The 72,089-nt window shown below is 42.0% G+C and overlaps 3 protein-coding genes across 7 annotated transcripts; 2 read left to right on the top strand and 1 right to left on the bottom strand.

The window, feature by feature from the left end:
- The first annotated feature begins 20,174 nt into the window (after window positions 1-20,174).
- On the top strand, window positions 20,175-26,266 carry mitfa (melanocyte inducing transcription factor a). Of its 5 annotated transcripts, none has more exons than XM_066663654.1 (9): window positions 20,175-20,207; window positions 20,651-20,875; window positions 21,061-21,156; window positions 21,557-21,609; window positions 21,917-22,008; window positions 22,397-22,453; window positions 23,077-23,152; window positions 24,086-24,233; window positions 25,871-26,266. In XM_066663654.1, the coding sequence occupies exons 1-9, from the start codon at window positions 20,175-20,177 to the stop codon at window positions 26,264-26,266; spliced, it is 1,176 nt and encodes a 391-aa protein (XP_066519751.1). The 5 variants fall into 5 exon arrangements, with proteins under 5 accessions (XP_066519751.1, XP_066519750.1, XP_066519749.1 ...); XM_066663653.1 differs by having other exon boundaries at window positions 21,557-21,674; window positions 21,928-22,008; window positions 22,400-22,453; XM_066663652.1 differs by having other exon boundaries at window positions 21,557-21,674; window positions 21,928-22,008.
- Window positions 26,267-33,005: 6,739 nt separating this feature from the next.
- On the bottom strand, window positions 33,006-39,501 carry eevs (2-epi-5-epi-valiolone synthase). The gene is made up of 5 exons (XM_066662802.1): window positions 39,359-39,501; window positions 36,167-36,800; window positions 35,615-35,851; window positions 34,177-34,429; window positions 33,006-33,167 (listed from the first exon to the last, which is right to left on the bottom strand). The coding sequence occupies exons 1-5, from the start codon at window positions 39,499-39,501 to the stop codon at window positions 33,034-33,036; spliced, it is 1,401 nt and encodes a 466-aa protein (XP_066518899.1). The 3' UTR covers window positions 33,006-33,033.
- Window positions 39,502-42,023: 2,522 nt separating this feature from the next.
- On the top strand, window positions 42,024-65,160 carry zgc:113054 (uncharacterized protein LOC541322 homolog). The gene is made up of 11 exons (XM_066666313.1): window positions 42,024-42,163; window positions 49,680-49,869; window positions 50,258-50,349; window positions 50,431-50,663; window positions 51,158-51,394; window positions 51,626-51,697; window positions 51,875-52,091; window positions 53,759-53,967; window positions 55,686-55,758; window positions 61,271-61,388; window positions 64,723-65,160. Exons 1-11 carry the CDS (start codon window positions 42,142-42,144, stop codon window positions 64,916-64,918), a joined length of 1,659 nt encoding a protein of 552 aa, XP_066522410.1. The 5' UTR covers window positions 42,024-42,141; the 3' UTR covers window positions 64,919-65,160.
- The last annotated feature ends 6,929 nt before the right edge of the window (window positions 65,161-72,089 follow it).

Here is a 72,089-nt window from a genome sequence, read left to right as displayed (position 1 = left end):
ACAATTTGGAGATAAAAAATAAGTTAAAATCTTTCACATTTTTTTACAATTCTGTTCATTTGCCATTTATTCACATTAATAATATTATATAAATACAGCAGGCCTTATCTGCAGCTATGAGGAGGTGGGTAAAGCAGTCTAAATACATCCTCAAAAAAAGTGTATTATATTACAGGGGTAATATAATGACTTAAACATGTAATACACCCTAATAAATTAGTATCAAAATGTGTAGTATATCATCTAGCATCTCTTAGCACATTAACTGCAGTGTGTATGGCTCTGTTCTTGCCTTTCTGGATTTGTTTGATCGTCAGTGGTGCCCTCCAAGTGGCCCAGCAACAACACAATGAATATAAACAGAAAAACAGCAAAGTTAAAAATCTAACATCAGTACATGATCTCATCGAATTTTCACATTCAGAATTTAATTCAAAATTTAAAGCGCTCCCTGAAGATTAGAAGCTGTTGCTGCAACAAAATTGCTATTAAAGCCCTTCATTTCAGAAGAAATGTTTGCTGCACAGTGTATATGTGATTGAGAAGCCGTGGGCAGTTTCTATTCAGTTCTGTAACTGTGCAAGTCAAAAGAAACAAACTATGAAACTTCTACCCATTCAGAATTATTTTTATGTCAACGTCTTAACCGCTAATAAGAACGTATAACATGGCGATTCAAGCTTGGCCGTCTGTGTGTAGATTAGCCTCTAAGTCTCTACAAAGCATGCAAAAATTAGCCCTGAGGTACCAGGCAGAGACTGGCGAAGCAGAAAAGTGAAAACATTAAGCTCTGATAGGCTGGACCAAAGGCTGGGGGAGCCTTTAATTAGCAGAGTTACCTCTGACCTCGCAGCAGTGAAGCAGCTCATGATGATAAAGGCAAACACAGCTCTACCACACACACGCACACACACATATCCAGAGCTAATTCAAGAAAGAATGCTTATAATTCCCCTCATAGTTCTCATATATGAACATATTTAAGAGGGTGAAAAGTCACTTCTTTGGAACGGCGTCAGGCAGATTGTATCTGAGGGATTTAACGTCATGATTAACAGCGTGAAAAGAAATTGTTACAGTTCACTTTGAAAGTTTGGTCTCTGCTCTGTGTTCTTTTCACTCATCATTTGGACAGTTTTGGCAGATGAATAAAAAATAGCAAGGCAAAATTCTGATGTTGACAAAATTGTTCAAAAATATTTCACACGTGGTCTGTGTGATGAAGAGTATGGCTAGTTTTATTCAACTCAAATAAACACTTGGATTAAAGCTGCAGTCACAATTTTCAAATGCAATATTCCATTCATTTCAACAAGATTTGCAAGGGGAATTTCATGTGCACAACCACTGGGCGAATGAATTTCACTTGTGATGTTTCACCTTCGTTGTTTTATGACATTTATTAACAAAAACGTTATCAGAGTTAATATTACTATAAAAATTGTGTTTTTACTACATTGAGTTGCAGATTCACCAGTCAAAATGTCAATTTTCATAGTAAACAATGCAGGGACACAATGAAACCATTAGCTTCTAGCAAAATAATTTTGGTCAAAAAAGCATATTCACTGCTCTTGTAGCTGTAGCAAAGTAGCTTTAGATGAGAAACTAATTTGACCTAATATTAGTGTATGCTAACCTTCAATAGCCAAAATAATTACATATTTTATAGATACTGAAGCCAATAATTTGTGATTCCTCTGGCTATTTCTGGTGAGAAATAATATGTTAAATTTATTCTAACTCACAATTGCACAGAAACATAGCCACATTGCTGCTACATGCTTCTGCCATTTTTCTCTGATGAGTGCTGCTTGCCATGCTGACATGCAGGATTATGGGAAATATAAGGCAGTCTGTACAATCTACAGTCCCTGTGAAAACCTTTGAAAACGAAGGATTCTAAGCAGGCAACATTGTATACAAACGGTCAATTGACTTGATTTGGCATCAGGGGCATAACCAGAAGATGACCTTTATGTGGGCTTTGTCAATTTGTCGACTGGGCAGGAGGGGGTGTGTGGGGAGGTTATGGCTGACTGGGTGGGCCTCGATCCAGCTCGAGTGAACCCAGGCCCACCCTGATCCAGACGTTGACACAGACATATTCGCCTGGGATTTGCTTCTCCTCTTAAGATAATTTCAATATGAGTGTCAGATTTAGTTTCCTACCCCACTCCAGAAGTAACATAGTGACGTTTCTGCAGTGCTGAGCCTGAGTAGCAATGACAAAGGCTCTATTCTCCCTATCACAGATCAGTGAAGCATCACAGTTTATGTGATGAATCTGTCATTTTAAGGTACAAATATTACAGTGTCCTTTTAATAACTCATTTAAACAACTCAATAAAGAATGGGAATGGAAAATTTAATATGTGGAAGGCTAATAAGTGATCATGCCATGCATGAAATATCCAATTGCCGCCCATTTCTTAAAGTGTTCATTGTCTAATTTAGTAGTTTTAGCACATTTTAAGCTGTTCTCATTCATTATTATGTCGTTTACATGCTCTTATTTTATGATGAAAGGACATCATTGTCAGGGCTTCATACTTAATGCAACATGCACGTTTTTTAAGCTGAAAAAAGACCAGTTTAACAATTTGGCCTGCTGTTTTTATGTCAGTTTTTACGTGGCTATGGAATAATTTACTTGTTCTCTTTTCATCATGTTAAATTAGGCTCCTCAATATCAGGAAATGTTCAAAAACACTGTCCGTTTCCTAACAGGACCCATCACTTTATCACATTCCATCCTAGCCTTTTCCTTACTCACTGATGCACGTGACCCAGCGAGCAGCCGTGCAGACTTGTTTAACCCATTAAAAAAAAGCTCCTGCTCTAACAACATAGCCATAGAAAAGCTTTCCTGCAAACCAGATGACTTTTAAATACCATCAGATTGGAGCTCCACGTGTGGACGGCCTGCCGTTGTCTGTTGGGCTCGTTGGTGGTCGGGATGACCTTTCAAACCTCAGTGCTCCAGGCTCTGCTGCCTGTCTCCAAACAGTTCCAGCTTTGTGTGTTAACTCCAAGAGATGCAGGCTCAAGGCTCTACTGCTCTGTCAAACCCCAGGCTTCAGCAATAGGCCTTTGTTCCATTAAAAGAGAGAGAGAGAAGATATCAGAGGATGCTATTGCAGTGGGTTTCTGAGAATCAGGGAAAATATTTCAGTTTGCAGGCAGATTTCAATGGTTAGCCAAATGTTTGGTTTCTTTCAGGAAGGCTATTGAAATAAGGCTCAACAGTTTGTGGATACTCCTTACAAATAGTGGGTTCAGGAACTTTTACGTTCACTTTTTGGGGACACAGGTTCATTTGCACATGCAACTTTATATGCAAGCATGAAATTAAATATCCTGGAGCAGCTGCACATGGGTTTAGTCACAATGTTGAGTGCCAAGAATTGAGCATAAAGTCCCCAGCACTGGGCTTTAGAGAAGTGCGAGTAGATGGCCTTGATGTAAAGAAATGTTGTGGACGTTCATAAACTTTTGACCTGGGCTGCATGGTGGCGCAGCACATAGTGATGCTGTCACACAGCTCCTGGGGTTGGGTGTTCGAGTCCTGCTCCGGGTGGTTGACTGTTTTGGAGTTTTTGGTGTTTTCTCTCTGTCCGTGTGGGTTTCCTCCGGGTGCTCCGGTTCCCCCCACACTTCAAAAACACATGTTGGTAGGTGGATTGGCGACTCAAAAGTGTCCGTAGGTGTGAGTGTGTGAGTGAATGCTGCCCCTAGAAATGTACTTATTACAAATATTCTGACATTGGAATTTATTCATACATTGCCTGTAACTCTTATTCAGTTGAGGGTGGCGGTGGGTCCAGACCCTACTGGGACAATCACTGGGTGCAAGGAACACACCCTCGAGGGCAACACACACATTCACACCTACGGATACTTTTTGAGTCACCAATCCACCTACCAATGTGTGTTTTTGGACCGTGGGAGGAAACCAGAGCACCTGGAGGAAACCCACGCAGACACAGGGAGAACACAACCACACTCCTCACAGACATTCAGCCGGAGCGGGACTCGAACCCACAACCTCCAGGTCCCTGGAGCTGTGTGACTCCGATATTGAGGCAAATTTTGAGGAAATGTTTGTATATTGTATGATACGGTAATGTAAATATTGTGACAGGCTTAGGGTTTGGGGTGTTCTCCCTTTGTCTACACGGGTCTCCTCCAGGTGTGCAGGTTTTCCTCCCACAATCCAAACACTGAGTTAAGTAGGTTGATTGGCTGTGGGAAACTGCAAAGCCCTGTGATGGTGTTTCTAGTCCAGGGTGTTTTTTTTTTGTTTTTTTTTTTGTTTTCAACCCAGTGATTCTGGCTCCATTTGAACTTGAGCAGGATGTATTGGTTACAGAAAATGAATTAAAGGCCACGGCTGCCCATAGTTTCTGTTTCTGCCCACTCTCTGGGCAGTGAACCGCTTTGAGATTGGTTGAGATTCATGATGGAAATGTTGCTTGGTGATACTGACACAGTTAAATACAGCAGATTTAGAATATCATAGTGACACACTCTAGCAGCATTTTAATTCTTATTCTTCTCCCATTTTTTGGCCTGAAGATGTTCTTCATCTAAACTGGATAAACTTAGATATATGATTAAGTCTTTGTCTGCCCTGCCAGGGTGACTAATTGCCTGATATTCATCCCCTCCTCCAACACCATGTCCAAAGTACACATCACTTATAATGAGTGAATTCAGCTTGTACTTTAATGTTTTCCCATTATGGACACACGTTTTGTGTTATTAACACATGGCTTGTACTATCTCCTTAGAAAAGCATGCACTGAATATAGAATCTTTAAAGCAATTAAGCATAAGCCTAGGTTGACTATGCTCAATGCCAGTAGTCAGTCAGTAGGTTATGAAATCCCCCAGGTGTCCTCTGTATCAACATTAATTCTATATCTTTGGGATTAGTTGGAGTGGTGTTTGTGATTCATATGTGTTTATCCAGTCATCATCATGTGGCTGAATGCCATCAAATCATCATTTCAATGTTCCAACATCTACACTGAACTCTCCCAGGAGAGATAGTAGTTGATACTGTAACAAAGAGGTATAAGCTCCCTATTGATGCCCTTCATTTCAGAGAAACGTTTGACTGAGTGTATATTGCAGTTATGAAATTCTGGTGCAGTGTGGCTTTGGTGACATCTGATACTGTGACAAATGCTTAAGGCCCTCCCCATGTACCAAGTGTATTCTGGTTAGAGACAGCTGTCACAGCAGCAGTGTCTTAGATTAGCCTTGCATTAAGCTGTAGATAGATCAGATACTCCCCAGCTGCACACACAAGCTCTATTGTTTATCACTTAAGCAACTGCGTTTTGTTAAGTCAGACAATGTTAGCCTTTCTGACAGAGCACTGCTGCGTTCTTGTTAACGTCTCTAGCCACGGGCCCAAAAGCACATTGCACGAACCCAAGCCTGAAAAGAGCTTCTCTTCTGTTTCGGACCCCTCCCCACTGCCGGACCCTCTGTGTCATCACTATGTGCCCCCCCTCCCCCCTCTCCTTTTCCCTAGTACTCAGAGTCTGTGTCTTTTCTCCTGAGATGGAGGCGAAGTTTACAGCCTGGGGCTCACCATCAAAACCAGTCACTTAACTCTTGCAAACAGCCACCAGTCCACACAAACTCATGCAGTCCCTCATACCAGCACACGCTCCACTTTAAAACACAGCCAAAACAAAGTGCCTGTTGTTCCAGAGGTGTGTCAGAGATGCCCTTTCAGAGAGTTTAAGCTTCTACTGTTTATCCATTAGCATTTATTTTAGGGGTGTATATAGTCAAAGTAAATGAAGTACAAATGTTTTAGCTCAGAAAAAGTCTTCTTAAGTACTGAGTGATTTCCAGACGTGCAGTGCAATGTCAGAACATCCTGCAAAAATCTGTCAGCAGGAAATTTAATGTGCACTATTTGCTTAAAATTGTCTAAAATACAATGATAAATTTTAAAAGTCAGCAATGTCACCTAAACACAATGCAGCAAACAACAATAACGTATGATTGTAATTAAAAATTCAAACATTCTCCTGCACTTTTGTTATTTTATGGTAATTCTTGTGTCAATTGCTACTTTATTAAAAATAAGTAAAATATAATATAAAATATAAGTAGAAATATAAGTATTAACACGCTGTGTTCACAACCTGTAACATTGAAATCACCATGTTTAAATCTCTTAAACCAAAACACATAGGATTGGATACAATTTTATGTCCAAGAACAGAACAAATCCATCATATACTTTTGCAGAGATTTTTCCATCACAGTTATAATCAAGTGCTGTGCAGGTACCTGAGTATTAGGTTAACAAATTAGTTTTAAAGTTTTTTGTGTAACGTATCATTCATTCATTGTCTGTAAGCGCTTATTCAGTTCAGGGTCATGGTGGGTCCAGAGGGGGCACCAGCCCTTCACTGGGCGACACACACTCACACATTCACACATACCACTTTTGAGTTGTCAACGTGTTTTTTGGAGCGTGGCAGGAAACCGGAGCACCAGGAGGAAACCCACGTAGACACAGGGAGAACACACCACACTCCTCACAGACAGTCACCCGGAGGAAACCCACGCAGACACAGAGAGAACACACCACACTCCTCACAGACAGTCACCCGGAGGAAACCCACGCAGACACAGGGAGAACACACCACACTCCTCACAGACAGTCACCCGGAGGAAACCCACACAGAAACAGGGAGAACACACCACACTCCTCACAGACAGTCACCCAGAGGAAACCCACGCAGACACAGGGAGAACACACCACACTCCTCACAGACAGTCACCCAGAGGAAACCCACGCAGACACAGGGACAACACACCACACTCCTCACAGACAGTCACCCGGAGGAAACACACGCAGACACAGGGAGAACACACCACACTCCTCACAGACAGTCACCCAGAGGAAACCCCACGCAGACACAGGGAGAACACACCACACTCCTCACAGACAGTCACCCAGAGGAAACCCACGCGGACACAGGGAGAACACACCACACTCCTCACAGACAGTCACCTGGAGCAGGACTCGAACCCACAACCTCCAGGTCCCTGCTGTGTGACTGCGACATCTACCTGCTGCAGCCCCATGCTTGCATGTAACGTATCATTGTAATTAAAAACTAAAACGTTCTCCTGCACTTTAGTTATTTTATGCTAATTATTGTGTCAATTGCTACTTTATTAAAAACAAGAAAAATAACAAAAATATAAGTATTAACACGCTATGTTCACAATCTGTAACATTGCAATCACCATGTTTAAATCTCTTAAACTAAAACTCACATAATAGGCTTGGATACAATTTTATATCCAAGAACAGAACAAATCCATCACTTACTTTTGCAGAGCTTTTTCCTGATGGAGCTCATAACGAATGCAGTAACCAAACTTTTCTCACTCGCCATTTTCAAACTACTCCATTTTAAATTTATTTTTAACAATGCACAACAATCACCAATGACAAAAGGGTAGGAGAATGTTTGAATTATGAATTAGTTATACATTCCACAAAAAACCTTTTTTAAAAATGTTATTTGCACACAAGGCCTCGATAGGCTTGAAGTGGTAGAAATGAATGAATACTGTTTTCTAAAAGCTTCACTACTGAAATGTACACTGGTTAATTGCAAGCCTCAGGTCCTATAGATTGAGCATGACCCCTGTACCAGAATCTGTGCACAATGTCCCCTTTGGAATTAGCAATGACTTTATTCTTAAACACAGAGGGGTAGCCTCAAGGCTATCAAGGCCTTGTGAATATATCTGAGAAGAAATTTATCATCAGTGTCCAGTAAGAAGCATGCATTTTTTTAATGTTAATATTACTACATTATTTGAACACAACAGCTCCTTCACATTTTTGAAATTTACATGATGAATGGACCAATTGAAATTCTCCAAAATTATCTGTAATTAAATCTTTTTGCATTGACTTTTCCTTGTTTTTTTTTTCCTTTTCCTGTAAAGTTACTATTTTTGACATACATTCTTTTTTTCATTGGTCAGGGAAAATATTTATCTCAGTCAGGTTTAGTACATGAGAAAAAGAGAGAAAATTGACCACTCATTGCCCAGAAAGAGACATGTGCTAAGTTCCAGGACAAGAAGCAGAACTTACAAATCCAAAAATCCCAATTCAAAGTTCACCGCAAATGAAGAAAGAAGAACCCACCAAAGCCTTTATTGTGGCTGAATTCAGACAGAGCATTTCAGGTGAAGTTTTTTCTTCAGTGGAGCTGCTCTCTGAATGCACATTTACACAGATTTACGAAAGGTCCCTCAGGCATTTGTTATACAAAATGCTTATTTTATCAAAATAAATCTGTCCCCTAATCCTATCCTACAAAATTGCAAAATCCATATCACACACACTGTACACACACCCCTCGGCTGGTGCAGACATTTTTCTCATATATAACTTCCATCCATCCATCCATTATCTGTAACCGCTTATCCAATTTAGGGTCGCGGGGGGTCCAGAGCCTACCTGGAATCATTGGGCGCAAGGCGGGAATACACCCTGGAGGGGGCGCCAGTCCTTCACAGGGCAACACAGACACACACACATTCACTCACACACTCACACCTACGGACACTTTCGAGTCGCCAGTCCACCTGCAACGTGTGTTTTTGGACTGTGGGAGGAAACCGGAGCACCCGGTATATAGGAATCATATATAACTTTTACACCTTTATTGTTCATGAAAAGGCAATAGATGAGGCTAAAGTGTCTGGTAGTTGTGAATCTTACAAAGATATTTATCTGTTGTGTCAGGGGCAGTTCCTGGGTTTGTGTGCCTTTATTGCTGTGCACTAAATTGTGACATCCAGTGTGTTCTGGTGACAGTCCAATATTTTGAAACCAGTCAGAAGCTGGAGGAGATGGACTCAAAACTACAAACCATAAAAACAGTGTCCTGATCAAATTACGCTGTAAGTCCATAGCTTTTTTGTTTTATTGTTTTATGTTTTAAAGGAATACTATGTATTATTTCTACCTTAAAATTACAGCTTCTGAATGATTGCAATATCCCACGGAGCTGTAATAGGAAAAATAGAGCCTCTGTGTCTGCTACACCGGGTTCTCTGCTGGTTTACTGCACTAAGCAACTTCTGCATCATGATGCAGCACATAGCACACAGGGGGATGGTTGCCTAGCTACAAGAAGAATATAGCTTAATATTCCCAGTACAGACATTATATGACACTGGACTGAATTTACACAGTAGAGCGAGCTTGAACAGACCTGAGGACACAAGATGGAGCAGTATTTTGACACTTTTTCACTGCATAGAACCTATACGACTCGGCACGGCTCTTTTGCATTTCCACTGGCCAAATCTGGTAGCCTGGAACCGTGTAGGTTTTCAGTCCCAGCTCACTTCGGGTTCCAACCGTGCAGAGTAGGTACTAAATGGTGACATGTAAATCGTGCAGAGTGCTGATTGGCCAGAGCCCTGTCCAAGAAATGCAGAGCTCATTCAAATCCAGCACAAACTCGCTGCTTTCACATTTATTTTTATAATACTCACAGCAGTAGCTTGGAACTTTACCTCAAAGTGTTTTGAAGAGGTGTAAACGCTCCTTGAGTTGGTTACCGACGAAAATTTCCAGTGAAAGCCGAAGGTGCAACAAGTAATTGATCTGTGAGAACTGGGGCTCGGAGCCGTGTTCAGTCCAAAAAACAAAAACAACATGTGAATACATGATGAGTTAAAAACGCCTAACTTTTCCGCTGCCATTGTGGTTTTTGAAAAGCCAACGATTCCTGTTAGAGACAGGATTTTGTGACGTCACCAGATCCATTTCTCAGGGGAGGCCTGCCAGTGGAAAAGCGACAAGCTTTAAGCATGCTTTTTTATGTGTTGAGTTGCTAGTTAGTGATAGTTTAATTGTGTGGATTAAATGACCAATGTTACTCTTTGAATCTAAGCTTTGTTGAGGACAGTGTTATAATCCGGTTTTGAGAGTTACTGATGAACGAGGGCAAGTACTAGCACCTGTTAACTCTAGCCTTATTAGCTCACATTTTAGCATTGGTTACATCAATTCTGGTAATAAGTGCTTTGCTCTAATTAGCTAATGGCTAATGTACCACCAAAGTTACACTTTCTGGTTGTAATAACATAGTCCAGTGTGTATTATTAGTGATATATGGGTTTCATCACGTAGTCAACATTGTTTTATTTGATTACACACATTCCCTGACTCAACATCATCTGAAGCCCCGAGAGATGTTCACTACATTTGTAAACGTCACTCGATGAATGAGAGAGAGAGAGAGATGTGTGTGAGTGTGTGTGTGTGTGTGTGTGTGTGTGCGTGTATGTGTGTATGTGGTGCCCTGTGAAGGACTGGTGCCCTGTCCAGGGTGTGTTCCTGCCTTGAGTCCAGTGACTCTAGGTGACTCCTAGTCCCAGTGACTCCTGACCCACCACGACCCTGAACTGAATGAGTGGTTACAGAAATGAATCAATGGATGAATGAATAAGTGAAACCTGGGAATGATTTACAGTTACGGCTAAAAACAAATCACTGCCAAATAGAGGATCAACTGAGAAAAATGCAGATATTCTTCACAGTCCAAGGTGCATAAAAGGTTTAAATCAATGTACATTTTACTAATCCTCCCGAGAGCAATTCTGGGTTTGGCAATTCACAGTAAAGCTCTGTAGGGAAAACCACACAATTTTAAATGATTTTTAATTAGGTGGTGTCTCATCTTAGTGTTGGTTACGTAACATTTCCAAGACATGTCATCATTTATAAGTGGTTTTAATTAGACCCCAAACATTACACGAGATTAGTAGCTTATTATTGGAAACTTCTACGCCTACCCCATTTTATGCCTAGCTCATAAGTTGATAACAATCAATGATCCTTCTGTAGAATATATTCTGTGATGAAGTAACAACCTTTTGGGAAGGTTTTAGGTTTGGTACATTGCTGTTAGGATTTGAAGGCATTCAGCCTCAAGAAGTATAGTGAGGTCAGGTACTGAGCCTGGATAATGGATTCTGGATTATTCGACTAGGTCCTAAAAAAATTACCCACATCATCATTGGCCTTGCTTTTATGGTCCTCTTCTCCACCTTCAGTCATAATGATGCTACACAAATTAAAAGTTTAATCAACAGTTGGGCAGTGAGCATTCTCCTCCAAGTGTGTTGTGCTTCAATGAAAGTTGATGAACATTAGAAAAGTAGCAGCTGAAAATGTCCATTGCTGACAGTGTTGTGCTAATGGGGGGAGATGTTGGTACTCGGCTAAAAAGGCAAAAAACTGGAAAATGAGCAGAAAATAATCAACAATAAGTTGTTAGATATGACATTTTACTACGGCTTTTTAGTGCATATATGAGACCAGTCAGCACCAGTTTCATTATGGCAGGTTAACATCCCCTAACGAAATGACATTTACAGTCTGTCATTTCTGGTAATTTCAGTTCTGTGTCATTTGCTGTGGCTTTACACTTTCTACGCTCTTAAGCTGTGAAATGTATTCCATACGTAAATGTGTCCCAAGCTTCTGGAAGACAAACCACGGGAGCTCGCTGAGGCCAGTTGCCTCTATGATGAGGCAAACTGGGAATTAGGCTGACACTTCAACACTGGGGGCAGGGCTTAGTGCCAAGCCAAGGACGCAAGTGGTGCTTTTCCACTGTGTGGTACCTTCTCTTCCCGGCTCTACTCACTTGCTTTCTGGTTGGTTTTCGACTATAAATCCCCACACACCCCATTCCCGAAATAAAGCCAATGATCTCTTAAAACGCTGTCTCTAACGGGAACCACAGTCTTTGGATCCCCAACAATGGTGGCGGTAGCTTTAAGTGTGTTTGTTGTTTGGGACGGAACACAGCTCTGTGCCCCAGTTCAGAGCGAACGGTAGAATTTTTTCGTTCCTTGTTGCACCATCCAGCTTTCATTGGATTCTTTCATTTGTCACAACTCTAGGGAACATTTAAACTTCTTCAAAGGACCAATTCAAAATTTACAAGGTGCTGTTGTGAGTCAGATAAAACAAAAGATATCTACTGTGGCTTGGAGATTTTACAGATGGCTAGTTTGTGCTGGATGTCTGCAGTTTGCCATGTTAGTAAGTCTCTCTGGCCAGTTAGCACTCTGCAAGGTTTACATGTCACAGTTAGTCTCTACTTGCCTTGCTTGGAACCACATGTGAGCAGGTTTTTAAAAATGGTAAGGTACCAGATTTGCTTAATGGAAAAAAAAACATCAAAAAACAGTAGAGTAGTGAAAAAATGTAGTGCAGAGTAGGTATCGTGAAGTGGAAAAGTGGCAAACGAGTGAGGTGGGGTTGTGTCCCATATGACTCCTCTCACTCACTCTGGCTCCAGGGATTACCTATCAGTGTTATCCTAGGATTAGAGGGTCTGTAAGAGAGAGTGCTCGAGTGGGCTGAGGGGAGGAACAGGAGACTTGAGTTTAGTTTTGTTTCCTCATCTGGGAGACAGTGCTCAGCCTGAGATCTATCTGGCATCCAGGCGCTCAGGGAACAGTAGACATACAGGAATATTGCAGGTCCATTACAATGACAGTGATTCAATGTTAACAATGTCAAGGTTGGGCGGCATGGTGGTGCAGCAGGTAGGTGTCACAGTCACACAGCTCCAGGGGCCTGGAGGTTGTGGGTTCGAGTCCCGCTCCAAGTGACTGTCTGTGAGAAGTGTGGTGTGTTCTCCCTGTGTCTGCATAGGTTTCCTCCGGGTGACTGTCTGTGAGGAGTGTGGTGTGTTCTCCCTGTGTCTGTGTGGGTTTCCTCCAGGTGACTGTCTGTGAGGACTGTGGTGTGTTCTTTCTGTGTCTGCGTGGGTTTTCTCCAGGGGCTCTGATTTACTCCCACCGTCCAAAAACACGTGTTGGTAGGTGGATTGGCGACTCAAAAGTGTCCGCAGGTGTGAGTGTGTGTGTGGCGCCCCCTCCAGGGTGTATTCTCACTTTGCGCCCAGTGATTCCAGGTAGGCTCTGGACCCACCACGACCCTGAACTGGATAAGCGGTTACAGATAATGAATGAATGAATAAATGAATATCAAGGTTGCTTTTTGTTTATTTAAGGTAACATTATTTTTAAGACCACCACCAGTGGACAACCACATCACCCACAACACTGAGGAAAATAAAATACTTGCTCCTCAAAGACCTTACAATCAAGTCTACTGTATATTCCACCTTAAATTTTGTGGCATGTCCATGGTGTCTGCTACACCATTTAAGGTGGAATGGGACACAGGCGAGTTAAAAGATAAGTTCAGGTTCACGAGGCAATGAGAAGTGAATATTGTATTTTACAAAATTGTGTTGGTGCTGTGGCTGTGCGCTGAAGATACATTTTTTAAACAACATCTGCAAGAAACAGGACTAAATTTGAACAAGAAATCTGCCTTGGCCTCGTCCTGACCGCAGGACAACTTTAAAAACAACTTTAGGTAATTGATACAAGTTTCTTGTGATTTTTATCAGTTGAAATATTTTGAGGGACCGTTAAACGACACAAACCACAGACTTTATTAGAGCGTCTCACAGAGCTCCCTGTTGAGAAATTCACTTCCTGCCCTCCATCTGCAGTTCACACAGTGAGGGGACATCATCTACAAACAACCTATGACTGTACTATTACTGCCAAACAAAGTACAAAGTACAGTACTAGTACTGCATAATGAACTTAAGTTGTTTGTGTGGTGTCCTAAATGTAACAGGGTTTTATGTTTGTAATGTGATCAAAAGCAAGGGTCGCTTTATTTTAAGGGTTTCCACATAAATTATTAAGTTGTGTTTATTTTTTGCAACTACTGACCCTTCAGTAATCATACTGATAGTGTACTACTATTAAATAACATGTTTGTATAATTGTATTAACAAATTAGTAATTAATAGTGGGAGAGTGGGGAGGAAGTTGCACTGCATTGTTTTCAGATTTTGTAGATAATGTTTAACAGCACTGACCACTTCAGTTTCTGTATCGTTATCTGTGCTTGGAATCTGTGAATCACTGATCTCTGCTGTAGTTTAAAAAAATTGCACAATGTTGATTTGAAACTGTGTTCTTACTGCATCATGTGAAGCACATAAAATTGACAACAAAGTTTATAGCCCATCTTTATTTTCCCTTCAAAACAATGATATACGCCCAGAATTCCCAGCACCACCAGGACACAGGACATTTCTTTCCTGACCACCGGCCTCCTGTGGCTCAGCGCTCAAAGCCTAGCATTGCAGCGACATTACGAGCAATGAGAGTGAACGCATTCGCTTCGGGCTTCTGAAGAACATAGCTTCTCTTCAGCACACAGAGTCCTTATCCTGAAGGCTTCAGGCCAGAGGAAGATGCCACAAACCAAGCAAGGGAGGAGAAAGGAAGATAACAAAGACGCTCACTTACTTTGTAGAAACAAGGATTGCATTCTTAGTGTTTTTTCAGCCAAGGTCTTTTTGGGCTGCAGGGAAGCATCTCCAGCGTGCCTCACCTCTCATTTGCGTTTGTGAAATCCACCAGCGCACTCTTCCCACGTCACACTGTCCTGCTGGCTGAATCATATCACAAAAAAAAAACAAATCATACCGCACGCAGGCCTGTGTGTGCGTCTGCTTCATTCTTCTCAATGCCAAAGAATGATTTCTTAGGGCAAGACATATTATATGTGAACCAGAAAAAAAAACAGGCATTCCAGCTTCAAGCTTTAATTAAAAAGTGGATCCTGGATTATACCAGACATAGGGAACTGTGCAAATGTCACCTGTTCATTCCTGATATACATTCCCAAAGAATATTTTTAAACATTCTGTTCAAAAAAAGTGCTTGAATGGGACATACCCTACCCCTTCTCCACAAGTGAATGCAGTTCTGGGGCTAAATGAAACATTCAAAACACCACAAGGATCAAACACAGCACATTCTCCTCTCCCTCTGTCTAAACAGCCCTGTTCAGAACAGGCAGTTTCAGCTCCTGTTCTTTTAAATGATTATGAACGACTGTTCACCCCGACCTGAGGGCACAGCAGTGAGGAGCGAGGAGCAGAAGCTGTTTTTTAACTTGTCTGTACACTACATGGGATGCAGCACAAAATCAGAACAACTTGCTTTATCTTTTACTGACTTGGACAGTCCATAACAACTTGCTGGGTGGTCTAATTTTAGTTTGTGGGTTTGTGGACTACAGATTCCCTGATGAATGGAACGCCTTATATAAATAATGTACCTAATATAGAAGCAAAACTGCCCCCATCAGATAGAAAGCACTTACAGCTTTCATCTGGGAAAGATCAAGACCGGCTCTTCCTTAAGATTTCAGACAAATCCACAACTGTTTTTGTACATTCTTTGAGCGAGACCTAGTGCATGCAGCAGAAAACCAGATCATTACTGTGCTTGTAAATGACTCTTTAATAGCCATATATGCTGTTACTATATTACACTGCAAAAGCCATGCTAATGGTTTTAAAGTCATAAGGCTATAGTTCATAAGCTACATAAGACTCTCATAACAACTGACAAACATGCGGTATATGAACCTTTACAGTACGACTTGTTCCAAAAGGTGACAGTTATCATAACCCTTTATGTGTCATGACTAAAGGCCAGTGTAAACTTCTGCCTTGATTCGACACAAATCCTACACCTTAGTTGGTGTTTGTGTCACTCTGCAATTACACAGCCACACCACTAGGGCTGAATCTCAAACATCTTCCTCTACACCAGCGTTTCTCAAAGTGTGGGGCATGTAGGTGCTGCAGGTGGTGCTCAAGGAATCTAAAGAAATGAGCATTTCTTTATTAATGAGCGTGTCTTTATTAATGCCTTTCTGTTTTGCCTATAAACTTACTCAGTAAAAAGCACTCACTCACAATGGATTCATTTATAGCCCTTAAACATAATAAAATAACATTAGATAAGAGACCAGAAAAACATAGCTTGCCTGGAACCAAAATATGTTTTATTCGCAAACATTAATTTTGAAAATGCACCACTGAGATTAACGCCTTTTGGCAGCGAGACTGAGAAGGTGGATCTTCTTTCAGCCATTGTTAATGCGTCTGTTCAATTATAAAGCTGCTCCAATCATCAGCTTCACCTCCGCTTCAAAGTTAGTTTTTACCAGCTGAGGTCAGTAACGAGAGCACAATGAATAACAGTGATGAATGTCTTTATGACTAAACCTAAACCTTTGTACAGTCTGTTTGCATTTCTTCACCAGGATTTCTCCACATAAAGATTGTTGTGTCTAAAATGTTTCTGTAAAACAAGCAGCAACCTTACTAATTTTACCACTGGGTAAATAGGTAAAGTGTCTAAATACTGGTGAGGCCACTGTATAATAGCTGTTGTGACCCCGCATTTGTGTGAAACTGTTCAGTATTTAAATGGTTAAAGCTGGAGCTGGTGCCAGACTCACTCTATGAAACTCTATGAATTTGCAACTCAGTTTCTAAGAAATCTCCCTCATTTTAAAGATGTTCATTTAAACGTACGTATTTGGAACCATCTGTACTTCACAAAGTTATCACAGTGAAGCATGGAGTTCTCTAGTGTTATATTATATTTAGAAAAACAAGTGATACTTTGTGATGACATTGACCCCAGGCTTGTTATTAGGAGCAACTTCTCAGATGAATTATACTTTGTTGCAGAGCTAGTACTTGTCGTGTTGTCTGTACATGTTTTTAAGAAGCTTTAATGTGTTGCTTTGAATGTGCAGCAGTATTTTTTTATACATTAACTTACACACGACTACAACTGCTTAGTCATAAAATACAAGACATTGACTTGCATTTATAACAATAGAAAATGTTTGTTAATCAGTAAATTTAGTCTGTGTCCATTTAAAACCAAGTGTAGCTTTGTGCTACAATGGCCCATAAAATAAAAAATAAGAAATTTAAAAACGGAAAGAATTTGCTTCCAGATAATGTACATAGTGTGTGCTACTAATGTGTTTGATATTAAGTACATTGGAATTGTATGTTTTCTTTTATTTTATATATATATATATATATATTACAAAGACTTACAATGTTAAGTATATTTTAAATATATAATTTACTGTGTTACAGCACTGCAGGCGATAGTTAAGCAAAGTTAGTTACAATAGCAATGTTTACAAGAAAGAAATAGTACTTTCTATGAAGACTGTATTTATAAGCCTTTATATGTGCAGTTATAGCTCTTTGTAACTTAGTAATAATGCTTTGTAAAGACACATATAAACTCCAATAATGCCTCATCATACGCCTCTTATAATAATTTTTTTTGTAACTTATAAACTCATTGTAACACAAGTGTCAATATTCACTATCATGTCTTTTGGACAATGGATAATGACATGCATAATTATAAAGCACTTATAATATCATTGGGTGCTTTAAATAAAGTTGTTTGCCATTTTTATAATAAAAATAATAATGTAAACCATCAAACACTTTACTTGAAGGAAATTATTACCATTGTTATTAACAAGTTACACAGAGTTATTTATAAAGGGTAATAAATATGGCTTCATAGAAAATATTCCCAAAAATATGTCTGAATAAATACAAAAATAAAATAAAATATAATAGCAATAGTACGAAACAAATAAAAATATACACAATAGCACAGTTTGGGATATATAACACTAATTGTAATTATGCAACAAATATGTGTTTAAAAATATGTAGGCATTTACATACAGGTAAAGTACAAATCAACTACACAGTTCCTCACGTGTAAAAGTACAAGTAAGAAACAGGTTATAATAGAATATTATGTAATGTTTAGGACCACAGCTGTGTTCAGATGTGGGTGGTCCTGTGTTTTAGGAACATCACTGTCAAAGAAGCAAAGCAAAGAGGGACCTAAAAGATTGTTTAACAAAGAATATTAATAATAATATTAATAATTCACAGTGGTGGATGAAGTACACAAATTATGTACTTGAGTTAAAATACAGATACCTGAGGTAAAACATTACTCCAGCAAAAGTAAAAGTCCTTTGTTTAGATTTTCACTCGAGTAAAAGTATGCAAGTGTTTTCCTTTAAATGTAAAAGTATCAAAAATAAAAGTATCATGATTTGTTATGGCTCTAACGTCCTATTATTATTTTTGAAACAAGACTCTTGATTAATCAACTAATTTTAGGTCCAAAAAAAGGTCACTCTTTTTTTCTATTGAAAGTATCATAAAGCATAAAACACTGAAGGCAAACTTTGTCCATTAGGTAGAATGCAACTGCTGTGAAATTAGGTTTTGTGAACAAGCAGTTTTTGCTTAGGATTTATTGGCAACTTTACAAGATAAATTTAAATAAAAAAGAGGGGTAAGGATTATAGGCCTTTGTTCATAAACAAAGTCCCCAAAACATGTTTGTATAAATTCACAAAAAAGATGGATGACAATGATAGGGGTGCTTCAGCAAGTTAGGAGTTTCATCCATCGTTTTGGCTTATGCGCTCCCGCTGACACTCGATGCTGCTGCACTGACGCTGACCTAGAGAACTCTGTCTACTCCGAGCCACTTTTAACAAATATTGCAACCTGACTGGTGTGGTTATGAGTTTCGTTCATTTTTAAAGGTTTTTATTTGTTATGCGCAAATGAGACTAAAGTAACGACATATTCTCGTATTTTAGTGGAGTTAAAAGTAAGATATTTGACATTGAAACTTAGTGATGTTAAGTTAAGTAAGAAGTCTCATTCATTCATTCATTCATTATCTGTAAGCTCTTATCCAGTTCAGGGTCGCGGTGGGTCCAGAGCCTACCAGGAAACATTGGGCACAATGCGGGAATACACCCTGGAGGGGGCAGTAAGAAGTCTCCCAAAACAAAAATACGCCAATAAATTACAGATACACAAAAAACTGCTTAGATACAATAACTAATCACGTTCATTTCATTACTGTCCACCACTGATAATTCAGGTGTAAGATCATCATCTTTTTCGAAAAGTAGGAAATGTTTGGTGATCTTACAGTATGTAAATCATGGGCTGACTAAAGTGTGTGTATATTTCAGTGAGTAGACTGTGAGTGTCTTTAAGGGAGCGTTAAGGGACTGGTTGAGGAGACTGCAGGCAGATCTCAGTCTCACAAATGTTGAATGTGAACATGATTCTGCCCTGGGCTCTTAACAGCAGAGAGTTAAACTGAATTAAAGGTCAGTCACAGCCACCAATAACAGGTTAGCTTTGTTAGAACCAGCTGGAGATCAGGCCTGTGTCCTGGCAGAGCTTCCCGTCAAAAATGGCGCTTATAGTAAGTGGTCAAAGCTTGTGTTCTTCATTTTTGCAAATGTAATGTTTCAGCTGATTGAGTGACTACAGAATTGAATTGTGAAAGAGAGAGAGAGAGAGAGAGAGAGAGAGAGAGAGAGAGAGAGAGACCTGAGGCACTCAGAAGTGGGAGTGGATCTACAGTTGAAGCACAATCCACACTTAATTAACTGTCACTATGGGACTGCATGAATTTACACACTATCACAAAAGTACAAAACAACTAACAAAAGTAGCTGGCAATGTTTTCTTTTTCTGCAAAACCTTTGAGTTACTGTCCACGGGTAATAGTCGTTTATATCAAAATTAGGTGTCAGAGACCTGTCTGAACTTAACTGACACAAAGGCGTTATCTGTGACAAGCTGAACTAGTTTGAAGACTTATAAGAGATTGTGTACCGTGTAGAGATGTTAGTTTATGGTGTGTGTGTGTTTGTCTCCTCTCTGAAACATTTCAGGATTTACGCTGCCTTGTTTTTGAATCAACAGTGGCAGCGATTGTGTCCCAGATGATCAGAACAAACAATGTTTTATGCCAGCCAAGCGGAACTAAAGATGAAACAGTAGTTAGCCGTAAGCCAGTTTCAGTTTAGAGACTAGTAACCCATTAGTTAAAAGGGGCTTTTGTGAAATGGGGATGGTGACGTCAAATGAGCTCTATAAAAGCATAAAGTCTTCATTTGGTGGGTCCACAACTCCATATGATGGCAACAAGTTCTCCTCCCCTTTCTTGAATATTTTCTTTGTGTTGTTGTAGGCATTGAACACTAGCGGCGGAAGAGCTCAATCGCTCATTAGCTTTTTGACCGGGTCTGAGATCCTGAAGGGAATATTTATTAACATTTGTGAATCGTTTTTTTTTTTGCACATAACAGAATGCTGGAGATGCTTGAGTACAGTCATTACCAGGTGAGATTTCAGTGGCAATTTAGTGGAATGACATTAATTAAATTGAGAAATCAATCTGGATTACTGTATGATATGAGGTTGCAGGTGTTTTATTGGGTGCTGTTGGTTTTTAGACTTTGATTTTCCTAAGATTGCATGGAAAATTCATCTGATGCATGGTTTAGCCTTGGTTTAAGCTTTTCTTTTGTGTGTTTTATTATATTTTCTATATTTTATGCATTTCTATTCTTGCACTTGGCCTCCACTGTTGTCTAAATTGACCCTTTTCAATATCTCTCTTTCTTAATTGTATGCAAATTATCTAAAACTATATGTAAATATGTATTGGATCTGTCTTTCCACTACTGAATATTCTATTTACATTAAGTTCTTGTTTACATAGATGTCTATGTCTATGTTTGCAATAGCGTCTGAGCCTTATTTCCTCTCTATGCCCTTTCCAGGTACAGACACATCTGGAGAACTCCACTAAGTTCCACCTGCAGCAGAGCCAGAGGCAGCAGGTGAAACATTACCTGTCCAGCACACTGGGAGCCAAACTCAGCCCTCAGGGCAACAGTGGACCGTGCAGCCAGCCCCCCGAGCACGGCATGCCCCCCGGCCCAGGAGCCAGTGCGCCTAACAGCCCTATGGCCCTGCTTACCCTCACCTCCAACTGCGAGAAAGAAGTACACACCGGTTTTACTGTGTGTTTTACAAAGATTCCAGTAATATAAGCATGAGGATAAATAAGAGCCAAGATTATGTACAGCTCTTTATTGTACTTTATTTCACTTGTTTTTCATCTCAAGTAATGTCCAGTTAAAATATGCTTCACATCTGATTCGTGATTTGTGTCTCACTCTTGGTTTAGATGGATGACGTAATTGAAGACATTATCAGTTTAGAGTCGAGTTACAGTGATGATATTCTTGGACTCATGGACACAGGGCTTCAGATGGCAAACACGGTAACACTGTGCATAAGAACCTTATTTCAAAAATAGCATTGAACTAAATGAGCCCTTGCAGCAAAGAAGCATATATCTCCCATTTCCATTTTTTAATAGCACTGCTTCCTTGTAAGCGGAGATAAACACTTTTTCAGATTGAGTATGCATTTATATGAAGAAATATAGCTAAATAAAGAGAAGCTCTGGTTTAGTGACTGAAATATTGACACAACAAAGTAATTAAACTGAGCCATTTCAGGCTGAAGAGGTTTACAAAAGCTTTCACATATGTTTCTTCATTGTAAGGGCTCAACTGGTTTTTTATGTGGTCAGATTCAGCATTAAGTAGTTACTCCAAGTGCATTTTTTTGTAATGTAACCGTTATTAAAATAATTTTTATCTTTTATTTCCTTTCAGATCCCGGTTTCTGCAAATCTTTTGGACATCTACAGTAGTCACACGCTTGCTCCCACTGGGGTCACCATCGGAAACTCTTGCCCCTCTAATTTATCCAGCGTCAAAAGGGAATTTTCAGGTATTTCAAGTTTTATCATTTTATCTGTATTCATTCTGCTTATACCTAGAAACCCTATTTTAACCTCACAGTGGCAAAAATCCTGTAAATGTATAATGTATTAGAAGTTTTGGAGAAAAAAAAGTAATTACACATTCTGCAGAAAAATCTTCCCCTGAGAAAGACACCACAGACATGTCCATATTGTGTGCAATTTTGAGTGCACAATTACAAATCTGAATAAAAACTATATTGTACCAAATAGTTACCCCAGGTCCTGGCATGATGCACGTGGACCAACCTGGACCATGTGGCAAGTTTGACTCTTATGAGAGGCCCGAAGGCCTTCCAGTAGGTACGTTCCTTCTCTACCTGGCCCCTCAGGTGAAACCCAATTCTGATCTTTGTAGATCTGATTACGTAGATCTGAGATAGTCTTGAAGTCTGTTTGTACTTTTCTTTTGTTGTATATTTGTTGTGCAAAGGTATAAAAGTTTTTGAATACAATTTTGCTTGTGTAATTTTGCTTTGAGTGATGTTATAATTTGAGAAAAAAATTGCACACAATATGGAGGCTTCATTTTTAAACAGTATTGAGATGATAGATAGAAATAAATGAAGTAAATAATAGATGTGTGCCAAAATTTATATTTAAAAAATTGAATAATAATACGGTGTATTCTGTAGCATAAAAACATGTTGTGTAATGTGAATGACAGATTTCTTATTGTTATCTGTTGCAGAAGCCGAGGTCAGAGCCATGGCAAAGGAGCGACAAAAGAAGGACAACCACAACCTAAGTGAGAACAGTGATCATATTAAAGAAAAAAATCATTTTATAACAATGCATTTTAGCGAGTGCCTTCACTTCAAATTTAGCTAGTATAGCTATGACTTCTGATCCTGGGATTACTATGAGAATATAAATAAACTCACATGCTTCACAAAACAGTGTGAATAATTTAGCTTTTTTTTAATTTTTTTTTAAATAGTGTTTAAAGCAAAATGATCCTGCAATGGAATAAGACCTTCCTCGGGACCAAGTCACTTTAAACAAGAACGAATATCTAGAAATAAGTTAAATAAGGTTGTAATATTCTCATAAACACATAATGAAAGTTATTAAATATATTGACCAGATTTAAGATGTTTTTACTTAAAATGGTGATCAACTTCCACTTATTTCAGCTTATTATTCAGCCGTTTATTATTCTGGATTTACACACCGCAGGTTTATTTTACTCCTCTGAGTTGTAAAAGCTGGTGTAAGAGAGAGGAGTCTGTGAGCTTTAGACTGTAGCAGTTTATGTCGTTTATTAACAAACGAATACATATAAAGTAAAATATTAAATATTTGTACTGTTAGATGCTGTAAACAGAGGCTGTATCTAACAACGTCTTGATTCTCTGTTTTTCTTTGCAGTTGAACGAAGAAGACGCTTCAACATAAATGACAGAATTAAAGAGCTCGGGACTTTGATTCCCAAGTCCAATGATCCGTAAGTGAGGAAGGCTGAAATGATTCAGATGGATACTCAGTTATTAGTAAACGATACAAATCACACTGAACTGAAACATGTGTGAAGTTCTTAATGCAGTGCAGTTAAAACTGAGGATGTTGTTGCTATATACACTTTATCCAAAGGTTTTTAGCCACCCTCATATTTAGTGAATTCCATTAAGGTGCACCCACTATGGACACCTACGTTCAACACAGATAATCTCCATAGAATAAATGAAATGGAACTCTCAACCAAGCATCAGCTAGAGTATACCTCCCTTCAGCACTGGGCTGTGGAGCGGTGGAACTTTATTCACTGCAGTATGGAGCGCCATCCATTTAGGATTAGTATAAGTTGTGTATTGAAAACGAATCAAAACACAGCATCATTAACTGACTTCCTTCATGGAAGTGGCTGAATGCAATCAAATTCTAACAGGAATGCTCTAATATCTAGTGGAAACCTAGTATTCCCAGAATAGTAGAAGCTCTTACTGCAACAAAGTGGGGACAAATTCCTTAGTAGAAATTGTTATAATTTTATATTAATTTAATATTTTATATTTATATATATGTATATATAGTATCATTTTTGGATGTTGAAGTGTTCAAAAATGGTAATGTAGCATACATGTTTATTTAATTGTGTGCTGTTGTTTAAACAAGCAACAAGTAATTTCTACACAATACTTCTTCACATTATGAAACAAACATTATACTTACACCTACTGGCCTGGAATGTCTGAGTTAGTGTACTAAAGCTTTTTAAGCATGGCCGCTTCCAGGTGGTGATCCACTCTGTGAGGCATAAACTGGTAAATTCAGGGATTACAAAGGTCATGTGGATATGTCTTTCTGTTGGTTGATAATTTACAGTTAATAAATCCCATTTATATATATATATATATATATTTTTTTTTTTTTTTTTTAGGGACATGAGGTGGAATAAGGGGACCATCCTGAAGGCCTCAGTGGACTACATCAGGAAACTGCAGAGAGAACAGCAGAGAGCTAAAGAGCTCGAGAGCAGGCAGAAGAGACTAGAGCACGCTAACAGACACCTACTTCTTCGAATCCAGGTACAGATTTTGTCACAAAGCTGACTCAAAAATGAGCTTATAAGGGTTAGTTGCTGGGCTGCCTTTATTTTCAGAGTGAACTGAACTCGGAATAATAAGCTGACAGAGCTAGAGACACATTTTTCTGCAGTGAGCTGCTTTTTGTGTTTTCATTTCAGCTCATCTTTCCTTTAAACACTGAGTTTTTTCAGAGGAGTTCAGCAGTGTGGCCGCTTTGTTGTAAAGGTTATTCAAAGCTATGACTGTAGGAAACTTGCAAATTATATTTTATTAATGGATTAAGGGGAAATATCTTCATTTTCACACATTTTATCTCTGCATGGCTGTGGTTATTCAAACATAAAGATGTCTAAACTTGTTTTTGAACGAGGCATGTGCAGTTCAGAATAAGAAGGTCATATAAAACAGATTATCTTGTCAATAGGGGGTACTCTGTTAAAAACAAAGAGTGCTTTGAGCAAGACACAGAAAGCCCGTTTTGGGATCCCTGAAGGACTGTGTATGAAAACAGATTTGTGAAAGCAAAGAACTCTAGGGTCTTAAGGACGTGAACATAAAGTTGGGATGAACTGTCCTTGCATTTAATGGGTTTAATGCTTTTTACTAAGAAAGGTTGAAAAAACAGAGGTAAACAATACAACAAATATCACTAAAACTGTAAGAAAAGTACATCTACAAAATAAACCACAACAACAGCTGTTAAATATAAAGTCCCAGAAAACTGGGGGCCGGGGGAGTGTAGGAACAGAGCTGTGTTCTCCCTCAAGGATCACAGCTGAAGAGCCCTTGAACAAGGCATTGTGTTGGACATTGTACAATGACAACTAAATCCTGCCCTGCGTTTGGTTTCTGGTTTTAACGTGTCGCCCACTTCACTTAGACACTTCCCCTCGGGGGAAATCCCTAATGCCGTATTAAGAGTTGTTCCATTTCTGCATTAGCTGATGTGAAGGGTATTAAATGAGGCGAGTCAACAGTGTGGCCCACTTGAGAAGCAGAACTTGCCCAAAATGCATTGCGAGGTGAAGTAATTTCTATAGCAACCAAACCAAAAATATCTTCTCAATGTTTAAAATGTCGAAAACATGTTTAACTTTGTTACAAAATATATATTTTACACATAAACTTAAAAATACTCACGCTAGCTTCAGTTCTTAGGACTCTTGTGACGCCATTGTAATATGCAAATCACAAAGGAAATCCGTTCAGCATGATGCATGTTTGCTTTTGTTGACAAGGCTAATAGGTTTCGACTGGAAAACCCACTCCTCCTTGCCCCCTTCTCTCCTTGTACAGTCTGTGGCCACCTGTGTGTTGTGTTATTCTCTACTGAGTTATCATTGGAATTGTTCAAGGGCAAGTGGAAATCCGAATTGAAACGTAGCTCATGTTTAATTTGCTGCACGCCAAATAGTGAGCCCATGTTCATCTGTAGTTTTAAAGCTCAGATCTTGCTTGTGCTGTGTGTAATATGGTACCCAACTCATTTACAAAACAGGTCTGTTAAAAGCATTCTGAACATTTCCTAAAGAATCCAAAGGGACAAAAGAACCTGAGCAGGAAAAGTGTTCATTCTGTTTAGTTGAATGCAAATGAGTGATAAGCTGAGCCAACAATAGCTGTGTTTCTCTCTTCAGGAGCTGGAGATGCAGGCTCGAGCTCATGGCCTGGCTGTGGGAGCCTCCACAGCCCTGTGCTCCACTGAGCTGGTGGCTCGTGCCATCAAACAGGAGCCAGGCCTTGGCGACTGCTCCACCGACCTTTACTCCCACTCACAAATGTCCAGCGCTGATCTCTCTCGGCCCACGACCCTGGACCTCAACAACGGCACCATCACCTATGACCACAGCCCCTCGGAGGAGCCAGAGACCAGGCTCTACAACTGCCAGGACAAGGCCTCAGCCAAACTGGACGACATCTTCATGGAAAACATGGATAACCCCCTGCTCTCCTCAGGGTCGCCCACTCCCTCCAACAACAGCAGCAGACGTGGCAGCACAAGTGCAGATGAGCACGAAAGCAAGGGCTGTTAGCACTGAGAACAATCCCAGAATGAACCAAAACTACTGCCCTGTCCCAGTGAAAACAGACTTTGGTTGCCGGAAGTCTGCTCCAGCTGTGTTGCAGTACTGTATAGACTCTTGGGTCTAGACCCTAAGGCAAGGTTAAGACTGGAAAGAGCAAAACATAAAAAAGTAGTTTATGTTTTTTGGATTTTTTTTTTCAATTTTGCATCATTTGGTGACTTGCATTGTTTTTTCTTATGAGTACATTTCATTCGTTTTTACAGACACTCATCCATTTGTAATCATGTCACAGATGTAGGAGAATGTAACATTAGGAGTCTTGCCCAAGGACTCTTACTAGAAAAGAAAGTTGGGTTCCTGTCCAAGCTGGGAAGAAAACCACAGTCTTCCATGTAAAGTGCAGCAATGTTAGATGCATTGCATACTCCAATTAGATCTAGTTGTAATCATGTATGTTACAGAGGTAGTGAGTTAGGAGTCTTGCTCAAGGATTCATATAAGTATAGCATGAGTTCCTGACCAAGCAGGGAATTAAACCCTTGTCTCTTGCATGGAGGGTGTCTTGGTGGTATGGTACTACACTATACCAACTACCACTCACATTTACAGTGACACTACAAGTCAAGCCCTGATACTTCTTTTAATCAAGGTTCTTGAATCTCTTTTTGATTCTGAGAAAACAACAAAAGTCCCACATCTTGTTTTACTGTTTTCCCCTGATGACCAGTTTGTTTCAGTGCCTTTATAAACAGCATATTTAACTACATTACCATGTATAGTAACCACATGCAACAGCAGTTCAGACTGTATGGGCGTGGCTAAACTGCTGTAAGCCGAATTGGAGGATATGTGTAAATGTCCTGTTTCACAGGTTAGTTAGTGAATACAGACTGAGGGGGAGAACTGAAGATTCCCAGGGTATGGACCCTTTGACCCATACAGAACCCTTACATTGCATACATGTACACATTTACAAATATGTCAATTATTGAAGGTTTCCATTTCTTCTAAAGCAAGACCTTTTTTTTTAGGAATCTCTGTTTTTAAGATTGGTGGTCCCTACTTGGTTTACACTGTACATGAACGGAATATCAGTTACCAGTCTCCATCAAAAGTAGAATTAAAATGAATACTGCTGTTATAGCATGTTATAGAAAATGTGTCCTAGGTTTAAACTGCCATCAGTGCTGCACTGCCAAAATATTACAAAGCCACAAAACCTGTCGGAATAACTTTTCAAGGACACCGTGCATGGACTGGAGTGATGAGATTAACATGCTTTAAAGTGTAACATACAAATCTTGAATAATGAAGCGTTTGTAGCTGCCAGGGGCCTTCCCTGCTCTTCTCGGTCGGCTGACATCTGTGCTGGAGTAATTTACCGTAAAATAGATTAGAAACATTTGACATTTGTTTTAAACCCAAAAGAGCATGGGCTTTTTCTTTTATTTAGAGTGTGTTAATACCTTACAATAGTCACATTATGTAAACCTTGGAGCACAGATTTAGGAATAAAATAACTTTCAGTCATGGTTAAAAAACAAAATAGGCCAGTTAAAAAGGCCCCAAGAAGTCCAAGTGTTGCACATAAACATATTTTTCACTTTTTTTTTCACATTTGTATATAGTAAAACTTTACCCTAAAACATCATTTGTGTGTTCCAAGGTTGAAGAAAAAAAGTGTCTATGACAGAAAGGGCTCTAAAAGGCTGTGCGGTGGTGTTAATGCTGACTATTGCTGCGTTTTACTACTTAGGTAATGTGCACACATTAATTGCCATTTGTTATTTTGCAGAAATTTGTGCCTCTGGCAAAAAAGGGTGGAGTAGTGCAGGAGGTTGTGTAACATTTAAAATCCACAAATGCAATGTTAGTTTTGAACCCATTTTCCCTTAAAACAATGCTTGCACCTTTACATCACTCATATCCCAGTTACTCAAAAAACACAACTGCCTTCATTATATTTTCACATAACTGACATGTCATTACCAACAGAATGTAGCAGTTGTATAAAGGTTCATTCATGATTTATTATAATTATTGTTAGCTATGCTTATACTGGTAATTGTAATATTGAAATTCAATTTTAATCTTCAGGCGGCACGGTGGCACAGCAGGTTAGTGTCACAGTCACACAGCTCCAGGGACCTGGAGGTTGTGGGTTTGAGTCCCGCTCCGGGTGACTGTCTGTGAGGAGTTGGTGTGTTCTCCCTGTGTCCGCGTGGGTTTCCTCCAGGTGCTCCGGTTTCCTCCCACAGTCCAAAAACACACGTTGGTAGGTGGATTGGTGACTCAAAAGTGTCCATAGTTGTGAATGTGTGAGTGTGTGTTGCCCTGTGAAGGACTGGCACCCCCTCCAGGGTGTATTCCCGCCTTGCGCTCAATGATTCCAGGTAGGCTCTGGAACTGGAATAGTGCTTACAGATAATGAATGAATGAATTTTCATCTTAAAATAATACTTATAAACAACACAACAATAATTATTATACCTACCTACGAGAACTGCATTCATATTTACATAGTTGCTATATAACTAATTCCTGCATGCTGTCTGTCATTATTATTAGATGTCAGCTTTTAAAGGGAATGTTGGGAGTTAATCTCAGTGAAGGTTGCAGTGACATGCCTAACCATGTCTGATTATCATGCACTGTGTCTAAACCCATCCTCTTTTTGTAATTACTCATCACACTGAAATGCCTTTCCTCAACACCCACACGTGCCTGCTTTGCAGTTGTATGCGTAGGACAGCCCCTGCAAAATCAGAGCCCATTTTTTTTTTGTATGTGGAATGCATGAAATTCATCTTAACATCCATTTTGTTATCATTAATAAGTAGAGATATAGATAATAAGACTAACAATGCTTATATAGTCCTGTAGTTCGTAGGAGTGGTTTCACGAGTGCTGCCTATAAAAAAATCAACATGCAGTTTAAAGTTGAATTTACTTTCTGAAGGATAGCTCATGATTTCTCTCAGATATGGACACCATGCCAGGACTAAATAGTTATTCTCTTGTGACCCGTGTGATCTGCTCTGCTGTATGCAACGACGGTTATTTTTTTAAACGCAAAGATATATTTTTACTTAAATTATTGCAACTCAAATAATCTCGACTGTTCAGCTGTTTGTGATTAATTTTGTCCCATTATATTTTGTTTCTTATTTGCTTTATTACTGGGTTGGTCCCAACGTCATTCGGAATTTGTTGTTGAGTCTTAGGAGGCAGATGGAGTAGAAGCTTTTAATAGGCCATTTTATATTACTAAGTAATATCACGTTCTCTTCTTCCTCTCCATTAGTGCTGATGTAATTTTGAGCTACATTACAGAGATATGAATGTATGAGTACCATTGTGCTGTCGTCTCTCCATTCCTCTCCTTTTCTTTTACATAAATTCAAAATGTTACATTTATTTACACTGAAGCTATGGGTTTTTTTCCCCCGTCTTCTATAATGTTACTGACATGCCAGGATCTAGCTGAAATGACACTGAGGATGTGAGAGCATTCAGCTGAAGATACACTGTACAGACAGAAGTTTGTAGACAACCCATTTAATTGGTGAGTTTGAGTTCTTTAAGCTGCAGATTCATAGAGTCCAAAAGGTCACCATGCCCAGTGCCAAGCATGTGCAGGAGGGGTATAAAGCACATCAATGTTCCAAGAGGAAAATTAGACAAACTACCTATTAATACTATTTGTTTCAAAGGCATGAGTTCACACACAGACATGTACTTTTTTATTAAAATAGTGTTTAATACAAGTGTGTGTGCTTTAAACACATAAATCAAATAAAGAAAATAATTTATTTGAAATGCTGCTTTGGTGGTGGATGAGAGGTCACTGTGAAGGTAGGTTTATTGCAGCAGAGGTGAGGAGTAACAAGTAACATTAATTCCAGTACATGTACATAGTACAGTTGGAATGGGCTTGTACTTGAGCAAGCAATGGATGGTAACATTTAGCTTAATTAATTAAGCATTAATGTTTAATTACTGATCCCTTGTTGTGTTTCATTTGATCATGTTGCCTTTGCCACAGCATCTGCTTTGCTCTGTGATTGGATCACAGCTCTGATTTTAGAGGTTTAGCATTTATTCTTCAAATCAGTATCAACAGAGTGGTCCACACTTCGGTTCCTGTGCTGATAGGTGTTTGTAGGGTGTTCTGAGATGTCCCGCTGCACTTGTAGAAGTTACTCTGGACTTCTACTCAAGTTGTTCCTTGCTTGGCTACTTCAAGTAACAATACTGAGTACGCTATAAGCCTCTGCACCTCAAAACAATGTTCAGTTTATGTTACAAGACTAAATGCCAAATACTAGAATAAATGCATTCCTTTCCTAGACCCATAATCTATTAACATTGCTATCAGCTTCTAAAAATAAATCATCATACAGTACTATGAAAGCATTAAACATATTAAAAGTGTACCCCAAAAATAGCTATAGCTTAATACATCAAACATGAGATTATGGCACCAAAATTAGAGGCAGAAGCAGTATCCATAACCGATATATTTGTAAACCAGATTATCTTGATTTGTCAAGAGTTCCATGCACGTTATATTTCACCAGCTTCAAAGAATTAGCTTCTACTTTTCAGCCGCATGGGGTCTGTCCACATTTTTGAATCACAGCTAGAGGCATGTGAAAACATGCAGCATACACTCTTAAAAATGATGGTTCCACAAGAGTACTTTATTAAAAGAAATGTTTCTATATAGAGCCCTGAACACTTGAAAGAACATTTTGGATGATTAAAGGGTTCTTCAGGTTGATGAGTTGATAAATGCTATAGATGCTTTTTATATAACACCTTTTATAGAAGGGATTTTCTATTGTTACGATGTCGAGTTTGAAACAATAGAGGAACAGGTTTGGTGACGTTTAGAACCCTTTTCTAAAAGGTGATATATAGAACCATCTATAGCACATTCTCCATCAATCTGAAGAACCCCTTCATGGTGCAAAGAATAGTTTAATCATCAGTTATTCAGGGCTCTATATAAAACCATTTCCTTTAATAAAGAACCCTTGTAAAACCACCATTTTTAAGCGTGTATTTTATTGTCAGCCATCTCAGCACTGAGAGAGCTTATGAGGGGTTAGGTGCCCTGGTTTATAGCATGGACATTGAGGGAGGAGAAAACACTCTTCTTTCACTTCCTTTTTTTCCAAGAGCTCAAAACTTCATCTTTGTTGTTCCCAGACTTCAGGCCATGATTGACTGTATATTTGTATTAGCAGATGTGTGTTTTATCACAGAGATGAAATTCTTTGGCTGGTGCTAACACAGCTGGATGTGGAGACGTTATTCTGTGAGTGGGTTTAGTTGCTTTGAAATATTCATTAATTTTTTTAATAACCAATGACTGACTAGATCCCACACTTACATCTACTCAGAGCCAAAACCCAAACTAAAAGCTTTTCATTCTATAAACAAAAGTGAGCTGTATCACTGAGGAACACTGATTATTTACTTATGGAAATACAAAATGGATAGTTTGGTATGTGAGATGATTGTGAATCTGATTTTATACTCTTGACAAATTTAGATTCTTTGGTTACGGATTCAGGCTTTTGATAAATTCAAGTTTCTCAAAAGGTTTGACACCATATCCTTGAGCCCTGCTGAGACTCTTACTGAAACTCACTGTTCCAGCTGCCGTCTGCCAACACGCATTAGGATTTTGCTCTCAAAGGCTTCCATTGTTTTTATGGAAACTCCTCATCGACACATAGTTGGCCTAAATAATTTGGTCTGTGCACTTTTACTGCATATTCACAACTGTTTGACCTACCATGACACACTGATGGGTCCTCTCATGATTCCAGTGGATTTATGATCTTATAAAGATCAGAGGAAAACCTAAACCTTACAGGCGCCATAATGCTGATGGTTATTGCTACGAAAAGTTACATTCATTCATTCATTCATTATCCGTAAGCGCTTATCCAGTTCAGGGTCGCGGTGGGTCCAGAGCCTACCTGGAATCATCGGGCGCAAGGCAGGAATACACCCTGGAGGGGGCGCCAGTCCTTCACAGGGCAACACACACACTCATACATTCACTCACACACTCACATCTACGGACACTTTTGAGTGGCCAATCCACCTACCAATGTGTGTTTTTGGAGCGTGGGAGGAAACCGGAGCACCCGGAGGATACCCAGGCAGACACAGGGAGAACACACCACACTCCTCACAGACAGTCACCCGGAGGAAACCCACGCAGACACAGGGAGAACACACCACACTCCTCACAGATAGTCACCCGGAGGAAACCCACGCAGACACAGGGAGAACACACCACACTACTCACAGACAGTCACCCGGAGGAAACACATGCGGACACAGGGAGAACACACCACACTCCTCACAGACAGTCACCCGGAGGAAACCCACGCAGACACAGGGAGAACACACCACACTCCTCACAGATAGTCACCCGCAGGAAACCCACGCAGACACAGGGAGAACACACCACACTACTCACAGACAGTCACCCGGAGGAAACACATGCGGACACAGGGAGAACACACCACACTCCTCACAGACAGTCACCCGGAGGAAACCTCCACAGACACAGGGAGAACACACCACACTCCTCACAGACAGTCACCCGGAGGAAACCCATGTAAAAGTTACCTCATTGTAATAAAAAAAAAAAAAAAAAGCAGTTATTGCTCTAGGCCCAGTTTTCCAAAAGCATTGAGTGCTAAGATCATCTTCACTGGTTCAGAGAGAGAGAGTGTTCAGTGTGATGCTCACTCGACACTTTTAGAATCATTTTTGTGCTGAGATATGTTTGGAAAACCCAGCTCTGTCCCTGTGCTCAAGTCATCACACCACTTCTCATACGCTTTGTAGAGAGTGTCATTACTGATATCGTTAAAAATTTCTGAAAAAGAGAAAGAGAAAACAACACAGAATCAATATCAGTCTATAATTACCTAGTACAATATAAATAATATGAAAATGTATAAAAGCACGTTATATGCGGCACTGATATTAGATATCCAGAATGATATACCACCGGTTCCAAGCTCCACTCCTAGAAATAGGCGCTGACATATATGTGTTTTTTGGCAGATGGTTTATTAAGTGAACTGATCTGTTATCTCTGATATTAAGTGATCTTTTAACATCTGGGGAAACTATTAAACATTTTGGGCTACATGTTGGTGGGTGTGTAGGGACTTGTGTGTGAGAACAAACTGTGTGTGACATTTCCAAAACAATGCAGTGCAAAGCTCAAGTAGGAGGTGCACTCCTCTACATTGTCCAATGGACATCAAGCATGTCGAGTCAAGTAAAGGGAATTTATTGTAACTTCAGTTATATACACCGAACATACTCTGAATTGTCCATTCTCTCAGCTCCACTGTCCACAGGAGCCCTTTGTAGTTCTACAGTTACAGACTGAATTCCATCTGTTGCTCTGTATACACTCTTCGCCCCCTTTCACCCTGTTCTTCAGTGGTCAAGACCCCCACAGAGCAGATATGATTTGGGTGGCTGCTGTGACACTGACGTTTTTGTGGTATGAGCGGATCAGACACAGCAGTGCTGTTGGATGTCAACGACATGGTCTGGTCCAATGGATAGCACAGAGTTTCTAAGAGCCCTGAATGGAACAGGTTCAAGAACCAGAGTGGTAGAAATGGTGGAAAATGGCTAAGAGTGTCCAGAGCGGTCACGTCGACTGATAGAACTGGGGTCAGTGATGAGGGGACAGGGGACCGTTGTAACCACACAGTCTCTGTACGACTCCCAGCCTTGAATGCATGGGAAATATGCGCTTTGTCGATGTGTTCACTTATTTTGCCGTTTGACTGAGTGTTTTCATTTTGCACACAGCTGTATTCCTCTATATAAGAGCTTCTTCTATGACACTGTAAATGGTGTACCTGCTCTCCCGAGGCCTGTGGGTAGAGGCATTCTGAGCAGTCCTCCAGAGTGCTGCAGCCGCTCGGACAGGGCTTTCTGCAGCAGAGCGAAGTTGCAGTCCTGGTGCCACACAGGCAGCTCCAGCCTCAGCATGCAGTGGATGATCCTCAGCTTCTCTACCTCTGTCAGCATCCCCCTCTCACACGACACGTACACCATAAAGGACATGTCAATGTTCACCGCCTCACCATGCAACAGACACGGCAGGACTTTCTGAAGACAGAACAGAACACAGGGCTGGTTTCCTACCCTCCTCCAAATGTTTCATAGTGCTGTTTCTATGGTGCAACAACAGAGGATCTATTCTTTTTGAATGATTCTAAAGCTGTAACTTTATACTTATTGTTGCTTTCAAGATAAAAACTCCCTAATAGTGGCATTCTATGGTATCACACTCATCAGAATCAACAGGTATTTGTTGCTTCATTGAGGCTTGTACCTTTTTGCTGTTTCTGTTTAATGATTGTTAAAGCTGGTTTAAGCACTAGAGCTTGATATATTCATACAATTTATTATATTTATTATAATTATTAATACTATAATGTTAGTGGGCGGCACGGTGGCGCAGCAGGTAGTGTCTCCAGGGGCCTGGAGGTTGTGGGTTCGATTCCTGCTCCGGGTGACTGTCTGTGAGGAGTTGGTGTGTTCTCCCCGTGTCCGCGTGGGTTTCCTCCGGGTACTCCGGTTTCCTCCCACGGTCCAAAAACACACGTTGCAAGTGGATTGGCGACTCGAAAGTGTCCGTAGGTGTGAATGTGTGTGTGTCTGTGTTGCCCTGTGAAGGACTGGCGTCCCCTCCAGGGTGTATTCCCGCCTTGCGCCCGATGATTCCAGGTAGGCTCTGGACCCCCCGCGACCCTAAATTGGATAAGCGGTTACAGATAATGGATGGATGGATGGACTATAATGTTGACATTTGGCTAATATTATAAACAGATAGTTATTGTAAATATTAAGTAGAATCTGTTGGAGGGATATGAAAGGCGACAGAACCAACACATTCACACACACTATCACACTCGCTGTAATAATGTTATTTGTTTTTAAATTTATTTACTTATTTATTGAGAAAAATAAACTCGTACTGCTCAGTTAAATAGGTTTTTTTAAATCTTGTTTTCTCAGGTGCCTAGAACTATTGCTCTTGGGAAGCTTTAACGTCACTGTAAAGAGTCAGGTGTATCACCTGAAGGCACTGCTCTTTTTCTGAAACTTAATTTAACTCTTTACTGAGAACCAGCCAAGGCTTTGAGCCAAATTATACAAGGCACTGTACACAGCCTTCAGGGTTATACACAGCCTTCGGTGAAATAAAAAATAAACTTTTAAATATTTCAAATTCATTTACACTGGACTCTGAGCAGCTGAATTGGTGCAAAAATAAAAATAAAAAAATACCATCTCCAGCTCAGGGCTGATCAAGTGACCAAAGTCCACCAGCCTGTCCAGGTCATCCTCCCACAGGTTTGGAGCCAGCTCTTCCAGCATGGTCTCTATAGCGAGCTGAGTGGAAACTGAAGCTGGGTCAGCGCATTTGCCAATAGGGTCTTCGGTCGACTGGAACTTGGAGTCTAAGAGGAATCTTCCTTTGGTCTCCAAAAGCTCAAACAGGCATCTATGCTTCATGAGCGCCATCTAGATGAGGAAGAAAGCAAGGACTGTTAACACAGTCTGGTGGGAATGAGGTGAATGCTAACTAGTTTTTTTTTAAATAGTCTTTTGTTGTCCTCTACAGAGTTTTAGGGCCACTGCATTGAAAAAAGTCCAAATTCTGAGAATTATCACAATTAATCTCGGAATAATTGTTCTTACAATTATTCCAAGATTATTCCCAGAATTCTGACTTTATTCTCGGGATTGTATTTTTTATTCAATGTAGTGGCCCTAAAACTCCGTCGTATGTATATAATAAAGGCCTGTGCTGGAAAAAGGAAGTGGTCTCCTCCATACCTTGAGCATTTCTGCAAGTCCATTGGATATGTGTCGGCGAGGGACAGTCTGGATGAAAGCTCTGTCCAGGAACACGGCAACTGGAGCAATGTAGGTGCCCAGCTTGTTCTTGCAGTTTGCAAAATTGACACCTGTCTTTGCTCCTACACTGGCATCTATGTAGGACAACAGAGTGGTGGGGACACGAATGTAGGGGGTACGTCTTCTATAGAGAGAGGCAGCCAGACCCACAATGTCCAAACACACTCCTCCTCCAATGCCAATGATAGGCTCAGTGCGTCGTTCAATGCCAAACCTGTGTACCTCATCCAAAATCTTCAGCACCATGTCCATGGACTTGTTCTCCTCTGTGGTGGGCAGGGGCAAGATCCTGTAGAGGACGTTTCGGGCCTCCAGGTAATCAGTGACCTGAGAGCCGTAGAGGCTGTACACAGTCTCATCCATGACCACAAAACGCTTTATTGGTTTGGTACTGGAGCGGAAGTCCTCCAGCTGTTTCGGGTCTCTGATGTGACCCATCAGGAGAGTGTCGTTGCTTGGGTTTAGAAGATCATGTGTCTGGGTGATGGTGAAAGTGAAGGTGATAGGACTCACCACTGTCCATGAAGTGCCATGGGAGGAAGTGCTTTCATAGCTACAAAAATGAAAAGCAATTTAAAAAGAAATAGAAGGATCAATTTGCAGTCCATATCATTATTTACAAGCCAGGTCATGCTAACTCTAGAGGTGCCACACACTCACACAGTCACTCACACACTCACACCTGCGTACAGTTTCACACACTCACCCAATCACTCACACACTCACGCCTGTGGCAATATCACACACTCACCCAGTCACTCACACACTCACACCTGTGGACAATATCACACACTTACCCAGACACTCACACCTGTGGACAATATCACACACTCACCCAGTCACTCACACCTGTGGACAATTTTACACACCCAGTCACTCAGACACTCATACCTGTGGACAATGTCACACATTCACCCAGTCACTCAGACACTCACACCTGTGGACAATGTCAAACACTCACCCAGTCACTCAGACACTCACAACTGTGGACAGTTTCACACACTTACCCAGTCACTCAGAAACTCACGCCTGTGGACAATATCACACACTGACCCAGTCACTCACACCTGTGGACATTTTCACATACTCACCCAGTCACTCACACACTCACACCTGTGGACAGTTTCACACACTGACCCAGTCACTCACACACTCACACCTTTGGACAATGTCACACACTCAACCAGTCACTAAGACACTCACACCTGTGGACAGTTTCACCCACTCACCCAGTCACTCACACACTCACACCTGTGGACAGTTTCACACACTCACCCAGTCACTCAGACACTCACACCTGTGGACAATGTCACACATTCACCCAGTCACTCAGATACTTACAACTGTGGACAGTTTTACACACTCACCCAGTCATTCAGACACTCACACCTGTGGACAATGTCACACACTCACCCAGTCACTCACACCTGTGGACAATGTCACACACTCACCCAGTCACTCACACCTGTGGACAATGTCACACACTCATCCAGTCACTCAGACACTCACACCTGTGGACAATGTCACACACTCACCCCGTCATTCAGACACTCACACCTGTGGAAAATGTCACACACTCACCCAGTCACTCAGATACTCACACCTGTGGAAAATGTCACACACTCACCCAGTCACTCAGATACTTACAACTGTGGACAGTTTCACACACTCACCCAGTCACTCAGACACTCACACCTGTGGATAATGTCACACACTCACCCAGTCACTCAGACACTCACACCTGTGGACAATTTCACACACTCACCCAGTCACTGAGACACTCACACCTGTGGACAATGTCACACACTCACCCAGTCACTCACACCTGTGGAAAATGTCACACACTCACCCAGTCACTCACACACTCACACCTGTGGACAATATCACACACTCACCCAGTCACTCACACACTCACACCTGTGGACAGTTTCACCCACTCACCCAGTCACTTACACACTCACACCTGTGGACAGTTTCACACACTCACCCAGTCACTGAGAGACTCACACCTGTCCACAATGTCACACACTCACCCAGTCACCCACACACTCACACCTGTGGATAATGTCACACACTCACCCAGTCACTCAGACAATCACACCTGTGGAAAATGTCACACACTCACCCAGTCACTCAGACACTCACACCTGTGGATAATGTCACACACTCACCCAGTCACTCAGACACTCACACCTGTGGATAATGTTACACACTCACCCAGTCACTCACAGACTGACACGTTCGGAAAATTCCACACATTCATTCTGACACTCACACACACACACCCCTGTGGTGCTTTGGGCTAACACATAAGAACAAACAACTGAATCACAGCGTCCCAGCAGAGTCTACAGAGCACTGTAGCACAGAAGTGGAGAAAAGCCTTGATTTCAGAAGAAATACTGCGTGGGAAATTATCCATTAATGCTTGAAAATATAGTGAAAGTCATGGGCATGTAGTGTAAATTAAATTTCAGATAATGAAATACTGAGTCATGTTTCTGAGAAGTTTAGCCTTGGACAGAACATTTTTGGCCTTTCAAATAAGTATAAATATTATAAATAAAATAAATTTGATATGGTACATTTGGTTTTTTGCTTGTTGCTGTCCTGGAAATTGCAAACCAACTGCTGACTGGGCTGTACTTGACAATAAAATGTATGCATCTTCACCTGACATTACATGGTCGAGTGGTTCAAACCTAATTGTTGAGTCATACTTTTGCAGATAACCATACATAATGCATTCATGTTACAACATTTACTTCAGGCAGATTCCGTTGGTAAGGATGTGTCACAGTCTGTGAGTTTATAACCGTCCCAATGCTCTCTGGGAGCAGGTAATAAAGTTACTATATGTATATAACAATATCCATGTGTGCTTTTTCTCTCTCTAACTCAACTAAAAACAGCTGAGGACTTTTGGGGGTGAAGTTGATGACCATGTAATTTAGTTACTATAACATGGTTATAATAGGATGTGTTTTTCCTTCTCTAACTCAAATAAAACTCATTAAACACTAATTGTCAATATGGAGCAGTGCAATAAGGGGAGATGTAAATACAGACTCTTTAATAGCACGGATCTCCATTCAAATGACATATACTCACATATTTGCAGCTGAGACTCGTCCGTTATGGCCATGGCTTGAGACCCTCTGTCGTGTCCACGTCCCTTTGACCTGGACAAGTCTCAACTCTGTTCCCTTGGGGATTTGCTGCTCCTCATCCATGTTCTGCTTTATTGCTTCCATTCCATGAGTCCAGCCCCAGTATATACCAACAACTCCAGAGGAGGGTGGAGCTTATATCAAAGGAGCATACTTATGACAGTTTGGCTTCTTGTCTTTCTCCCTCTCTAAAGTGAGAAGTAGACAAGCTTACACAACTAGATCTACTTGCTTTGAGAGGTGGACTTGTAAGATGAGCTGTGCCTCAAGGCCATAGTTATAAAACCTTTCAAGGATGGTACGTAGCTTGTGTTATGTGAACTATGTACATTACATTCAGGTAAAACGCTGCATGACAGAAAGAAAGAGCATGCCATGACAAAAAATGAGAACGAATATCTATATCTTGCTGCACCCTAGAGTAAAGTAAAATAAAATGTATTTGTTCAGCGCTTTTTACAAAGGATGTTGTCACAAAAAATTCCCTCAGAGCTGAGGAAGAAATCTTGGGAAAAGCCAAGGCTCACACAGGTGACCTATCCTCCTCTGGTCAATCTACTGGTGCTAATAGTTAGGAGTTGGTGAACACTTCAGTGTAGGGGGCGGGCAGCTCCAAGGCAAGTGGTGGTGGCTGGAGCATGGGCAGCTGATCTGAAGTATAGAGCAGAACCTCAACAGTCATCCATCAGTGTCCAGACGGACAGGTGGGCAGTCGTTTACTCGGAAAAAGGTCGACACCAGCGTCTCAGTTTACTATAATTCCCTGTGTCCATGGACCCCCTGGATCTGCCGCCTTTATCTATGGGGGAGCATTAACTACCAAAAACTAAACTAAACAAATGCGTTTTCAGCTTTGATTTGAAGATTGTGATTGTGTCTGAGTCCCGAACAGTTGGGGGAATGACGTGTGTTTTTAACACACACAAAACACTGGAAAACCCTAGTCTTCATTCAGAATTAAAATGTAATGATATCTAAACATGGCACCCCATAAATATTCACTTTGACTTTTTATTTACAGTTGTGACACAGACCTGTACAGTGCAGTGTGCTTTCTCCAACTCTACAGATAATTGCTGAACACACTGAAGTTAACTGAAGAGCTGGAATGCCCCTAAGCGAAACTGGGGAAGCAGATATACAAGTTCTAATCACGTGTTCAGTGTAACCCATTTTAAATTACTGTGTGGCTTCTCAGACATACTGTAGGTGTGAACAGGTTCAGAGAATTCACACAGTTCATAATCTACAGCAGGCCATCACACACACACACACACACACCTATAAACCCATTCTACCACTTTATGAATGGTTTTGAGAACAGTGATAGTGTGGGCCATTACATAACATCACATCGCTGGTTACGTATGTAACCGTGGTTATGTGAATAGTGGATGACCACCAGGGCAGTGTCAAAAGTGGATGTATCCCTGCAGTGCCCCACCCTACCGAGAGCGTATGCCAACGAAGTCACTCACATGACACAGAATGAGAATTCCACGCAGTATATAACTGATCGGATCACACTGTACTGCCTCAGGGACCTGGATCTTCTCGCCTCTCCGAGTGACCAGGGACCTAACGAGGAGGATTATTGACAGTCTGCGGCATGGGATAGAACTGCTGTAGACAGCCCCACTGCAGCTGCAATGTTCACACTGTAAAATTGGGAGAAGGTGCATGGTGAGGACCTGCAAAACATAAGATATGTGTAAATGTGTGTTTCACTGGATTAAATGCTGAGAACAAATTCCTGTGTGCAAATACAGGGCCCAATAAAAGTGATTCTAATTTTAATTGAAATTCAGATGATTAAGCAGTGATTGAAAGGATGTAGTTTGAATGTGTTAAATTAACATGACACAAGCTAGTTTGTGAAAAAGCTGTATTGCATTATATTATTTCTAACCTTTTTTTGGTTTTTCATTTACAAAAATATTTCAGGAAAAACTCTTCACAGAATTCCCCAGTCCTCGGGAAACAGGTTTGGAAGCGATTCAGATCACAACCGATAAATGTAGAAAGACAGGTGAGATTCCAGTGCAGAGACTTGCCCAATCTCTCTCTCTCTCTCTCTCTCTCTCTGTGTGTGTGTGTGTGTGTGTGTGAATGAATATATCATACCAAATCCTGTTCGCCCACTCATGTTTCTGTGGCAGCAAATATGTAGATGTTGAAATAACGTACCGACTGCCGTCTAAGGTTGAAAATTGCAGTTGAAACGACTATCAGAGTTAAAGTTGTCAAACGACTGTAAAGTACTTTTGGACGTCCATTGACGCTATTAATAAGTCACAAATGAACTGACTTGTAAAGATTGATTTTTTACGTCCACTGACTATATTTAGACCTATTTTGATCTTCCAGGGACGGTCCTTGTTTACTGGGTCCCAGCTGTGAATCATTACATTTTAAGGAGGAGACATGTTTAAAGGCTAAGGATAAGGCTTCAGTTAAACACATGAAATGGTAAATCTCCACAAAATGAATTGAATTCGGTTATGTCCCCACTAGTAACAGATACAAGTGTGTGTGTGTGTGTGTGTGTGAGTGAGAGTGAGAGAGAGAGAGAGAGAGAGAGAGAGAGAGAGAGAGAGAGAGAGAGAGAGAAGCGGGTAACAGGCTGCGATAAACTCGGGAAACTCGTGAAGAAGCGGAGCGGAATTCAGTGAAGTTCACTCTCTACCTCTCAGTTCGGTGTGTGTGTGTGCCTCTGGGTGGGGAATGTCCATGCAGGCTGATAAAGGTGAGTAGTTTAAAGTGGTATGGCTGCTGAAGTGACTCTACTGTGTGTGTGTCGTGGGGTGTAACATTTTTCCAGTGCTTTATTTAGCGCCCAGTGTTTAGTGCACGGACAGTGAAATGTAGTGGTGTGCCGTTCATAAAGGAGTCAATTCTTTGAATCAGATCTTGTTTTGGAGTCGACTCCTGTTAAAGTACTAATCTAAAAGTGTAGCTTGACATTTGGCAGAGCAATAGTCTTGTTGTTAGATCAGGGTTGCACTGTTCTAGTTTTGGGGGGTTGATGTTCAAAAGAGTTTGAGGATTCATCTGCAGAAACACAAATGATTCATTAAACTCCTCTGTTAATTGCTAGTTGTAGCGAGTGTGTTTGAAGTGGAACTACAGATTGGGCTAGAGATTGGTCTTTAAAAGAATGATATGTAAGGTTTTTGCTTTACAGTTACAGCTACGACATCATTGTGATGCTTCTCTGAGTTGTAATAGTGAGAACAGAGCCTCTGTCATTGCTAATCTGGCCTCAGCACTGCAGAAATTATATTGTGTAGCTTTGGTTGATTTTAGAACAGTGCTGTAAAAATAAATTTCACTCTGCAACTGGAGGGTGTGCCCAGGAGCTAATACCAAATCTTACCCAGTGTTCCTTTAAGCTTCTTTTCACTATTCTTTTAATAATAATAAAAAAAATAACTCTGATGATATTTCTTCACCATTTAATAGCTATTTGGTCACACTGGATAGTCTTTGGGTGTGCTTGTACACATTAATTCATTTCCCTGTAAATGGGAAAACAAAGTGGCTGCTCCGTCATGACTCTCTGTGGTTTGCAGTCTGAACTACAATGAACAGTATGTGAAGGTTTTTGGACAGGAATGAAAAACCTTAGAACTTTAAAAAGCATTAAAAGTGATGAGAACACTGATCTGTTCCTAAAATATGACTGTTGTTTGTACGTAAGTGTAATGTGGCTGTACGTTTTTATTCACCATTTGAATTACCACAGATATTAATTTGTTACTCGAGTTGTTTAGTTTTATAACACTATCGGTCTCTGTTTACTTTCATGTCATTGGCGCCAGTTCCATCTACAACAAAAATCAGTCAATATTACCCAACTATGGAGCAGAAATACAGCAATATATTCATCTAGAGTCAAGCTTTGAAGGTCTTTTAATTGCCAACATTCTTTTTTTCTGCTGTGAGACGAGAAAGAAATAGTAAAGCCTAGCATAAAGGGTAGGTGGATTGGCGACTCAAAAGTGTCCGTAAGTGTGAGTGAATGTGTGAGTGTGTGTCATCCTGTGAAGGACTGGGGTCCCCGCCTATCCTGCCAGGGATTCCTGGTAGGCTCCAGACCTGCCGAGACCCTGAACTGGATAAGGGTTACAGATAATGAATGGATTAATGAATAATGGGACTCAATCCTGAGTGACTGTGAGTCCTGAGTGACTGTGAGTCCTGAGTGAATGCGAGTCCTGAGTGAATGCAAGTCCTGAGTAACTGAGTCCTGAGTGAATGCGAGTCCTGAGTGAATGTGAGTCCTGAGTAACTGAGTCCTGAGTGAATGCGAGTCCTGAGTGAATGCGAGTCCTGAGTGAATGTGGGTCCTGGGTGAATGTGGGTCCTGAGTAACTGTAAGTCCTGATTAAATGTGGGTCCTGAGTAACTGTGAGTCCTGAGTAACTGTGAGTCCTGAGTGAATGCGAGTCCTGAGTGAATGCGAGTCCTGAGTGAATGTGGGTCCTGGGTGAATGTGGGTCCTGAGTAACTGTAAGTCCTGATTAAATGTGGGTCCTGAGTAACTGTGAGTCCTGAGTAACTGTGAGTCCTGAGTGAATGTGAGTCCTGAGTGAATGCGAGTCCTGGGTGAATGTGAGTTCTGAGTGACTGTGAGTCCTGAGTGAATGTGAGTCCTGAGTGAATGTGGGTCCTGAGTAACTGTGAGTCCTGAGTGAATGCGAGTCCTGAGTGAATGCGAGTCCTGAGTGACTGTGAGTCCTGAGTGAATGCGAGTTCTGAGTGAATGTGAGTCCTGAGTGAATGTGAGTCCTGAGTGAATGCGAGTTCTGAGTGAATGCGAGTCCTGAGTAACTGTGAGTCCTGAGTGAATGTGAGTCCTGAGTGAATGCGAGTCCTGAGTAACTGTGAGTCCTGAGTGAATGTGAGTCCTGAGTGAATGTGGGTCCTGAGTAACTGTGAGTCCTGAGTGAATGCGAGTCCTGAGTGACTGTGAGTCCTGAGTGAATGTGAGTCCTGAGTGACTGTGAGTCCTGAGTGAATGCGAGTCCTGAGTGAATGCGAGTCCTGAGTGACTGTGAGTCCTGAGTGAATGCGAGTCCTGAGTGACTGTGAGTCCTGAGTGAATGTGAGTCCTGAGTGAATGTGAGTCCTGAGTGAATGTGGGTCCTGAGTAACTGTGAGTCCTGAGTGAATGCGAGTCCTGAGTGAATGCGAGTCCTGAGTGAATGTGGGTCCTGAGTGACTGTGAGTCCTGAGTGAAAGTGAGTCCTGAGTGACTGTGAGTCCTGAGTGACTGTGAGTCCTGAGTGAATGCGAGTCCTGAGTGAATGTGAGTCCTGAGTGACTGTGAGTCCTGAGTGACTGTGTGTCCTGAGTGAATGTGAGTCCTGAGTGACTGTGAGTCCTGAGTGACTGTGTGTCCTGAGTGAATGTGGGCCCTGAGTAACTGTGAGTCCTGAGTGAATGTGGGTCCTGAGTAACTGTGAGTTCTGAGTGACTGTGAGTCCTGAGTGAATGTGAGTCCTGAGTGAATGTGAGTTCTGAGTGACTGTGAGTCCTGAGTGAATGTGAGTCCTGAGTGAATGTGGGTCCTGAGTAACTGTGAGTTCTGAGTGAATGCGAGTCCTGAGTGAATGTGAGTTCTGAGTGACTGTGAGTCCTGAGTGAATGCGAGTCCTGAGTGAATGCGAGTCCTGAGTGAATGTGAGTCCTGAGTAACTGCGAGTCCTGAGTGAATGTGAGTCCTGAGTGACTGTGAGTCCTGAGTGAATGTGGGTCCTGAGTAACTGTGAGTCCTGATTGAATGTGGGTCCTGAGTAACTGTGAGTCCTCAGTAACTGTGAGTCCTGAGTGAATGCGAGTCCTGAGTGAATGTGAGTTCTGAGTGACTGTGAGTCCTGAGTGAATGTGAGTCCTGAGTGAATGTGGGTCCTGAGTAACTGTGAGTCCTGATTGAATGTGGGTCCTGAGTAACTGTGAGTCCTCAGTAACTGTGAGTCCTGAGTGAATGCGAGTCCTGAGTGAATGTGAGTTCTGAGTGACTGTGAGTCCTGAGTGAATGTGAGTCCTGAGTGAATGTGAGTTCTGAGTGACTGTGAGTCCTGAGTGAATGTGAGTTCTGAGTGAATGTGAGTTCTGAGTGAATGTGAGTTCTGAGTGAATGTGAGTCCTGAGTGAATGTGAGTCCTGAGTGAATGTGAGTCCTGAGTGAATGTGAGTCCTGAGTGAATGCGAGTCCTGAGTGAATGTGAGTTCTGAGTGACTGTGAGTCCTAAGTGAATGTGAGTCCTGAGTGAATGTGAGTCCTGAGTGACTGTGAGTCCTGAGTGAATGTGGGTTCTGAGTGAATGTGAGTCCTGAGTGAATGTGGGTCCTGAGTGAATGTGGGTTCTGAGTAACTGAGTCCTGAGTGAATGCGAGTTCTGAGTGACTGTGAGTCCTGAGTGAATGTGGGTTCTGAGTGAATGTGAGTCCTGAGTGACTGTGAGTCCTGAGTGAATGTGGGTTCTGAGTGAATGTGAGTCCTGAGTGAATGTGGGTCCTGAGTGAATGTGAGTCCTGAGTGAATGTGAGTCCTGAGTGACTGTGAGTCCTGAGTGACTGTGAGTCCTGAGTGAATGCGAGTCCTGAGTGAATGTGGGTCCTGAGTGAATGTGGGTTCTGAGTGAATGTGGGTTCTGAGTAACTGAGTCCTGAGTGAATGCGAGTTCTGAGTGACTGTGAGTCCTGAGTGAATGTGGGTTCTGAGTGAATGTGAGTCCTGAGTGACTGTGAGTCCTGAGTGAATGTGGGTTCTGAGTGAATGTGAGTCCTGAGTGAATGTGGGTCCTGAGTGAATGTGGGTTCTGAGTAACTGAGTCCTGAGTGAATGCGAGTCCTGAGTGAATGTGGGTCCTGGGTGAATGTGGGTCCTGAGTAACTGTAAGTCCTGATTAAATGTGGGTCCTGAGTAACTGTGAGTCCTGAGTAACTGTGAGTCCTGAGTGAATGCGAGTCCTGAGTGAATGCGAGTCCTGAGTGAATGTGGGTCCTGGGTGAATGTGGGTCCTGAGTAACTGTAAGTCCTGATTAAATGTGGGTCCTGAGTAACTGTGAGTCCTGAGTAACTGTGAGTCCTGAGTGAATGTGAGTCCTGAGTGAATGCGAGTCCTGGGTGAATGTGAGTTCTGAGTGACTGTGAGTCCTGAGTGAATGTGAGTCCTGAGTGAATGTGGGTCCTGAGTAACTGTGAGTCCTGAGTGAATGCGAGTCCTGAGTGACTGTGAGTCCTGAGTGAATGCGAGTTCTGAGTGAATGTGAGTCCTGAGTGAATGTGAGTCCTGAGTGAATGCGAGTTCTGAGTGAATGCGAGTCCTGAGTAACTGTGAGTCCTGAGTGAATGTGAGTCCTGAGTGAATGCGAGTCCTGAGTAACTGTGAGTCCTGAGTGAATGTGAGTCCTGAGTGAATGTGGGTCCTGAGTAACTGTGAGTCCTGAGTGAATGCGAGTCCTGAGTGACTGTGAGTCCTGAGTGAATGTGAGTCCTGAGTGACTGTGAGTCCTGAGTGAATGCGAGTCCTGAGTGAATGCGAGTCCTGAGTGACTGTGAGTCCTGAGTGAATGCGAGTCCTGAGTGACTGTGAGTCCTGAGTGAATGTGAGTCCTGAGTGAATGTGAGTCCTGAGTGAATGTGGGTCCTGAGTAACTGTGAGTCCTGAGTGAATGCGAGTCCTGAGTGAATGCGAGTCCTGAGTGAATGTGGGTCCTGAGTGACTGTGAGTCCTGAGTGAAAGTGAGTCCTGAGTGACTGTGAGTCCTGAGTGACTGTGAGTCCTGAGTGAATGCGAGTCCTGAGTGAATGTGAGTCCTGAGTGACTGTGAGTCCTGAGTGACTGTGTGTCCTGAGTGAATGTGAGTCCTGAGTGACTGTGAGTCCTGAGTGACTGTGTGTCCTGAGTGAATGTGGGCCCTGAGTAACTGTGAGTCCTGAGTGAATGTGGGTCCTGAGTAACTGTGAGTTCTGAGTGACTGTGAGTCCTGAGTGAATGTGAGTCCTGAGTGAATGTGAGTTCTGAGTGACTGTGAGTCCTGAGTGAATGTGAGTCCTGAGTGAATGTGGGTCCTGAGTAACTGTGAGTTCTGAGTGAATGCGAGTCCTGAGTGAATGTGAGTTCTGAGTGACTGTGAGTCCTGAGTGAATGCGAGTCCTGAGTGAATGCGAGTCCTGAGTGAATGTGAGTCCTGAGTAACTGCGAGTCCTGAGTGAATGTGAGTCCTGAGTGACTGTGAGTCCTGAGTGAATGTGGGTCCTGAGTAACTGTGAGTCCTGATTGAATGTGGGTCCTGAGTAACTGTGAGTCCTCAGTAACTGTGAGTCCTGAGTGAATGCGAGTCCTGAGTGAATGTGAGTTCTGAGTGACTGTGAGTCCTGAGTGAATGTGAGTCCTGAGTGAATGTGGGTCCTGAGTAACTGTGAGTCCTGATTGAATGTGGGTCCTGAGTAACTGTGAGTCCTCAGTAACTGTGAGTCCTGAGTGAATGCGAGTCCTGAGTGAATGTGAGTTCTGAGTGACTGTGAGTCCTGAGTGAATGTGAGTCCTGAGTGAATGTGAGTTCTGAGTGACTGTGAGTCTTGAGTGAATGTGAGTTCTGAGTGAATGTGAGTTCTGAGTGAATGTGAGTTCTGAGTGACTGTGAGTCCTGAGTGAATGTGAGTCCTGAGTGAATGTGAGTCCTGAGTGAATGTGAGTCCTGAGTGAATGCGAGTCCTGAGTGAATGTGAGTTCTGAGTGACTGTGAGTCCTAAGTGAATGTGAGTCCTGAGTGAATGTGAGTCCTGAGTGACTGTGAGTCCTGAGTGAATGTGGGTTCTGAGTGAATGTGAGTCCTGAGTGAATGTGGGTCCTGAGTGAATGTGGGTTCTGAGTAACTGAGTCCTGAGTGAATGCGAGTTCTGAGTGACTGTGAGTCCTGAGTGAATGTGGGTTCTGAGTGAATGTGAGTCCTGAGTGACTGTGAGTCCTGAGTGAATGTGGGTTCTGAGTGAATGTGAGTCCTGAGTGAATGTGGGTCCTGAGTGAATGTGAGTCCTGAGTGAATGTGAGTCCTGAGTGACTGTGAGTCCTGAGTGACTGTGAGTCCTGAGTGAATGCGAGTCCTGAGTGAATGTGGGTCCTGAGTGAATGTGGGTTCTGAGTGAATGTGGGTTCTGAGTAACTGAGTCCTGAGTGAATGCGAGTTCTGAGTGAATGTGGGTTCTGAGTAACTGAGTCCTGAGTGAATGCGAGTTCTGAGTGACTGTGAGTCCTGAGTGAATGTGGGTTCTGAGTGAATGTGAGTCCTGAGTGACTGTGAGTCCTGAGTGAATGTGGGTTCTGAGTGAATGTGAGTCCTGAGTGAATGTGGGTCCTGAGTGAATGTGGGTTCTGAGTAACTGAGTCCTGAGTGAATGCGAGTTCTGAGTGACTGTGAGTCCTGAGTGAATGTGAGTCCTGAGTGAATGTGGGTTCTGAGTGAATGTGAGTCCTGAGTGAATGTGGGTCCTGAGTGAATGTGAGTCCTGAGTGACTGTGAGTCCTGAGTGAATGTGAGTCCTGAGTGAATGTGAGTCCTGAGTGAATGCGAGTTCTGAGTGACTGTGAGTCCTGAGTGAATGCGAGTCCTGAGTGAATGTGAGTCCTGAGTGAATGTGAGTCCTGAGTGAATGTGAGTCCTGAGTGACTGTGAGTCCTGAGTGAATGTGAGTCCTGAGTGAATGTGAGTCCTGAGTGAATGCGAGTCCTGAGTGACTGTGAGTCCTGAGTGAATGTGAGTCCTGAGTGACTGTGGGTCCTGAGTGACTGTGAGTCCTGAGTGAATGTGAGTCCTGAGTAACTGTGAGTCCTGAGTAACTGTGAGTCCTGAGTGAATGTGAGTCCTGAGTGAATGTGAGTCCTGAGTGAATGTGAGTCCTGAGTGAATGTGAGTCCTGAGTGAATGTGAGTCCTGAGTGACTGTGAGTCCTGAGTGAATGTGAGTCCTGAGTGACTGTGAGTCCTGAGTGAATGTGAGTCCTGAGTGACTGTGAGTCCTGAGTGAATGCGAGTCCTGAGTGACTGTGAGTCCTGAGTGAATGTGAGTCCTGAGTGACTGTGGGTCCTGAGTGACTGTGAGTCCTGAGTGAATGTGAGTCCTGAGTAACTGTGAGTCCTGAGTAACTGTGAGTCCTGAGTGAATGTGGGTCCTGAGTGAATGCGAGTCCTGAGATGTAAATGTTTAACTAATACCAGTCTTTGCCTTCATATTCTTTTTTCGAACTATAGTTTCAGACACTCCTCTGGAGTTTATAGTTGAATACCTGCAGAAGGCCAAAGAAATCGCAGACAGTAATGACAGTGTTCCTGTGGAGTTACGCACTAATCTTCAGAAGGCTCTGGACATCGCCAGCGGACTGGACTTGTATTTAGAGCGAGTGAGCAGTCCAGAGAGTGAACCATTAGCTGAGCTATACAAGTAAGTACATGTCACAGCTTCTGTTTTAGAGATCCCACACACCACAAGGTACTACCATAATGGATAACAAGCATGCACTAACGCAGGGGTGCACAATTCCAATACTTGAGGGCTGGTATCCAGCAAAGTTTGCTGATTCCTCTGCTCAAACACACCTGATTCAACTCATCTGTGTATCACCAGGTTTAGGGGGTGTGTTCTAGCAGAGGAATCACCAAACTTTGCTGGGTACCGGCCCCTTCAGGACTGGTGTTGTGCACCCTGCACTAAGGAGTGACATAGGGCTTACTATTAATAGACAGGGTGGGTAGGAGGAATATAAACAGATGATACATGTTCTAAGATCATCTTTAGGATACATCTTTTCTTATTTTCTTACTTCTATCAGGAAAACTATTTCCCATGACTGGAATAAAGTGTATGAAGATGGGAAAACCAAGTTCAGGCTTCCCAAAGAGTGCATTACTGGACACGTTGAAGGTAATAATTGATAGTTATAACTATAGGTATAAATGTTATTTTATATATTCAGATGTGAGTTAATTTTGTGTGGCTTTGTAGGACAGTTTTTGAAGATGCTGGTCCACATCAGTAAGGCCAGAAAAGTCCTGGAGATTGGCATGTTCACAGGTTACGGAGCTCTGTCCATGGCTGAGGCTTTACCCGAGGACGGTCAGCTTGTGGCCTGTGAGATTGAGCCGTATCTGAAGGACTTTGTCCAGCCCATATTCGACAAGTCTCCACACTGCAAGAAAATAACGGTGAAGGTTGGATCAGCTATGGAGTCTTTAAAGGTGAGTCTGTAACGAGGACATTTTCTGCAATTCAGAGTTACCGCAGTGATCCTGAGCTTGGGTTTGGAGCACATACACTAAGCCCAAATGTCGATAGACACACCCTAAAATTAGTGAATTGAGCCACTATAAGATGCACCCATTGGGGACACAGATGTTCAGTCTTAGAGGCACAGCTCTCCTTAGAAGAGCATGAGGTGAGTTTGGACAGTCTGGAGCCCTGGCATTGGGTTGTAGAGCAAGGGAAATGACAATGACCTCAATCCATTCAATACCTACTGATCATCCACCATCAGCACCTGAGCTCACTGATGCTCTTGTAGCTGAATGCCATCGAATCCTGAACCCAGAAAAATTCAAACATTAATTCTAATGCCAAGAAGCGAGAAGGAATTTTCGGATTAGTAGGCGTTCACAAACATCTGGACACACAGCATGGTTCTGTGTTCTGACTCTATACAGATTTTCTAACTGTTTATAGTTCTGTTTTGTAGGACTTTGCCAGTGCAGGTGAGCAGTTTGACCTGGTGTTTATTGATGCAGATAAAAGCAACTACCTCAGCTACTACAAGTTCCTGCTGGACCACAACTTGCTGCGCATGGATGGAGTGCTGTGTGTGGACAACGCTTTGTTTAAAGGCCAAGTTTACCTCCAAGACTCCACTGACCGTAATGGACTGGCCCTGAGAGAGTTCAACCAGCTTGTTTCCAGTGACCCACGGGTAGAGCAGGTCTGTCTTTTACAACCAGCTTGTTTCCAGTGACCCACAGGTAGAGCAGGTCTGTCTTTTAAAGGATAATACTTAATCAACTCAAAATGACAGTGGATTTAAGCTGTTAATATCAAATGTGAAACTTGTGCCCCACTTTTAAGACGTTTTCTGAAATAGCATTACATCACTATGCACCGTCAGGTGGGGAATGTAACCTCAGTAAATAAAGTTCAATAATCCTTCACAAAGGTGATGATTCCACTGAGGGACGGCATCACGATTATCCGAAGAGTTCCATACTCCCTTCAGACGAATGTACAGGTAATGTTTACCCACAATACCGTTTCCTCCATTAGCAGTTTATTTTAATAACTTATCCATAATCATTCACTTGTGTGTCCACTAGACTCACCATAAAAGCCTCTGTAAACTGAGCAGCTGTAGGACTGTACCCATGTAGATGCTGAACTTGATCTGATCTCATAATCTTTGTGACAGGACACAGTGGTGTATGATGAAGTTTTCCGGGGAGTCCAGGGGAAGCGGATTTTGTCCCGGATGAGTTTGGATGGGAGAGTGGCGTACGTGACAGGCGCCGGACAGGGGATCGGCCGAGCATTTGCTCACGCTCTCGGCGAGGCAGGAGCCAGAGTGGCTATTGTAGACCTGGACAGAGCCAAGGCAGAGACAGTAGCCCAGGAACTCACCCTGAAAGGTATGTGTTAATTTGTGTTAATCTGTAGCAGTGTCAGTATACCAACACAGATACTTATAGAAGTATTTTTTTTATATCAGTAGAGGGCAGGCACCGCAGAACAGGTGTAATGTGGCGGTGGATCATTCTCGGCGCTGCAGTGACACTGACGTGGTGGTGGTGTGTTAGTGTGTGTTGTGCTGGTAGGAGATGATCAGGCACAGCAGTGCCTCTGGAGTTTTTAAATGCCTCAGTGTCACTTCTGGACTGACCACTGGTCCACCAACTAAAAATATCCAGCCAACAGTGGGCGCAGGGTTTAAAGCTCCTGCAGCCCTGCTGTGTCTGATCCACTTGTACCAGCACAACACACACTAACACAACGCTACCACATAAATGTCACAGAGAATAATCCATCAACCAAATTATACCTGCTGTGTGTTGGTTCTGTGAGGGTCCTGACCATGGAAAAACAGGATGAAAGTATGCAGTATAAGTATGCAGAGCCACAGATTGACTACAGTCTGTAATTGTATAATTACAAATTGCACATGTATTGTGAGTGGAGCAGATAAAATGGACAATGAGTGTAGAAATAAGTGGCCCAATTTTATATTTTGACTGATTTGTGTGTGTAATGGTCATAAAAAATTCTATATATTTATTTCCTAATAATGCAGTAATATATATATATATATTTATTAGGTTTATCTCAGCATTAAAGCAAAACATTTGATGTATTAGCTTTATAAGTTAGCGTTACTAAGCAGACATCTGGTTCCATTTACCTCCACTGTGAACAAGCTTTTAAATTATTTTTTATAGAACCAAACAGTCAACACTGAGCAACGCTTCATAATTTTGCTCACATTTTAAAAACGGTTCCCTGGAAAATAAATGGTTTGCTTCATTTCCTAGTTTTTCCAGCAGATGGAGCCCTCTAATCAGAGAACAGAAGCTCATCCTCGTTTTTCTGGTGCTATTTTCACACTTAGTTTCATTACACAAAGTACTCAAGGTTCATTTTATGTTTGTTGAAGTCATAAATAGATAAAGGCATGAGATAAAAGTCTGAAAACCTAAATGACTAGATTTATATACAACAGAAAGTATATAAAGTGTCGTTAGTGATAATGCAGAATGAAACAGAGATCAGTGGTTGTGCATTTGAGTTTACTTCCATTCATCCTCTGTAACTGCTTCATTCTGTCATTGGCACACAGGCAGGAACAAACAAAGGATGGGGCACCACACACACATATATTCACTCACTCACATGTGGACAGTTTCACACACTCACCAAGTCACACACACACACACACTTAGTCCACCTACTATCAAGTTTGTGTGATTGTGAGTGTGTGAGTGACTGAGTGAATGTATAATGCCCAGCGATGAACTGACCCTTGTCAAAGGTGATTCCAGGTAGTCTCTGAACCCACCGTGACCCTGATCACGATGAAGCAATTACGTAAAATGAATGAATGACTGCGTACACCCTGTCCAGAATCCAGGCCATTCTTTATATAATACTGTTATGAAAATGTACAAATATGTATTTCCTCAAATATTATTTACTTTTATTTACACTCTCATAGCTGGAAAACAAAAACAAACCTGTACAGAATGGTCTTCCAGCCGTGTATTACAGTCACTGTTATTATGTGGTTTCATCGTCCCAACCACAGGGATTTCCAGTATGGCAGTGGTTGCAGACATCAGTAAAGTGGAGGATGTGGAAAAGATGATAGACAGCATCATCTCTAAATGGGGTGCGGTTCATATCGCCTGCAACAATGCAGGAATCAACATGAACTCAGCGAGCGAAGACACCAGCCTGGACGAATGGGACAGAACTTTCAATGTCAATCTCCGGGGGACGTTCCTGTGTTGCCAGGTATTTCTCTCCAAATCACCATTCCTCACTCTAGTCCTGCAGGTTAGAGCAGCTCCTAAAGAACAGGGGCATTATGTAAGTCGTTGCACAACCACTTCTTTTATAACAGCTATAGAACTCTATTCACTCCCTCTAATCACCCCCAACAACAGCTGAACATATTGCGAACAGGTCCACGTCCTTGATCGAGGAATAGAAAAGTGAACTAAATAATATGTAATGCCTTGAGATGATTCACAGCGAAGCTTCACAAGGAATCAATACTTCCTTACAATCAAATGCTGCTCTCCTGCTCGAGCTGGTAATGCTTTATTCTGAAAGCGCAATCATATCACAGCGTAAAAATGTATGTTCAATAGTTTGTAGACACTACTTATAATCAGTGAACACTTCGTTTTTTGAAGGAGCTCCATCCAATATCTTTGGGATGGGTTTTGGGATGTGACTTGTTTTAGTGCTGTCAGAATGAATGCATTAACACGTTCATTCATTATCTTTAAGCTCTTAAGCTACTAAGTTCAGGGTCGCGGTGGGTCCAGAGCCTACCTGGAATCATTGGGCGCAAGGCAGGAACACACCCTGGAGGGGGCGCTAGTCCTTCACAGGGCAACACACACACTCACACACCTACACACCTACTTTTGAGTCACCAAACCACCTACCAACATGTATTTTTGGACCGTGGGAGCATGTGGGTATCGAATGCATCATTTTTTTAACACTAAATAATTATTTACCAAATTTAGCCACACGTTCCTCTCGTAATTTTTAGAGCCTTGTGTAGTTTTATTTAGCCACAAGGACACTGTCGCTGCTGTTGACTTCAGAAGGTTGATTACATTTTATCTCTGCTAAAATTTGTATTAAATATAACTCACGCTGACCCTCTCTCTCACTCACTCACACACACACACAGACACAACTCCTATTTCATCTCTTTTGAGGCACGAGTTGCACTGTAGCTTTCGTTTTCTACATTAAAACTTCCTGATGTCTGATGGTAAACCTCTCCCTGAAACTTTTACTCAGAGACTCTACTTCAAAAACCATCAAAACAACACTGTGATATTATGCTTTGCTCTGGCCAGTTTGTCGCATTATTCACGATTAATCACAGCAAACTGTGCTATTAATGAGTACATTTTTTAAAAATCGATTGAGAGCCCTATCCCACCCGTAAAGTAAAGCCTTCCTAGACGTGTAGAATTTGTTACTGCAACAAATGAGTGTAAAATCTCTAGGATATTAATAATACCCTTTATTTCAGGATGTCCGCAAACTTTGCCTGTGTAGTCTAAATAGCAGCATAGAGCTGTTTTAATAACATTTTTAGTGTCGTCCATGTCCTGGAGCCTAGAGAAAGGTATGAGTATTTATTTATATTTTTCTTCACATGACAGTAAAATGCAAATCACTCAACGTTTCTGGACGTGTCACAAATGGATCAGGTGTTTTGGAGAAAGGGAAGAGAATATTGTTTGCTGATAACCCCTAGTGTGGGACATTACACAGACAGCTGATAGAGATGTCTTAGAGACTTTTTAAATGAACGCTGACATGTTTTTGACACTTTCTCTGCTCCTCTTTAACATGGAGGATGCATTCCTTCTTATTTTCCCTGTGAATGTTACTGTGTGTCTGATTAGTAAAGGTGTCAATACTGTGGCGTGCCTCTGAAAGCGCATTTGTCTCTTCTCTGCCTCAAATGACTGCCTCAGGCAGCCGGGCGTGTCATGCTGAAGCAAGGCTACGGCAAGATAATCAACACCGCCTCCATGGCCAGTTTAATAGGTGAGTGATGAATTTCTGCTACCGTACCCTCAGATATTACTCGCTCAGAATTTAATACTGCTCTCCCCATGTCTAAGAGTGGGGAAAGGAAAAGGGTTTTAGCTTAGTAACAGAGACAAAGAAATAAAAGTAGAAAAGTTGAGACTGTGTGTGAAATGCAAATAAAAGCAGGAAGCAGTGATTTCCACCCTCATCTGCATCTTTAGATGTAAACTTTGCCAACTGTCCTTTGTGTTTAAATTTCAGAACTAACATACTGTAAAATCGATACAAAATATGTTCCATTACCTTTCATTATTTTAATTATTCAGTATTTTGGCCCTAAAATCAGGAACTTGGGGATACAAACCGATCAACCATCACATGATATGAGTGGATCAGACACAGCAGTGCTACTGGAGTCCACTCTGTGAGACACTCCTCCCTCATTGGTCCACCTTGTAGATGTAAAGTCAGAGACAGTAGGAGACAGTGTGTCGGTCGTTCTCTAGTCCTTCATCAGTGACACAGGACGCTTTTAGCTGGATGTTTTTGGTCGGTGGACTATTCTCAGTCCAGCAGTGACTCTAAAGGGTTTAAAAAATCTAACAGCACTGCTGTGTCTGATCCATACATACCAACACACACTAGAATTAGAATCACTTTATTGGCCACAGAGGAATTTGTTCTAAGCTAATCTGTGCAATGAAACACACATTTACACACACACTAGTGAACACTAGGGGGCAGTGAGCACACATTCCCAGAGCAGCCCTAACCACGGCAGTCAAGTGCCTTGCTCAAGGGCACTTCAGTCATTACCTGCTCAGGGGATCGAACCAGCAACCTTCTGGTTCCAAGCCCAGTTCCCTAACCACCAGGCCACGGCTGCCTAACAGAGCACCACCACATCAGTGTCACTGCACCACTGAGAATGATCCACTACCTGAAATCATACCTGCTCTGTAGGGGTTCAGTCCATTTTTCAGTTCATGTTTAAAAATTATAAAATGTCAAAAATGGAGATACAAGGTTTTTTTTTCAATGCACTATGGAAAAGTGTATCTCCATGTTTAGACTTGTTTGTATGTATGTGCCCGATTGATTGATTGACTGATTGATTTAACTGCCTTTTACAAAGTATTTATCTTAATACACTACACACACTGCCTTCTCCAGTTTAGCTCTAACCCACCGCATCTCATTCATCAAAATGTCTTCTCTGGTGTGAAGAGCAGGTTTTATCTAATCAGCAGTGCTCAAAAAAGCCCTCAGGGCCAACGCCCCCACAGCTGTCCACATTTTTACCCGTCCCTGTGTGTCAGGGTGTGTTGAAGCTAAGCGCAGGCTCCCTGAGGACCCATAAAGACTTGGTAAAGGAACCAAAATCAAGTTTTGTTAAACTTTCGTTAGACGCTAGAATCAAGGTGCATTCCATTATGGGGGCTGCTTCACAAAGCAAGATTTACGAGCAAGATGGATCATTTAAGCCCAGAGTTGAGACCTCTCCAAAAGGCAAGTTCCCCAGCTCTTTTCCAATTGGACATATTTCACTTGAGGCTGAACTGAGAGGTCCTGGTTTGTGAAATACCCCCCCGAGTGGGTGGGGAAGGGAATAAAGTCATAAAATGTACACAGAAATTTACACCTTCCTCTTATGTTAGGGTTTTGAGCGACCCAGTTTTAGGTTTTAAATGCTGACAAATGCTCTATAAATTTGTTTATTGCATCAAGACATTTTGACAAACATTTTTTTTACTAAATTATAAAATGCTCTTGTTAAAATTATGGCTTTTCTGTTGTTAGGGTCAGTTTTGACCCAGGTATAATTTTAAATCAGAAAACAAAAACAAGTGCCAAATCTGGACTCATAAACACACTGTACACCAACAGCCTACAGCTGGCTCCTCCTACAACCACTCGAGCTTCAGTTTGGGGCTTCTATCTTTGTCTGTTTCACAAAACAAGGAAAGACAGACATGTCCAGACATGTAAGGCCCAGTCAGTTTAGAGTTTGTGTTTTGTAGTGTGTACATCTCCAGTTTACAGTCTGCAACAATGAACAATTAAAACCAGTCCTTTCATGGATAAGGAAGAATAACAAGGTCAACAAGAGGTCAGAAACAAATTGGTTGATAATTAACAGTTTTTAGGGTGTCTTATGGCTGATTTAAGACACGGGTCAAAACCGACCCATTAACATAAGAGATGGTAACAGAAAGATAACACAGGAGGATGGTTAAATGTGCACTATGATCTCATGTAAAACACTGCTAAGCATCCCCAAACTTCGTATATTTATCACTAAACACAGACACCTGAACCTCCAGCTTAAAATTTATTCCACAGTTTATTTAGTTTTATTTTGGCTCATGAAGCTGTCGTGTTTTATTTTAACAGGCCGCATATGAGCGATACCCTAAATTCATTGACCCTTTTACTGTTTATACAGCTACAGAGCAGCATCCCTCTTATTGCCCCGTGTAGGACCATTTTTGCATCATAATAAATACGTAGACGCTGTTAGAGTGTTACAGGGCTGTAAACTGCAACCTGTGGTTTAGTGAGTGTAAAGGGACTTCCTGGCGAATCTCACCGGTCCGGCGCCAGAGGCTCGGCCTTTAATGGCGGAAAGATGGATTCGCTTCTGTGCCGCGCTGTGAAAAAAAAAAAAACAGGAGAGAAATAAAAAAAAAAAAAATAAGGCGCTAGTAGTTTGTGACACTGTAACAATTCCTCCAACAGGTCCCATGTGGTGCAACAGCGGCACTCCATCAACAGTGGAGTCAAGTAGCCAATAAACTTGTGTACCATATGGACACTGGGCCCAACTGTGGGGCAATCTGTAGAACAGGAGCATGCTGTTACACCGAGAGAGAGAGAGAGAGAGAGAGAGAGAGAGAGAACAAGGGAGGACAAAAGTGATCAATTACTCACATTACATGCAGTCCTTCAGGAATTTGCTTTATTGGCCTGGACATCTGTTATAATATTGTCATAATGTGTAATCAGATGGGGCCTGTTGTAGCCAAGTTGGGGGAAGAAAATACAGCTATGAAAGTCCAATTAAAATGCACAGTGACAGCGGCTCTGTCCATCTGGTGAACCCAACACTTTGGTTTCTCTCCCTTTCCTTTGTTTTCCCCTCTGCTGCCGGTCTCTGGAGGCTGGGAGTATGTGACCTGGTTACACTGAGAAACAACCAGCCATTCAAATGCCTTCACAACCCCAAATATCATCATCCTGACCCCAGAAAAGAAGGGGCTTCATATGTTTTTTGTTTATGGAAAAAGATACCAGAATACCTGAAAAACAAGTTCATGCTTCAATAACAAACTCCTGATGGACTTTGATTAGAAGCGGATACATAAGACACTGCAAATCATCTTGACCTCTGGAATCTCACCAATGACAGAAGGGGACTAGATGGTGAGCTTTGTTTTCCTGCACTTAAAAGAAGGGCTAAATTGCTGGATAGATGTTCAAAAGGCTTTAAGGTATCTCTCATTCATTCTCTCTCTCTCTCTCTCTCTTGCTCTCCTCAGAAAAAAAGAAGCCTGCTGCTCTTTAAGGGCATCCTCAATGCGGATTTATGTGGGGCATTAAAGGCCGAACTCACAAAGGCTAGCGACGTCTATCAGCGAGGATTAGCACGTGTCAGGCTTTTTCTGAGCGCTGATAAGATGGATTTGGAAATTTCAACAGTTTTTAGCTGTTTTTAACCTGCTCCATGTCAGGCCGCCTGCTCATGCTATCACACTGAATAACAGCCTTTCCCCCTCTCTGTTTGATGCTGAATATACTCTATTTATTTATTCTTCATTTATTATCTTTATTTATTCATAATTATAAAGACTTTATTAATATGTGGGTAGTTATATATCCTGCTTAATTCATTCATTCATTATCTGTAACCGTTATCCAGTTCAGGATCTCGATGAGTCCAGAGCCTACCCGGAACCATTGGGTGCAAGGCAGGAATACACCCTGGAGGGGGCGCCAGTCCTTCACAGGGCAAACAGATTTTAATATTGGGCACCATTTAAACAATTAAAAAAAATAATCATAACAATAGTAATAATGTGTGTAATGCAACCTACAAGAGGTGCCAATTTCTTGTCTTCAGTGACCAATATGCAAGGTGTGTGAGTGTGTGTGTTAAAAGAATGTATTTTTCATTAAAAATTAAATATTAACAGTAAAAAAAAATAAATAAAAATAATATATATATATATATATATATATATATATATATATATATCTTACCTGACAACTTGGCCCCTGGGTCCTGATGTAAGCCCTAAAATAACATTTGAAAGCATTGAACAAGTGTTTTATACCGCTGCCCTTCACATAACTAACTAGAATTCAATAACTGGCTAGGGTTCAAGTCCTAGCTCAGACAGGAACATCCTCACACAGCACTGGCCTGTGTTAATGACATTAAAATTACAATATACAATATACATTTAGAAAACTAAAAGAATGACCTGGATGTCAGAAATGCTTTGTAATCATTATGATTTAAAGAAATGTTCATGTGCAGCTTTGTTGTTTGGAAAGATGTGTTTACGATAATTCGGGAGCAAAAAAAAAAAAAAGCATAGAACAAATGTGGTCCAGAGAGCGTGAGTCCATCTCCACATGGCCAGCGCACAGCTGCGACGTATTTATCATCCCGCTCCCAACCCCGGCAATTTGGCAGTGAGATCACCGGGTGAGGGGGTTAACTACTAAAGTTGTATGTAACTTGGAGCCTCCCTCTCGATGATTAATCGTGCGGCAGAGAGCGAGCCCCCTCTCCTCGCCAGTGCATGCGGCGTCGAGCATCTGCGACGGTCAAGGCAAACAAATGGCATGTTGCCTTTGTTCCTGAAGACGGTGCACAACTGAACGTCCAGAGTAATTAATTTTACATCGCCTCATCTGCGGGGTCCCGAAAGCTAATGAAAGTGTTTTCGAGTAGCGCCTGAGTTCAGGCCCACGCTCTGAGTTATGAGTGGGAATGAAGTAATTGGGCCCAAAATGGATCGCATGTTCAAGGCCCTGAATCGATTTTAATGTGTTTCACGATTAATAAAATAGCAGCTTCTGTAACGGCAGCACATTAGAAGAGAAGTGGTAGGGTTTTATTTGACTGGAAAGGAGATCGTTCTTGTTGTGGTTGGTGTAGCTTTCTAGGCAAAAACTGGGGTTTGAAACTCTGCTCAGGTACCAGCAAACATCATTGGGCAAGTTTCCCAACAGTACATTTGCCTATATCTATAAGACGATCTGCAGAATCTCAGTGGCTTTTCAACTGTATTTAAGACAGGATTAGGACTAGGATTTAGGCTTTGGGTTGGGTTTTGCATTTGATTTGAGGGAGTGTTTATGGTCTTATTATTTATTATTAGAAGGGGAGCATCTACAATTAATATAAGGAGGGGCATCACAAATCCACAAGTCCCATTTGTTCCCATTCTGAGTGAACACTCCATAAACCAGAGGTTTAACTTCTTTGTTACTGATTTTTTTTGTTTTTAATCTTCAGTACCTCATCCTCAAAAACAACTGGCCTACAACACCTCTAAAGCTGGAGTGGTGAAGCTGACTCAAACCTTAGGCACAGAGTGGATTGACCGAGGAGTTCGAGTCAACTGCATCTCGCCGTAAGTTAAATATAAGGTCTTTTCACAACTGACCAAATGTTTTTTTTACATACCCTTAGCAGGGACGTATTCTACCCACAAGGAACAAACTCCACAGCAGCCTTCTCCCTGTGTCTAAACAGCCCTGTTTTTAGCACCTGTTCCTTTAAATGAAAATGAGCTGCTTGCTGTTCACCCCGACCCCGAGCTGAAAGCAGTGAGGAGCTGGGAGGAGAAGTTGTGGTTTTAAGCCATTTTTGCTCTGTTCTCTTTCTTCTCCGTTCTCATTTTTACTCAGTGCTCTTATTTCTCCACACTCATTGTGTCAGTTTTGCTGCATTTAACCTCGTCTTTACGCTGTCACATAAACATGGATCGACTGCTGTACTTAGAGAGACTCAGACAAGGAGGCGGGACAATCCTGGAGTATCTGCTATCTATGTAAGACACAGGACAAAATAACAGAACAACATAAATTTATCATGTCCTCAGATTAAGGCAGATCACAAAAAACTGACTGGGTTGTTTTATTTCACAATTTGTGTTGGTAGAAGCTCCAGATCCTCACATTAATGTGCTGCTGCACACAGTGCATTTTTCTCCTTTAAAATATTCAGTAATTATAAGCGAGTTTAGGATCCTCTCTTTGTAATGAAACATACAGTTGGTAGGTGTCTTTCAAGTACTGACTACATTCACTATTTTAACCAGAGAAGCATGTTTTATGTGATTTATCACAATAACAATAAAATATCGTCCTATCCCTCAAGCACGCTCAAGCTCCATGTTCCACTGAATATGACATTGTTTAAAGCACAGGAGAGAGTCATGAGTATATTGTCAGTGTCTGCGATATAATTATTTAAACTTTCCCCACATTCATGCAGGCTCATGTTTCCTGGCGGTGTTCTGCGCTATATGTAAATGCATAGGAATCATGGAGTGGTGCCAACTTTTCTCATGTTTAACAAGAAAGAGGACTTTCTTTGTATTTCTCTATTGTTGGGCATTAAAGCGAGGTTTTGGTGTTTGGGCCAAATCTTAATTTGTTGTGACAAGGCCAAGAAAAAAAATAAATGTATTATTTTCCACAGAGGCGTACGATTGAGAATGGAGCAGTAATTTGCGCGCGAAACAGTGCGATCTCGCTTAATTGGATGACGTCTAGAGGGATGAATCAAGCAAACAGTTTCTTTAATTGTCATATTCAATTAGGGATTCAAATTAGCCTCCTCAGCAGAAATGTCAGCACAACAATGGCAGCGTTGTTTGTATCTATTTGTCAGCGCTGCTCTTCTGAGGAAAGAGAAGAAAAGACGAGGCGGAAATGTATGTGTGTGTGTGTGTGCTGCTTGAAGCGGAGCATCCCCGAACCCCTGCCATTCCCACAGCAAATCCGCTACACACACACACACACACTTTCCCTATCGCCTCATTTTTATTTATCACAAGCTTGTTTGCTAATTTTAATTTGCAAGGAAGCAATCCCGCCCCTCCCCCCGACACACACAGGGGTCCCTCAATGGGCCTCTGATTCCTGTGAAGTGACAGTGGGTAAATATGCATAAAAAGGATGGGGAGAAGGGGGGGACACAATTAGCACAAGTGAGGTTGACTGCCGCCTGATTTCATTGGCAACTTTAGCCGCCGCGGTGATAAGCTGCATTATCTGGGAAATTGGCTGAGGGAAAACAGCAAGCCCTCTGATTGCCAGGAAGGGTTCTCAGATAAAGCACAGCCAAAGAGAAATATAATTGAGGTTGAAATATGTTAACCAAAGGTGTCACACGCCGCTTCGGAGGCAGTCAATTTACCTCCACGTTGGGTTCGATATCAAGGGAAGGAGGAATGTATTGTTGCCGGCCCGAAACGCCACGCGATTAGCTTTCAGACTGATGGCTTTTAGATGCTGTAGCCATCGTTTTCCATTAGAGGCATCAGGTACAAATGCATTTCTTGCTGTTTGCAGTGAGTTGGCTTTATTTATAAGAAGAGAGAAAGCTCCACCTGCAGTAGAATACTGTTTGCAGAGCTGACTTTGCTGAATGTTACACTGTATCCAAAATATGGAAACAGAGAAGCATGATCTGTCCATGAAATTGGATGCTCTTGAGAAGCCATATATACCCAATGCCAAGGTCACCATACCCAATGCCAAGCACTGACTAGAGAGGTATAAATCCCCCCTCAAAGCTTTGAGCTCAAGAGCAAACCTAGCACCTTTCAGCACCTTTGGGATGATGGAAACCTGAATTCACTTATGCTTTTGTGTTTTCAAATCCTCACAGAGATGCTCCAGGGTAAAATCGTCTTGGCAAAGGGAGACAAACACAGTGTTGAAATCCCATTTCAGATGAAGTGTTGGAAAAAAATGTAAGCTTAGAATTAGGGTTATGGTCTTGGTTACATGGTGTGGTCGGTGGTGAAAACTGATGTTTTATATTTAAGAAAACATGTTTTTGAGCCAGGCAAACATTCAAAAGTGTCTTTTTAAGTTCTATGTATAAGAAATACTACCTAATAAAAGCTGGGACATAAAGAAGCTGGTTTATTTCAGTCTCATTTTAAAGTAACAAAGTAACTAGGCAAGGTTTGGTGTTTATGCTCCTGGGCTCCCTTACAAGGAATGAGGGAAGGGAGCAGTTTCCTACCCTCTTTGACAAGCTCCCTAGTGCAGTTTCTGCGGTGCTGAGTCCAGAGAAGCAATGACAGTGGCTCCTTTCTCCCTAATTCAGCTCAGTGAAGTACATCACTGGGATTTTAAAGCTGTCATTATAAGGTGAAGGTGTATTTCTGGGCACACACTAAGCCTTTTATTGGAATACATCACCCCATGAATGGAGATTCTCCATTGTAAATTCCCAGAGGGTGACAGGGAGGGATGCAGCAGTAGAACACTCGTAGCCTTGATTGCCATCAAACTGAAATTTTCTTCCAGTGACCGCAGTGTCCAAGCAAGACTTACTTTTGTCACTGAGCTCCTTTTCTTCCAGCACTGACGCCCAACGGCACCAGCGTGGGTTAACAATGACTCCGAGTCTGTAAATGGCAGTGGATGTGATTTCCCTGGGGAATCAAAACCAGGACACCTGAAGTGCAAATCACACTCCAGTGGCTGACGGTGCCTCCCGTGTAGAGCCTTAACCTTACTATATGGTCATTAAATGACAAAACATCCCACTTAAAGCCTGACCGCTGCCCTGTTCCTCTCAGCCCCGGACAGTCTGAAGGGTAATTGGTCTTGTTTTTGTGTCTCTGTGACTGAGGCCAGTGACTCTGAGACAGCGCTGTCACTCCTTGCCTCTCATGTCTGATGCATGTGGTTGTTTTTCCTCCCTCCCTCTCTCTCTTTCAGGGGGATAGTTGACACCCCTCTCATCCACTCGGAGAGTCTGGAGCCTCTTCTTCAGCGCTGGCTGTCAGACATCCCCGCCGGACGGCTGGCTCTAGTGACAGACCTGCAAGCAGCAGTGGTCTACTTGGCATCTGAAGCCTCCGACTACATGACAGGGCATAACTTAGTCATAGAGGGTGGGCAAAGTCTGTGGTAGAAAACTTTAACTCTCTCTGACTGAGATCACAACGGGGAAAAAAAAAACAAAGCCTTGTCCTTCTCCACAGAGATGCTCTTTTTGAAAATTTTCCTTAAGGTTATTCAGTATAGCCGTGTTTAGTTTCAATTTTCATGGCATTTGGCAGAGCTTAAGATAATGTTATCTGGTTACTTCTCATTATGTTTGAATCATGTGCCTGTTTAAAGTCATATATGGTTTTATATGATTTTATACGAATATAAATGAATGTATTTCAAAAAAGGTGACTACAGTTGTTTAGTTTTACAATCAGCATTTGCAGGATGCTCCTATCCTAATGCATTATGGCAGATGTAGTCGAGTAGATATCTGGATTTAATCATCCATTCATTGCCTTTATCCGCTTATCCAATTCAGGGTCACGGTGGGTCCGGAGCCTACTCGAAATCACTGAGTGCAAGGTGGGAACACACCCTGGAGGGGGCACCAGTTCTTCACAGGGCAACACACACACACATTCACTCACCCACCTACGGACACTTTTGAGTCGCCAATCCACCTACTAACGTGTGTTTTTAGAGTGTGGGAGGAAACCAGAGCACCCGGAGGAAACCCACTCAGACACAGGGAGAACACACCACACTCCTCACAGACAGTCACCCAGAGGAAACCCACTCAGACACAGGGAGAACACACCACACTCCTCGCAGACAGTCACCCGGAGGAAACCCACGCAGACACAGGGAGAACACACCACACTCCTCGCAGACAGTCACCCGGAGGAAACCCACGCAGACAGAGGGAGAACACACCACACTCCTCACAGACAGTCACCCAGAGGAAACCCACTCAGACACAGGGAGAACACACCACACTCCTCACAGACAGTCACCCAGAGGAAACCCACTCAGACACAGGGAGAACACACCACACTCCTCGCAGACAGTCACCCGGAGGAAACCCACGCAGACACAGGGAGAACACACCACACTCCTCGCAGACAGTCACCCGGAGGAAACCCACGCAGACAGAGGGAGAACACACCACACTCCTCACAGACAGTCACCAGGAGGAAACCCACGCAGACACAGGGAGCACAAACAAAAGTGGAAGCAGCCCCAAAAGTAATCCAAATGTATCAGAGTAGATTAGATGATGTTCATGGGGTACATGTGATTTGTAATCAGTATCACATCACACTTAAGTAATGAACCCTACACTGGTGATGACTGCTTTGAGGAAATTGCAGATTGAGACCTTAAGGACTTGCTGAAGTTGGCAAATTTTTGGTGTTGGGGGGTGGGGGTGGGGGTAGTGTTTCGAACATCACTGCAGCCACTAAAACATGAATTATGTAGGTTTATCATTCACTCTGTTAGAAAACTGATGAGGTGGCAATGCTGCCATTTCAGCAGTTTCTGATTGGGACTTCAGTCAGTTAAAGGCCAGTGAAGCACTGTGACATGTCTGTCCCTGTCTTTTGTTCAAGAAACATTTTGCATAAGTTTTAAATATGAGCAAATTCAGTACAAACGTTCTCTGACAAGTGTTAGGTTTCTTACTCATGAGGAAAAAGCACCGCAGACACGACACGCACACCATCCAACCTTTAACCTGGCCTAAGTGTAACATTACAGAAAAGGACAAAGGGTTTTTATCCTCAGGGCACAGTACCATGCTAAAGACATAGACTATTCATTTATCACATTTCCAGCCATGAAGTTTATTAAATATCCGTTTTTCATAAATATCCCCAGTTTTGCAAGATAAAATAAAGGAGAAAGTCCAAAAAACAACGAGAGGTTGATGTGAAATTCGGACTCATAACAGCTGTGCAAAACCTGGAGGAGCAACAAAACTGTCACCATCAGAGAGACAGCGCTTAAAGCTTTTATTCTAGAACGATCAACTGGAAGCAGAAAATGCAACCAACTACTGAGACTAAACTTTGTATGTGCTGAAAAAATACATCTGCAGATTTGCTGTATTTAAAGATGTGATGAGGACAAGGGCTGTTTACACAGTGCTTCGTGTACATTTCTGTTAAAGACTTGTACTCTTTAAACATAATCTGAACATGAGGGTCATGTTGAATAAAAAATATATGATTCATTATTTATTCATTCATTCATTCGTTATCTGTAACCGCTTATCCAGTTCAGGGTCGCGGTGGGTCCAGAGCCTACCTGGAATCATTGGGCGCAAAGTGGGAATACACCCTGGAGGTCTCCTCACAGACAGTCACCCAGAGGAAACCCACGCAGACACAGAGAGAACACACCACACTCCTCACAGACAGTCACCTGGAGCGGGACTCAACCTCCAGGTCCCTTGATCTGTGTGAGTGGGACACTAGCTGCTGCGCCACTGTGCCACCCCATGATTCATAAATAAAATTATATAAAATTGTAATAAAATTGTGTGGCACAGTGGACAACAGGTAGTAGTGTTGTCTCACAGCTCCAGGCTTCTGAGGTTGTGGTTTCAATCCCTGCCTCGGGTCACTGTTTGTTGTGTTCTCATTGTGTCTGTGTGGGTTTCCTCCGAGTGCTCCAGTTCCCTCCCACAGTTCAAACACACATGAATTAGCTGTGAAACTGTCAGCAGGTGTGAGTGACTGGGGGAGTGTGTGATGCATCTAATGGTTTCAAGTAGGCTCCCGACCCACCGCAACCCTGATCAGAATGGAGTGGTTACAAAAATGAATGAATGAATAATAAATAAAATTGTCTGCTGGGTCTAATGTTTTTGGAGTCACGGGATCACTGGGTTTTTCATATGATGATATCAATCACGAAAGTGACTATATATAGCATACATCCAGACGACTGACCAAGACATTTTCCCCAAGCCAGGAATCCACATCAACATCCGACAAAACTCCATCCCGCTCCTGCGTCTGTGTCTGTCTGTCTCTCTCTCTCGTATGTCCTCTCAGTGTCCTCCCATACACCTCTACTCATCTCTCTTTCACTGTCACCTCTCCTGAGCGTGTGTGTGAGAGGCTCTCTCCATCGCTCTCCGCTCTGTTTATGTGCTGCAAAAACAATACTTGAAAGGAAAGGCCGGTGGAGAACTTGACCCCGGTCAGTGCAATTATTCCAAAGGAGTGGCCAATTAGTGCCATTAGTAATGCAATAGGATGTGCGAGCATCTACAATTTCACGCCATCAGCTATCGCACTAGGGCCACGTATTTACATAATGAAGGGATGGGGAATTAGGAGGCTGGTGTTGAAGAGGTCCATTATTATGTTAGACACAGATTAGAAATTCTACGCCATTCTTTTCGCACCACAGTTATGAACACAGAGCTGTCTATCAAACCTCACAGCTGTAGAAACAAGAGAACCGTCCCTTTGATGAGCCTTCTTCGTGGCCGTTCTTCAAGCCAAGTCTAAATAATATCATTTTAATACGATTGTCCTTGTTAACAATGGTCAGGTGCTGTTATCTAGGGCACGGTCTTATCAGCGAAGAGTTAAAAGTGTTAAAGTAGTAATGCTACATCAAAGCAGCTGAGGGCTGAGTTAGGTACCGCAGCTTGTGTCCACTGAGGGGCAGTCTGGAGCCAGGGAGCTGGACCACAGTTCTCTTTGCTGGGAACGAAGAGTTACAGATCAGAGTGGTTCGTTCGGTCTTACCATTGTCCATCTGTTTTACGAGCTGCGGAGTGGTGTTCTCTATCAGGAAAAAGACAAACATTCAGATCTACATTAGCACAATTCAACAACTATAAGGTAATCCCTCACAGCGGAGTCCTGGTGATTCTATTTTTGCATCACTTTCCAAGATGCCATTCCATAGAAACAAGCTTAAAAAAGAAATATATTAATGGGTTAACACCATAGATGGCCTGGTAACCACTTTTTCAGATAGTGATACAGATACTAATAACTTGCCAACTGTTCATATCATCACAGTTCAAAGAAAAACATGGAACTTTACAGGAAAAGGAAAAGCCTTATGTAAAAAGATTGTAATTTTGGAGCATTTCTATTGGTCCATTCTTCATGAACTGTTTCAGACAGCTTCTGGGTTCAAATGATGTAGTAAACACACATCCACAAAAACGGATGTGCGTATTTTTCTTTGGAGAGTGATGATGTATTTTTAATTTAAATGTTCCATATTTTTAGAGGCATGGTGGCGCTGCAGGGAGTGTCGCCTACCCACAGCTCCAGGGTTCAACCCTCGCCTCTGGTCACTGTCTGTGAGGAGGGTGCTGGGTTCCCTCTCAGTCCAGAGGTGTGAATGAGTGAGTGTATGTGACTGGATGAGTATGTCAAATTGTCCACACGTGTGAGTGAGTGAGTGAGTGAGTGACCCTGCTGATAGACTGGTGCCTTGTCCAGTGATTCTGGGTAGGCTCCGGACCCACTGGACCCTGAACAGGATGAAGTGGTAACAGGAGATGAATGAATGTATGAGAAGTCATATTTGATATTATTCTATCCACTTAGGTTTATTTATGATGCTTGTGTAGATTTTTACTTGCATCAAAACAAGTAAAATGTTGACTATTTTCCAACATCTCTTGCATCAGGTATAAATGATACATGGTAACAGTGGTGTTTCTGATTGGCGGCACTGTTTTATGTCGTTCAAAGTACATTCCAGACTAAAACACCCTTTACTTCAGCATGAAAAGGCTGTATGGACTGGGGAGTGAATGTGAGGAACTCTTGCAGGAAATATACCAACTGCTATGCTTTAAAGACCCTGGCCACTCACTTTCATAATGATCTTCTAACAATTATCAATCTGTGGAGCAGAGAGAATGATGAAGGCATTTTTTTCTGATGTTTAAATATAGTTTCAGCTGTTGCCTTCTGGGGCGGCACAGTGGCGCAGCAGGTAGTGTTCGTGTCTGCATGGGTTTTCTCCAGGGGCTCCGCTTCCTCCCACAGTCCAAAAAAATCAAATACGTTAGATGGATTGGTGACTCAAAAAATAACTCCACAGGTGTGAATGTGTGAGTGTTTGTCGCACTGTGAAGAACTGGCGCCCCTCCAGGGGTGTTCCAGCCTTGCGCCTGGTGATTCCAGGTTGACCCACCATGACCCTGAATTGGGTAAGCGCTTACAGACAATTAATTTTCTACTCTGAGGTTTTGTGTGTGAGACTAAATTTGTACTCATGTGACTTCAGGTCTGCCAAAGAACCAATCAGAGTTAGCAATATGTTCACATCAGCTCAGTACTGCAACTGACCTGACCCTGGGTTCATTCATTCATTCATTCATTATCTGTAAGAGCTTATTCAGTTCAGGGTCGCGGTGGGTCCAGAGCCTACCCGGAATCACCAGACAATCACCCGGAGGAAACCCACACAGACACAGGGAGAACACACCACACTCCTCACAGACAGTCACCCAGAGGAAACCCACGCAGACACAGGGAGAACACAACACACTCTTCACAGACAGTCACCCGGAGGAAACCCACGCAGACACAGGGAGAACACAACACACTCCTCACAGACAGTCACCTGGAGGAAACCCACGCAGACACAGGGAGAACACAACACACTCCTCACAGACAGTCACCTGGAGGAAACCCACATGGACATGGAGAACACACCACACTCCTCACAGACAGTCACCCAGAGCGGGACTCGAAACCACAACCTCCAGGACCCTGGAGCTGTGTGACTGTGACACAACCTGCTGCACCCCCGTGCCGCCCTGAACCTGGGTTGTTTGACTGAAAATTCTAGAATTAATATTACAGTGCATTAAAGTATAAATATATTTATAAATATATGGTATATCCTTAATATTAAAATATATTTGTTTAGCCTAGTCTGTGGTGGTTTACTTACATTATGCTGTAGGCCTACTGTTTATCCTGGTGCAGTCCTGCGATGGAAAATTCAAGCCATGCACTGTCTCTCTGACAAGACAATCTCCAGCTAAACTCAGTGTGGAAGAAGGTGAACAAACATCGCTGTGACATTTAACAGAGTGCTAGCAGAGTATCGACCAGCGAGCGGCAAACTCCACAAACTGAATAACTGCTGTTTTGATGTTATTATGCTTTCTCTATTGCACTAAACAGATTCCGAGCGCTCTTGGAAGGCCTTGTTTTCCCTCCAAAGTGCAGCCAAATCGGGGGATTTTTTTTTCAGAGGAGAAAAGCGTCACTCTTCAAACCTATGGCTTACTTCATGAGCTATAAGTGATCTTGAATACATTATTGATGACCTCCTTGTGCTGCAATTACCGCCAGAAGCGTGGGCCGCACTTGCTGCCATGTTGTGCTAAACAGGTCTTCAGCGGAAATGGCACTTGTGCTCTCACTCTCTCTCTCTCTCTCTCACATGTGCACATGCACACTTCAGATCAACTTTGATTAATGTGGATGCTCGTCCTATTAGACAGCTCCAGTGAAAGTGCGTGGAGAGTAGAGCTAGGTAGAAGGGAACAGCTTGTGAAAGTGTGCAGGATTTGAATGAAACACTGTTAGAAATACAATGGATGTTAGATAGACGTGAGCAGGAGAAAGCAATTAAACACATTGTTTAAGGTGCACTGAGAGTTGTAGAATGAGATCTGTCCTTTATTACACATGACTCCTGGTTAGGTAATATGTCCTGAAGCTTTCATTAGAATTGGTGAATTCAAATGTTTAATGTGGACCCATAAGCCGTTTTCACATATGATCTCCGGATATTTTTCCAAGATAATATATCCAGAGAATTGGGTCCGGATATTGTCCACAGTTGCCCTTTCACACATGTACAGATGTTCCATGTCAGACACATTCTCACAGCTGGAAATGTTCTGCGTGGCTTAGGCATGGGGCAGTGCCTGTGCAGTGTGTGCAGGAGGCATGGCATGAATTTATTGGGATTTTCTGTAATGGTACCAACTCTGTTCACACAGCGGCCCACTCAGACATTACGCAGACTTTGCACTAGGGGTTCGCAGGATAAAGGTAATGTCTGATACTAATGCTACGGGCAGTTGCTTTCACATTTCACATTTCTGGGTTACAGTCCATGTGTGAAAGGGGCTGTAGTGGACCCAGACCCCAAAACATGGCCAGCAGCATGCAGTTATAGCAGATGCACGAGTCTGACACCAAGTATTTTCTAAAGGGGTTTAAAGCACTGTTTGGACATTTTAGAGAATCATACTGGTTTACACAGAAGCTCATTCATTCATTCCTTCATTATCTGTAACCCTT

Source organism: Hoplias malabaricus, chromosome 3 (genome assembly GCF_029633855.1).
Source record: "Hoplias malabaricus isolate fHopMal1 chromosome 3, fHopMal1.hap1, whole genome shotgun sequence".
NCBI lineage: Eukaryota > Metazoa > Chordata > Actinopteri > Characiformes > Erythrinidae > Hoplias > Hoplias malabaricus.
Note: the sequence above shows the minus strand (reverse complement) of the source record. Positions and strands in the feature narration are given on the sequence as shown.

Coding starts and splice junctions, on each gene's coding strand:
- zgc:113054 (XM_066666313.1), top strand. CDS start 42,142: ATGTCCATGCAGGCTGATAAAG. Junction 53,968..55,685: donor GGACGTTCCTGTGTTGCCAG/GTATTTCTCTCC, acceptor TGACTGCCTCAG/GCAGCCGGGCGTGTCATGCT. Junction 55,759..61,270: donor CTCCATGGCCAGTTTAATAG/GTGAGTGATGAA, acceptor TTTAATCTTCAG/TACCTCATCCTCAAAAACAA.
- eevs (XM_066662802.1), bottom strand. CDS start 39,501: ATGGAAGCAATAAAGCAGAACATGGATGAGGAGCAGCAAATCCCCAAG. Junction 35,852..36,166: donor GACTTGCAGAAATGCTCAAG/GTATGGAGGAGA, acceptor TTCCTCATCTAG/ATGGCGCTCATGAAGCATAG. Junction 33,168..34,176: donor CACAGGCCTCGGGAGAGCAG/GTACACCATTTA, acceptor TCTCTTTTTCAG/AAATTTTTAACGATATCAGT.
- mitfa (XM_066663651.1), top strand. CDS start 20,175: ATGCTGGAGATGCTTGAGTACAGTCATTACCAG. Junction 20,208..20,650: donor TTGAGTACAGTCATTACCAG/GTGAGATTTCAG, acceptor TGCCCTTTCCAG/GTACAGACACATCTGGAGAA. Junction 22,009..22,396: donor GCCCGAAGGCCTTCCAGTAG/GTACGTTCCTTC, acceptor TATCTGTTGCAG/AAGCCGAGGTCAGAGCCATG.